General features: G+C 42.3%; 2 protein-coding genes across 4 annotated transcripts; both read right to left on the reverse strand.

The window, feature by feature from the left end:
- Positions 1-1,607: 1,607 nt before the first annotated feature.
- On the reverse strand, positions 1,608-31,645 carry LOC143835468 (calcium-activated chloride channel regulator 2-like). Of its 3 annotated transcripts, XM_077333110.1 has the most exons (15): positions 31,465-31,645; positions 31,226-31,260; positions 27,714-27,851; positions 23,183-23,333; positions 19,774-19,882; positions 19,429-19,597; positions 17,912-18,139; positions 16,764-16,991; positions 14,930-15,107; positions 10,876-10,982; positions 10,230-10,451; positions 9,849-10,119; positions 7,598-7,768; positions 5,610-5,846; positions 1,608-4,130 (listed from the first exon to the last, which is right to left on the reverse strand). In XM_077333110.1, exons 3-15 carry the CDS (start codon positions 27,846-27,848, stop codon positions 3,721-3,723), a joined length of 2,616 nt encoding a protein of 871 aa, XP_077189225.1. In that variant the 5' UTR covers positions 27,849-27,851; positions 31,226-31,260; positions 31,465-31,645; the 3' UTR covers positions 1,608-3,720. The 3 variants fall into 3 exon arrangements, with proteins under 3 accessions (XP_077189225.1, XP_077189226.1, XP_077189223.1); XM_077333111.1 differs by lacking the exon at positions 31,226-31,260; XM_077333108.1 differs by having other exon boundaries at positions 31,226-31,645.
- A 4,567-nt stretch (positions 31,646-36,212) lies between these two features.
- Positions 36,213-61,002, reverse strand: LOC143835469 (calcium-activated chloride channel regulator 1-like). Its single transcript, XM_077333112.1, has 14 exons — positions 60,337-61,002; positions 59,443-59,583; positions 57,008-57,158; positions 55,872-55,980; positions 55,055-55,223; positions 53,046-53,267; positions 52,592-52,816; positions 50,304-50,481; positions 47,731-47,837; positions 46,825-47,055; positions 44,092-44,362; positions 42,837-43,001; positions 41,445-41,687; positions 36,213-37,550 (listed from the first exon to the last, which is right to left on the reverse strand). The coding sequence occupies exons 1-14, from the start codon at positions 60,490-60,492 to the stop codon at positions 37,153-37,155; spliced, it is 2,766 nt and encodes a 921-aa protein (XP_077189227.1). The 5' UTR covers positions 60,493-61,002; the 3' UTR covers positions 36,213-37,152.
- Between the last annotated feature and the right edge of the window lie 6,275 nt (positions 61,003-67,277).

The raw sequence follows: 67,277 nt of genomic DNA on the forward strand, positions 1-67,277 counted from the left end.
TTTTTTTTTTAAAGAACCTTCCTTAAAGGGAAAGGGGCTGTTTGGGAGCATGATAATGGCCGCCCATTGGCTGCTTGATGGCCAGGGGCGGGACACAGCTTAGCAATAGCGCTTCCTGGCTAGCGATTTTTGCAGAGACCGGAACCCTGTGGGAAACGATAGAAACGCAACTGGATTCCACTACAAAGGCAGGTATGCGTTACGCCGAATTCCACTATTTAAAATGGCGATTTTTCATTCAGCAAACAATTTGCTACATGGATCCCGGTGCGGAATGGCTCACAGAATTCCTGTGGCCCACTAGTCTCCACCCCCTGCCTTAGGTGGATGCTGGATTCTACACCTTTCTACTGTGTAGCTTATCTCCACTGCATTGCACTAGCCAGCTGCCATGGTGCATAGGTTTGTTCTGCCCGTACACACTGAGCAAACAGGTTTTGTACCAAAGATATATATGAAAGATAATATACTATTTATAATTTATAATATACTGTTTTTATTTTTGATTGCAGAGAAAGGGTTCAACAATTTAACATGGCCTTTCTTATTGAATGTACCTCAGAATATGGGTTGTCAGCCAGTGAAGGAAAAGGAGCAGAGGTTGGGCCAAGGCTATCCATTTAAGTAAAACTTGCACAATCTATCTATTTGAAATCATTAGTATAATGGCTCTTTCCAAAGATGAATATATAAAGCTGGCCTGTTTTTCTCTCACTATGGATGCATTGCTGGGAAGTACAAGTTTAAAAAAAATGTTTTACTGTTGTGGAGTTTCCCCATAGCAATGCGGAACTGTATTTTTTTTTTATGAATTTCTGGATTCGGCGGCAGGGAGAAAATTTGAGTCCCCAGAACAACTGCTTTGAAGGGATTGGTAGCTTGTGTTGATTGACAACCCGAGGAGCGCGAGGGGGGGGGGGGGAGAAGTGCAGGTTGTCCATGTTTCCTGCTTCTTATGCTTCTGTGCAGAATCAGTCAGAGTGTAGGTTGTGAAGAAATCTACTTTTGGGTAAAGATCTGAACTGAGATCTGACCAGTCTCCCCCCCCCCTTCAAAAAGGGAACAAAGATTTGGAGGTATTAAAGACAAGACGGACTTCAAGAAGAAATTTCTGGAGACTTAGGAAAGGCATCTTTAATACAGCCTGACCTGGTCCATGGTTGGGGAAAAGAGAGAAGCTAAAACTCCTGGGAGTAAAGAGGGAGGCCTCTTTTAGTGCTAATTCCATCAAAGCAGGCTCCTTAGCTTAGAAAGTTACCAGATGTTTACAGGAGTTCCATTACTTTCAAGCCTCTTCCTCTTGACATAGTTCTTAACTGATATCCAGAGGCTTTAAGATAATGGACCTCCTATAAACATCTGGTAATTTTCTAAGTGAAGGAGCTTGCCTTATATTTAACAACAGTTCAGGCACGTATACTGGGAGGGGCAGAGGAATTGTTTTTTACCCTTTTCTTTGGAATCCCTTTTTCAATCTGGTGCTGTGTTAAAAGTATGCTTGCTAACATTTTCTTTTTAATAAGTACTTTGTTACTTTTCATCCTGGTAGTAGTTTTCTGTGCCACATAGATCCCCACCATCTTGGATGTGGTATTTTAAAGGAAGCACCAGGAGGAAAGTAAGGTAAGTCATTTTACAAGTGGCTACTTCCCTACTGATGCATAAGGTAGCAAGCTGTCCTGTAATAATCATACTCTGGGAAGTAGGAAATACAAAGGCAAGACCTCAGAACATGGAAGGGAAACTGGGAACCCTAGCCCTCCCAGTGGGCAATTCCTACAAATGTCAAGTGGTGACAGTGGTTGAATTGACTGAGAGAAAAGCCCTCCAGGTGTTGGACAAACCCAGTAGGGTGGGGTGGAACAAGGCCTGCAGGTCAAAGCAGGAATGTTCCACCACATAGGCAAACAAGTGTACTTAGCTGGAACCTCAGATGTCATATATAGAAGTTGAGAATAGAAACAATCTTAGTTAAAGCTCGCTTTAGGAAACCTTTACTGGACAGAGCTGTTCTAAATTATTATTCATAATATGGTTACTGTAAGGCAAAAATATTTAAACATTTCCCTCTAAAAATCTTAGTAGAGGCTCCCTCCAATTTTCTTCTTCTACACTTCTGGTGAAGAAACCAGTTTGTATAGGGTGGAGAAAGCACAGAGCAAGAGAGCTTTTTTTTAACTCTTCCATAATACTAAAATTTGGAGGCATCCAATGATGAGGGGCAATAGGTTCAGGACAGACAAAAGGAAGTAGTTCTTTATTCAACCAGTACATATATTGTCAAATTCATTGTCAGTGGACATAATTACAGCCACTAGCACAGATGGCTTAAAAAAAGGAGTTTCCTCCATTGTCTAGGGCTGGCACTGGCTTTTGTGCCACTGCAGCTCCTGTTGCTGAGCTTGGGAGCAACTGGACTAGCTGAGAGCAAAACAACCCTTCTCTGAGACCCCAGGTCCCACTGAGGGAGAAAAGAGAAGCAGGGACTTACTGGGGGAGAAATCCAGTGATGGACCAAGAAGCCATTGCAGGGAGAATGCTGAAGAGCCAGAGCCAGCACCAGGACTCCTTGAAAAGCTGTCTCAGCCAAACAAGGCCAGTGATATAGTCAGCAGCAGCACTTCAAGGGTGGTTCAGAATAAACCCATCTTTCCACCTTGGGTCCAAAAACATCCATCTGGAACACCTTGGGTCCCACACATCCATCTGACACAGGGAAAGGGTCAGGGGAGGACTAGGACAGCCAGAGAGAAGCAGAAGGACAAAGGACCAATCCAGCCCCCAGAAGGGGGAATGATTTAGGGAAGGGTGGAAGAAGATGGGAGGCTGGGGGGCCACTTTGCCAAGAAGTTTATACCTCACATAAGGAAGATGAGGGGTGGACTGGATGGATGCTCGGGATGGGGTGGGTCTGTTGATTTTAAAACGGAGGGATCACAGGCAGGCCAGGGAGAACATCATTGGCCAGCTCTCACAGGTAGCGATAAGTAGAGTGCACCAATGAGAAAGAACCAGATGACACAGCCCCCGCCCCCAATTCAGAGGTCTGCTGGAGCCTCCCAAGATCTGGGGCATGAGTGCAGAATCCCAGCAAATGGAGCTGAAAGGAGAGGAGCCTCTCATCTATCAGAAGCTAATAGTCATGGGAAGTAAAGGAAACATCCAAATACAGGTGCAGCAAACCTCTAACTAGAAGGCAGCATCTGGGAAGGACTCAGTCTCTATGCCCTCCCAGATGCATGTTTGTTGGCCCTCCAGGGCAACCGTTGGCTGCTCTTTCATAAATTACTAGTCTGATCCAGCAGTACTTGCCTTATGCTCTTAAACCATATGGATAAATGTTGAAATAAAATGCATTTTTTAAATTTCAAATATTTTTTTTCTTTTTACAAAAGCATTCAAAACCTTCCTTTCATATTCATTAAGTACTGCTACCCCTATGCACAGTGTACACTACACTGAAAATCCCCTGAATGACAAACATGTTGTGAACTTGTTGACCTTTGCCAGCCTCATCACGAGAACTTCTGAGCATTGTGAATCACTGAGAATCTCAAAAGTTGCCCTGTTTTATCGTCTGTCTTGTCTGGATGATGATAACAATTTACAGATATTCTCCATAAGTAAAAACTGACTTTTGAAACAAACAAAACAAGGAGAGGGGGAGGAGGACTAAAAATAGAGTAGCAGATCTGAGGGTCAGGGTTTTATTAAAATCTTTCATAGTATTGCCTCTCCGATGGCCATTTTCTTCTTTTTCTTTACCATCCATACAGCTGTGCTTATAACAAGACAAGAGACAGCCAACAACAGCAATCCACAGGCCAGGAGAACGATTGTCAAGATACTGTACTTGGCATGGGTGATAAGTGTATCCTTCCCACGATGAAACAAAACTACCTGTGCAATATTGGATACAGCCGAATGCAGGAAGACTTTATCTATTGCACGAACGGCCACATAAATTATTGTGGTGTTTGCTACTGTAGAAGTTTCTGGTTTAAACACAAATATTTCCTTGCAGCCAGCTTGCTGAGGCTTTAGACCAGAGGTGTTCATGGATGCAGAGTTTTCAAAATTGTCTCGCAGTTCCAGAAGACTGACACTTGTTCTTATTTCATAACTTGCAGCTAAAAGTATACATCACAGCAAATTATTTACCTACCTCAACATATGTTTAAGAATGAAACTACTAACCCACTACAACTGTAAAACCTCCAGACCTGAACCATTTTAGAAACCATGTCAGTTCTGTTGCCCAGAACTGACAACATGAAACAGCATTAATTTATGTCTGATTACTCAACATCAGGTACTGCCAGTTTCGAAGAGACTGCCTCACAGGGCTGCTACAACCAGGGTCCATTAACTTGAGAGTCAGACATAATGAACAATCAAGACTACCAAGCGAAGGTTTGGAGCTCAGATTCTGACATGTTTGTATCTTTCTATGCAGTCATCTACATATGTAGCAAAATTAGATAGTAGAATGAGCCGTACCACTTCAAGCTGTGGGGAGGAGCACCCCATGTTTAATGCTCCATCAATTAAAATTAACATATCTGGGATTGCAGATTCTATGTTTTGCTTTCTGTGCTAGTTTTCCACTTACAGGATAATTAATGTAAGTTACCCTTGAAAAAATATTATCCCTAATCTTCAATTTAAAATGGTATCTTGCATTCTAAAAAGTCAGCACTCCACCAACTCATTACCACCTCATTCTGAGTCTGGGGAGGAAACTGTAAACACTGCAAACATTTGCCCCATTTCTACATGCACAAGTCCTTGGACATGCCCCTTTTGCTCCATTTCTACATGCACAAGTCCTTAGACATACAGGGCAGGACCACAAAAATCCTGCCCATACAGGGCAGGACCACAATAAGAATAACAAGTTACAATACAACTGATCCACTAACAAGCTCAACTTGAAGTCAGAAATGGTACTGGTGGGGAACAAATATTTTAGAAGGGGCTCATTTGCCTGTCATAGACCGTTTATGCACAGGAGGTTTCATACTGGACTGCAGGCTGGAGTTTTAGTTGCGGCAGGTTGCCCCACCTCTTCCTGCACCCACACAGGGGAGCATTTGACCCGGTGTGTCTTATCTGCCCCCGATTTGTGCTCCTGCATGGGAGCTGGGGCAGTGAAGTTCCCAGTGTGTAAAGGGTCATAGGGTGGTTCTCTCTCTTAAATCAGGTGAGTAGTTTAGGGGCTCTCCTGGACACAGCCAGAGGGATATGTTGGTGCTATTGCCAGATGTCAGTTTTACCATCTGATCTTGCTTTGTATGTTGTCCTCCCTTCTAAACTCAATTGATCTGGTGTTGTTGATCCATGCTCTTTTCACCTCTCAGATGGAATACTGTGAAGCTCTCTACACGGAGCTACCCTTGAAGATGGTCCAGAAATGTCATTGACTGCAAAATGTGGTAGCCTACCTGTTGGGCAATACTAATCTGCATATGTAAAATAAGCTGTTACTGGAAGAGCTTCACTCACTGTCTATTTCCCTCTTTCTTTCAAAAGGAATTTACTGTGGCACCCCTGGGACACACATTTAGTAATATTCTCCAATAGGAAAAAAGAGCAACTATCAAACATACCTTGTCCCTGGTCAAAATCATCTCCAGGTGCTGTCCAGGTTACAAAAACTTCATTATCTTGTGCTCTGGCTTCAAGATCAGTAATTTTACATGGTGGGAACATGTCACTATAGGAGCCAGAGGGAACTGCTGATACTGTGAAAGAGCCCCCATAGGCTATTCTGCTGAAGCTTCCAGATCTGCTGTGCGTAACATCACTATTCATTGATACTCTTGGTGCATTCATCTGGATTGTACCTATTTACATTAACATATAGATACATTAAAGAAGGAGGAGTTAGGGAACGAGATCTTGGACATGTATGCAGAAAGCTAACAAAATCCATCATTAAGTCTGTTATTCAGTGGTGAAGCCCATGCTCTGCACAGAGAAGACCCGAAGTTCAGGCTCTGGTACCTTCAGGAAAGTAAAGAATAGAAACCAGTAGAATGACAAGGAAGCATTTCTCCTTCTGGTAGTAAACACGTATATTTAGTATATTGGACACTTGCAGCATATGGAGAAGCATATGTGCTATGATCTCATTTCTAAATTGACTGCCAAGATTTAATCAAATAAATGGAGTTAACTGCAGAGTCAGTGTAGTGTAGTGCCTGGATTTTTAACTAAGGTTGGGGAGAACCAGATTCAGATGCTCAATCAACCATGAAGCTCACTGGGTGATCTTAGACTAGTCACTCACTCTAGCTTGGTTAGCTTGACCAACTTGGGGTGGCTATGAGTTAAAAATGGAAGCACCCTTTTTGCCCTTTGGAAGGAGAGTGGTAATGTACTAATAAAAGAGAGATGAAACATTGATCTCATTCTTATACTCACAGTGTTACTTTGAAGGCAGGCCGGACTGAAGATGGCTTGGGTGGGTGGGGTTTTGTTTGGTAGTTTTTTTTTAATTTTAAGGATATTTTAAATTTGTCTATGAATGTTTTAATCTATTGATGTAAAGTATTCTGAGCCCACTTGTAGAGAGAGGCAGTCTATAAATCAAGTAACAAATTACTTAACATTACCTGTACATTTTTTAAAATCTTTTTTTATCCTGCCCTTCCAAAGAGCTCAGGATGGTATCTGTGGTTGTCTCCTCCAATGTCATTCTCACCACTTCCCCAAGCAGTTGGTAAGGCTGAGAGACAGTGACTGGCCAAAATGAACCTGATACTGAGTAGAGATTTAAAAACCGTGTCTTCTAGAACAAAGACTGGCATTATAACTACTGCACCATACTTCCAGTATAACATATGAGTTGTGTCCTCTTGTGTCTTTGTTGTACTGGAAGGAGACACTGCATATGAGTGATGACAAAATTCCCTTGAGGTATATTTGTAGGCATATTTATCATATAGGTATATTTACCATGTTTCTGATATCTAAAAGGGGAAGTTGTATTACATTTTTAATTGTATCATCTTTTGGCTTTGCCTTTGCCTTGTTCTCTAGTATTTGCAGAAGGCTTCTTTTCCTTGTTGTTCTCTACTTCTATGCCCTTTAAATGGTGCAAGAAAATACCAAGAACTACTTCTTCCGTAATTCATTGGCAGCTTTACTGCACAAGTGCATTAAAACAGCAGTCTCCCAAATTTTTTGAGCCAGGGAGCACCACTGGAAATCTCTTAGAGTGATGGGCACAACCACAAAATAGCTGTTGAAGGAGGCAGAACCAGTCACAAAATATTAGAGAATCTGGTTATGAATAACTTTGATTATAGCTCTTCAGCATTTCTGGCAGAAGATCTATTTTAATAGGAAGCTTTTTCAAGTGAACTTAGTGTTTTAAAATATTTTCTTGCATGCACACAAGTATATATATTGAGCTAGCTAAAAAATACCCATCTGGCAGTCAATCTCCAGTGACCATCAGAAGCTCTGTTGCCCCCACCCACTTCTAAAAATACTTGGCGGGCACCAGGAAAGATGTCAACCAGCAGCATGGTGCCCACAAACATTATGTTGGGGACCTGTGAAATAGAAGATGCATTTCTTTGTATACTACCATTTTTTATATAACCAGGAATATACATGGCATGACTCCATAGCTTTGCGTGATGTGGGCTAACAGTCTTGTTGTCTCTCCAAACACGCACTTTCAATCCATAGTGCCCGTTTTCCACAAAAGAAAACAGATATCTGGAATATACGCCATCATTTTTTAGAACATCTGCACCTGGACACAAGAACAACAGAGCATATCAGAAAAGTTATGTTCTATGTATAATTTTAAGAAGAAAACATTACAGAAGACAAACCAAAGGAAGAGCACAATCAAACTCTAGGATTTGTCTAATGAATAAGACAAATTCAAGCAGCTGGAAGAAACATTTGTGAAGGCTTCTTTTTTCTGCTCTGTCAGCACATGGGAATTATACATTTTAGAAATTAATAATAAATCAGTATAAATCTCCTTTGTTGAGATGGTTCATTCAGAGCTGGAACTCATTCTTTTTTAGAACACAGCTAAATCACCCTTTTATACTAATGCAAGATATTTTCAGCACATTCCCCAGATCAATTTAGGTGTTAAAATGCAGAACTACTATATATTTCTAAATTTAAAATGAAAATTTTGTCACATTTCCTCTTTTTCTAGTAATGGAGATCATCCAGAATCCCAAGTATTTTATGTGGAACATCTATTGGTGCAGTCTGTCCAGCGGAAGTCTATGAGCATGATGTCCGTAGTCCCACCCCCAGGGACTGCACCAATAGATGGACTGCGGCAGAAGCACCAGAGCACTGAGGCTCAGTGCTCTGGTATCGCCACCGCTGCCAGTCTTCCGAGGCTGCTCCTGCTCTCTGGAGAGCAGGAGCAGCCTCAGGAGACTGGCAGGGGCAGGACCAGCATAGCAACACACAGTGCTGTGTGTTGCTGGGCTGGGGCCACCTCCACTATGTCTCCAAGGCCACTCCCACCCCCCGGAGAGTGGGGGCAGCCTTGGGAGACTGGTGAGGGCATGGCCAGAACAGCGATGCACAGCGCTTTGTCATGCTGAGCTGGCGCTGCCCATGCCAGCAGACATGCTAGCAGATAAGGAGTAGGATGGGGGGGGGGGGAGGGAACAAGGATTCTAGCCCCTTATGTGTATGTTCCTTGTTGGTTGATTTTTCTATACGATACACAAGGGTGACCCTTATATTTAAATGTTTAACATCAAAACTCTGTAGAACAGTGGTCGGCAACCTTTTTAAGGCTGTGGACCAGTGGCGGTGGGGAGGGCGATCGTGCGTCCATGCATGCACGGCCACAAACGCGCATGCGCGGCAATTCCACGCATGCGTGGCAATTCCGCGCATGCGTGGCAATTCCATGCATGTGTGGCAATCCCGTTATGCTATCAGGATTCAGGTAAATGAGAGAGATAGAAGGGCTAGCTTTGTCCTAAAATATTATTAAATGTGAGTTCATCTTGAGATCCTCCATTTCTGTTTCTCCCTAATAAGGCAGAGCTGTTCTGAGGGCTAATTCAGCACTTATTGAGCATTAAAACATTACATTGTCCATCCAGATCCAGGTGAAAAAGAAAGTGGTAAAAAGCATTTGAACTAGGCAAGCCTTCCTTATTAGACTTCAGAACTGAACTAACAGTTCAGTTTCCCCCATTAAATCAAAAGACAAGTGTTGTTCTAAGAGCAAAGCATCACCATCCAGCCCTGAAGCTTTGTCCCGCTACGAAAAATGAGTTTATATCATATTATTCATGTTCAGCATTATAGCATTACTGAGCAACAGGCTGTATTTCATGGCCATTTTGTACCTTTTGGACCGTTTACGCACTGGAGGTTTCATGTGGGGCTGCAGGCTGGAGCTTTAGTCATGGCAGGTTGTCCCACCTCTTCTTGCACCCACACAGGGGAGCATTTGGCCTGGTGCGCCTCATCTCTCCCCGATTTGTGCTCTTGCAGTGGGGCAGTGAAGTTCCCAGTGCGTAAACGGTCTTGGAGAGGGAAACCAAAAGTTGCCACCAAGCCTCCCAGAACCAATTCTTTCAGCTCATCTCATTTCTCTTCTTCACCACTCTGGGCCTCATGATTCATCTGTGAGAGAACTATGACCCACTCTGTGGACCCAACCCACAGTATGAGAATCATAAGTGTATATTATATTTTATTAAAACAGCACTTGGCTCAGAAATCTGGTAGAGGGAAAATGCTAACATCATTCAAAATTGCCCATCTTGCTCAGTGTTAGTTTTCGGGTCTTTTTTTTTTTTAATCTGTGTTCACTGTTATTATAAAAGGTATATTACCTGCACCATTGTCAAAAAGATCCAAGATCATTTGGTCACCACTCTCTGGCTCAATAATAGCAGACACATTTGCATCAAGAATAGGGGAAAAACCTTGATTAACTTGTGCATAGACAGTAATTGAATCAGGATGTGCAACTGAATCTCTATTTGTGTGGACTTGCACTGTGATGGCCGATACATCAGGCTTTACTGCTCGGGAGGTCACAATCACTGAGAGGATATCTGGGGACATGTGTATGTTAGTGAGTGCAAACATCCAATCCCCAACCTGAAAGACAAATTTAAATATGTTCAAAAAAAACTTTTACCTCCTTATATCCATTAACCCCCAAAGATGGGCCATGACAGAAACAATTAAAGTGAATGATTCACTTTTACCTGAGCAATTCCTGGAATCCATAGACGAGCTGTATGCAAAAAGGGATCAATGTCAAAGTCCTCTATGGTATAGCTTCTTCCTTCAGGGTCACAAAGAGTGAGGTTGGGTTCATTGACAAGCCATGTTACTACAAAAAATGTGTCCTTGCCCACTGTGCTGTCCACTGTTACTGTCCTCTTGATTTGGGCATAGCCATTTACCCTTTCAGTAGCACTTTCAATCTGTTCAAAACCAAAATTAGGGTACTTTTTAAATTACTCATGTTTCTCATAAAGCAATTTAATACAATAATAATAAAATCTAATTACACTGTGTCATAGAGCATATCACTATTATCAGCCAGTAGGGAAGCAAAGTTCCTGTCACTATGCCTGGCTTTGTTGGGCTAGATAAGGATGGGGCAGGAGGGGAGGCAAGACTGGGAGGGAAGGACAGTTGGTGCAGCAGCTACTTCCTCAAAACATGGAGGGTGATGTGGGGAGACAGCAAGCATTGTGCTCACTGAGAAGGCAAAGAACCACTACAATTGCCTTGCTTGACTGCGTCCTCTTCTGGGGCATTTGTAGGATTGCTTTCTCAATGTCTTCTACAAAGTGCAACACTCTATTTTATTGGGTACAGAAATAATACCTATATGTAGCAAACCTGGACAGGCTGATGGTTGGCATCTCCATGACCTGCTACAATGGCAGCAAAAACGTCTGTTAGACTATTTGAGTCTGGTCTATCTGTGGCAAAAAAACTAAGCCCTCCTGAAAGAAAGCACAGATAGAGGCTTTTACCAAAGGTTAATTTCATTTGCTCCATAATTTTCACAGTACTTCACAAAGATATACATAGTTTTTGACTTAGTAATGGATTGTGCCTTTATGAAACCAGGGTGTAAACTGCACGGAGCTTTTATTCCAACCCCAGGTCGATTCAGTCCCTGCCTTCTACACAGAATGCGATTTCCGTTTTGATTTGGGGCGATTTAAATTTTCCTTCTGCAGCAAGAAGGACTGATCCAGAGTGACCCTACCTTTATTGTGCAATATCTTAGAGTGCTTTTAATGCTCAATATATTTAAAAATTGCATTGTTTTGAATATGGGCTCTCCTCCGTGGTAGAGAACCCGTGATTGGCTACCGGTGGTCATGTGACAAACTTGCCTTAAAGGAGAAGCCCCTAATTTCTCTCAACTTCTGTAGGTCTTGGATTTTTTTTTCTGCCTTCTTCGATCCTCCCTCCCCTCTTCAAGAAAAGAAAGGATTTTTTCCTCCCTCCTCTGACTTCTTTCACCCTCTCCCCCCTTCAAGAAAACAAAGAAAGAGTCTCCATTTGCCTCCCCCCCCCTCTTCTGAGCCTCCCTAACCACGTGCAGAACACTTTCCTGGAATGGAATAAACAAAGTAAGTGCAGACTCTGCCTTGGAGGCTAATTTTTGGAGTGGTGTGCATTTCAAATAATCTCCCCTCACCCTTTCATTTCAGCTCAATAGTACAGAAGGATAAACCTCCACGTTCCTGGTGGTTGGTGCAGGTGTCAATTGCACCCCATCCATGCATGAGAGGCACACTTCCTAGTCCTGGCCTCATCTCCCTAGCCACAGGACCTCTGTCATGGAGGGATTGAGTTTCAGGCAGCTCTGCCTGAGCCATCCAGCCACTGCTTCCAAACAACATGGAAATGTTTCCGGGAGGAGTCTGGCCGGCTGTCCATTAGGAGATAGAGCTGGGTGTCATCCGCATATTGGTGACAACCCAGCCCATAATTCTAGACCAGCTGGGCTAGAGGGCACATGTAGATGTTAAACAATGTAGGGGAGAACCGCCCCCTGTAGAATGCCACAAGGGAGCCCCACAGGGTCCGTTAACTCATCCCCCACAGCAACCCTCTGCGACCGGTTCCAGAGAAAGGAGACCAGCCATTGTAGCACAGTTCCCCTAATCCCAGCTCTGGGAGGCCTTTGTTAGGCCTTTGAATACAGAGGAGGAATACAGAGGAGAGTCCCCTTGAGAACCTATAGAATCATGGAGGGTAGACTCCACTCAGGTCATTATGTGGCAGAAAGCAAGGTGCAGTGGTTCAGTGAGGATGAAGATGAGAATTGTTTCATCTCAGAGGAACTTTTAAACATTTTTCAAGTGCCAGTGCCAACCCCAGAGTGGAGGCAATGCCTAAGAGGGAGCAAACCAGAGGAATCATTCCAGTGAGTTTGTGAAGATAATACAGCAAGGGAAAATGAGTCCCAGGAAAAGAATTGGAAGCTAATGCTTAAGAGCTGAGTGAATTGTCAAATGGAGGCCATGAGCTATTTAAGGTTACAGGCAGAGAAGCAGTCAGCTGACAGAAGGACCAGAAAGAAATTTCCCAGTTATCACCCTGGGGGAAGAGTGTTAATGTTTTTGATGATCTTTGTTTTGGTGTGTCAGAGAGCAGTTATTACCATAAACAGTGGGGTCATACTTTGGAAGAGCTTGTAGATTTGCTGAGTGAGTTGCCAGTATGCAACTCATAGAATTACTGAAAATTCAAAAATCTAGCTCTGCAGTGTTTTGCTGCTTTTCTGCCCAAGCTTATTAATCATATGATCATAAGATCCATGGCTCCAAGCTGCTAAAAGGGATACTCTGGAAGATTTACAAAAGCTGGTGATCAAAGAGCAACTTTGTCCAAATCATCTTGGAAGAATTAGCTGTGTTAATTCAAATCCAAGAACCTTGTTCTTCAATGGAAATGGCCACTTTCACTGATAATAGTTTAGCAAGAAGGTGTAAAGAATCCAGTAAAGCAGTGTTCCACAAGCCTGTGGGGAAAGAAGTTTGTTACTGACCAGGATCAGGAGAGAGATCCTGGGGCAGTGTGGAGAGAAAGTTGAAACTCAGAAGGAACTCATCCCAGCAGCCAGCCTAAAGACCCCTCCACACACACACACACACACACACACACACACACACGGTATTGTTTGTTGTCATTGTCATGAACCAGGGCAAGGGGAGAAGCAGTGTGAAAAATGGTTGCAGAAATGACACAGAGCAGCTAAAATCCAGCCCATTTCCAGGGACATCTCTGTGAGACTGCCTGCTAGTAACAGTCTTCCAGAAGGTGCTGAAACTTGGGAGTGTGGCAGTTCTGACTCAGATGCTCCATGAGGTGACCTGCAAATCAACCTTGACAGCCTTGGCCAGACCTAGCTATTCTAGTGGCAAGATCAGCATGCATAAAGGAGCCTGCGGCTGAGTCCTGCCCAGAAATTTCATCCAAAGGGACTGCAAAGAACAGCTCAGCAACCATTGAGAGTCAATGGAGGCGACTGATCTCAATCAGCGTATTTCACCCAAGCAATGTCAGTGGGTTGACAAACTGAGGATGGAGCCAGTTGTATTGAATCATCAGGTGACTGTGATGGGACAGGTGGATTTGGGTACAGACAGTAGCTTGATAAATACGAATGTGTTAGAAGATCAGAGATGGTGTGTGGAAGATTGGGATTAGAGCTGTACGAAAGTGAAAGCAGGAAAATCTCTCCTGTTAAAGTGCACATGAAGTTCAGAGGTTGTCAAGGACCGATTATGGTGTTGGCACATGAAAGTATGGTTATGATTTTGTAAATTGAGGCAGATTTACTTTATAAGGCAGCCCAAGTTCACACTGTTCAAATATAATCACCAAAATTTAGAGCCCAGCAGGAAGCTGGAGGGAGGGAACAATCTCAGGGACAAGATTTACAGCCAGAGGAATGGCTTGAAAGTAACCCTAAGAATGCCAGTCAGTCTGAAGCCAGAGTGCCAGGGATTAGCTCTCAAGAGTTTAGAGAAAATCACAGAAGCTGTAAAATGCTGGAGGAATATAGGAACAAGACAAGATAGAACATCCTCCAGATCATCTCTTGGTTACCCTGTGCCATTTATCTGGGGAAATGACTTGTAAGGTGAATCGATAACAAGGAGACACTCTCATGAATGGCAGCTCACCAGCCAAGCAACTGGTAGTTCCTCAGAAATACAGAGAAAATATTAAAAGACTGCCCATGATTGACCTTTATCAGGTCATCTAGGCATAAAGTACACTCTCGCAAAGATTCAGCATAATTTCTACTGGCCACATGTTATTAAAGCAACGAAGGACTATTTTAAAACCTGTGATGTGTGCCAAAGGGTGGGCTACTTGTTGTATCCTTTCCTAGTACTCACCCAACCACTTGATCAGATTAGAGTTGACATTCTTGGGCCTCTGACAACCATGAGAAGTACATTCATTTCATTTTATGGCTCAGAGTGTTCCAAAGGCCATTTGGGAGTTTGCTAACATTTTTGGTTGGCCAGGTGTTATAATTTCTGACCAAGCAAGTAATTTTACCTCCCAAGCTAATGGCTAAGGTATGTGAACTGGCTGAGATGATCTTAACTGGCATGTTTAACAATATAGGTATAGGAAATAGACATGGGTCTTAAAGCATGGGTCTTAAAGTACCACAAGAATTGTTGATCATTGTACGATATAAGTAAAACCAATGGTCCACCCACTCCTCTTCTGCCAGCATGGACAGGCAGTGGCTCTCCAAGGGACTCAGTCAGAAAGGTATTTCCAATCCCTGTTAGCTTAGATGTTGGGGGACTAAAATAAAACTATTCATTCAGCTGTACAGAGCTATGGCCCTGAGAACAGTGACCTAATCATCTCCTACATCATTTCAAGCACATCTACCACAAACTACCTGTAATACTCCCCAGTTGTTCCAGTTCTTTAGATGTAGATGGCCCCAGAGCAATGGTATGAACTATTAAGCCATTATTGACTACATCAGAAGAACACTTAGTTAAGTTTCCATCCTCTCCACTCGACAGTAATATGATTTCAGAACCAGGAGCATTTCCATCGTGGTTTTTAATTGCCTGTGATAAAAAAAAATATTAAGCATTATGGGAAGAAGTAAATACACATGCAGAATTCAGCCAATTGGTTTGCACAGAAAATAATGTCATGACTGAAGAGGACTTTTAAACATTTAACTGTAATGTATTGAAGAACCTAAATAAGAAGGACAAGTTTCTTTTTTGGGCTGTTTAAATTGTAATGTTTGAATTCAAATTGTTTGGGGAGTCAAGTTACATAGCAGGTTAAATACTATAAATAAATGTATCTGGCAGTCCACTAACGTATGAAGTTTGTGTGTTTTAGCACAATGGACAAATTTGGAGGTTCTCCTCAGAATGCTAGCAATGTTGCAAGGCAGCCAAGAATTAACATCTATCATGTGAAAAGTGCTGATGCAGAAAAAGTTTTGTGTGGTAAATCCTTAGGATAAACCATAGGATTCATTTATTATTCACTAGTATGCTAAGGCTACTGTTGTCACAACGTTCTGCATACTCCTCATGTCTCTGTGTTCTGCCACTTTAAAAGACCCACTTGTCCTTCACAAATACAGATAGTGTCACAATACACATAGTGTCTGCTTGAAAGATCAATAAAGATGGTACTATAAAGAAAAAAGTGAATGGATTATATCTGCATAATCTTTTGCTGTTGTTTGTGAGTGGCCATGGTAAAATACACATGGGTCATACAACATGGCATTGTTAATGTAATTCTACCAAAGGTCACATGGAATAAAATGTAAGCGTAGGCCCATGGACCACTCACTGCCTGTGGCATTCCTCACTGAAGTATGTTATACAAGCAAGATTATGTAATTTCTCTCACTTCTAGGATAAAGTATATCTCTGGAACTTCTGCAATGGATTAAAACATTGAAGACTTATGTTGAACCAGAATCTGGGATTCCACATCTATCAACCTACCATATTTATATCTCAAACTTTCCCCAATGTACTCAGGAAGATATAAAAGATTTTCCTTACCATATTTTTTTCATCTCATCTATCTTTGAAGTAGGTTAGAGTTAGAAAGAACAAAATTAGCTCAAGTGAGTTCTGTGACTGAGTGCATATTTGAACTTGAGTCTCCACAGTTTTAGTCCATTTGATCAGTATACTACAATGGATCTCTTCCCATATCTTCCCAGATCTCCAAGCATGGACCATCACTCAGGAATTTGTGCCCATTTTAAATATCATATTATAGTATACACAGTCATTCTGTTCCCAGTTACTAGAGCCTTGATCCAGCAAAGAATTAAAAGTGCCTAAGGCCACTGATTTCAAAAGATGTAAACATACTATATCTGTGCTGCATTGTGACTTACACGTTTTACGGAGAATTGTATATTCTACTTGGTCAAAAAAGCAATTTTTAGATGAAATCCCTCTGCATCTGAGTGCCTATGCTCATTTTTTTTATTCTTGTTTTCTTAGGACTTATTTTTTCTTCTCTTTAACCTTTACTGATTTTGTCATTCTGAATGTCTAGAACGAAAACCTTTGAATGTTGTTCTATGTATGCATCTACATTTGGTAGTTCTGTTGACAGATTTTAGATGGATGTTTTGTGAGAATAATTCCTGTCATCCAGTCGCAAACCCAACATGTTCTTATAATGAAAGAGTCAAAATGTAATAAACAAAGCAAGAATAAGTAGCTCAGGTTCACCTCCAATCCCATTTGTAATCCTGCACACACATTTGGCCATTCACCAAATGTCATCACAGGTAAGACTGAAACAAGTTGATTCCGTACATCATCACTAGTTATTTGGCGGATTGAAGATTTTACTTCCCCAACATGACTGAAAGTGATGATCCCAACATAAGAATTTTCTTCCACTATTTGCAATAGATATATTTCTGCTGCCAGATGCAACTGACGGAGCCGATTGTTCTGTGTAAGACAAAATGTCACTCAGTAGTCAGTGATCAACTCAGAGGGGACCATTACTCAATGGTAGAGCATCTGAATAAGGAAACATTTATCTTTTAACAGCCAGTTTAACAAAGAGCTCTGGAGAACCTGAGAACCTCCATAAAGCTTTGGGTCATAAATCTGACTTGCAAGCCCTTCACCTCACTTCAGGTACTCAGGAGCTGGATAACATGCAACAGGGATAGGAAGAGACAAGACGACATGATCAGTAGTACTTAGGTTTAAAAGGTTAAAGCTACATGTTTAATTCTTATATCTTTTTGCATTTGTGTTAGGTGGAGTCATGCATAAGGCTGTGTAGAAGCTACATGGCTCTTTGGATTGATGATAATTGCAAATGTGGCTCTCTGCAAGCCATGGAATGGCTACCACTTCTCTGAAGAACCACTGCCAGCTGAAGCAGACAACAATAGCATAGGCAGACTAACAGCCTGACTCAATATAAGGAGACTTCATGTGTTAAAAATTAAAATTACATCAAAAAAGATTGGAACATTTGAGTGGAGCAATATCAGGAAGACTACATACTATATAACATAAAAACCTGCACATGCCTCTTGAAACAGAATGCTGTCTATAAACCCAAAACATAACTTGTGGGTTGGATCCAGAGATGCTGTTCTGATCACTGAGTAGTCTTCCAATCATGAAAGGATTCCTTACATTAGTGGTAGAGTCATTTCATTTTCATGTGATCTTTTGGATCCAACTTACTTCATACTTTTATTGACTCAGAGACTTACATGGCAATAGTTCTCCATAATGAATAATATGGTGAAAGGTATATTTGAAAGCACAATTTAAGACAAAAGGAAATTGTGTTCACTTTTACAATGTACACTGTGCATCCATTGCCCCCCTGCAAAGTTGGACTTTACCTTGTTCATGTTGCTGGAAATATCCAGGACTAAACAAATCACTCTGTCTTTAGCTTGTAGCAGTGTGAAGGTAGGAGAAACAGGAAGGCCGTTACTGGTCAGTGGGGGGATCATTTTAAAATCCTCAGAGCTCATGATTACATCCCAGGTGCTTTTATAACTGCACATCTTGTTCTGGAAATTGGGAGCCTCAGTATTATGGTTGCTTGCATTGCAGAATTCAAATTCCTAAAAGGGGACGGGGATGAAGAGATGCAACAGCAGAATGTAATGGATGCTACAGGAATATCCCCCAGACAGAATCTCCACATCCCCCACCAATATTCCTCCAGAAGCCATTTCCTTAATCATAGGAGAATATAGATTCAGGCGGCTACTGAAACAGCAGAACAAAGTTTTGAGTCCAGCGGCATCATTAAGATAAACCGCAAAATAAGGACTGTTGTGCCTTTAGTTTTCACTTGATTCCCTATTTCTTTTGAGACCACTTTTACCCACAGTTTTTTTCTAGAAACTGAATTTGAGTTGACTTTTTCTTATGTCTGGCCAACTCTTTGGCACCTACAGCACCCTTTTTGATTATTGCTATTGGGAAACTGCTCAATTTCCAGTTTATATATATTTTTAAAAATGTCTCTAATCCCATCCCTTGCAGAAATATGCCTTTTCCTCATAGCATAAGGTGAGCAGATTTCAACATTGGTAAAGTGGGACACCATTGACTGGGGAGGTTCTTGATTAAAAATTTGGTCTATATGGAGCAACAAAAATTTTCAGAGAACGTATAGAACACAAAAATAGTATTGTAGTATATAAATTTTTAATTTTAACATAAGTACAATTTTCCAGGTGCCCCCAGATGACCCTCCAAAAGTGGGACAATCTGGTCACCTTATCATAACAAGGAAGATTACAATTGGGACACACCAATTAAAGCAGATTATCAGGATCCCCCCACAGTTCTCTCATTTCTGGGCTGGCAGGTGAAAGGGGATATTGAAGGAGATTTGTATTTAGCACAGTTAGAGGAATTTTCTGGAATTTTTAGAATAGTCTCCTCCTATGTCTTGATTGGCTCATTTGAACATACTTCTTCCCTGCTTGCCTCCAGAATACAATGAATGAACACAGAACAGGATAATTAGTCAGTTTGGGTTCTCTCTCGCTCTCTGCTTTCTATACAGTGTTTAGCTCAGGGATAGTCAAACTGCAGCCCTCCAGATGTCCATGGACTACAATTCCCATGAGACCCTGCCAGCGAACAAGGTACATGGACATCTGGAGGGCCGCAATTTGACTACCCCTGGTTTAGCTTCACAATAAAAATATTTTCTTCCTTTTAAGCAGCTTGATGTCTCACCCTCTTTGCATATTTAAACACATTTGGCCCAGACACCTTCAATTGCTGGCATCTTCTCCAATATATATTGAAACAAGATCTGTGTTACTCAATAATGCAAAAAGCAATAAAAGTAATAAGGAAGGTTGTTTAAAAAACCCTCTCTGATTATACTTACCGAAGATAAGCTTTGCATATACATTATGGAAGATGACGCATTTTGATCTTTGTCATGTATGAAAGCACACCCTTCCTTTAAAAGTCCTGTCACTTTGTCAATGACACAGCTGCCTTCAGTGCAGGACTGTTTCTCGCAGACATACATTCCAGTAAGGTCCGAAGAACATCTAAAAATGTACACCAGACAACTACTTGTCAAAGAGCCTTGATTTCTAAATACTATATCAGTTTAAAAGAAAAGAAAATGAATTTCTGACGCAGCTAGAGATAAAGCAGATGATTGTTTTGCTTAAGAAAGCAACTCTGTATTTTTACTTAGAAGAACAGAATCCATAAATGTTACCTTGTGGCTTTAACTTGATTTTGTTCTGATATGTAGAAAGGTTTTTCATTATCATACTCATCAAACACACCCCACTGAAGATGGGACCATTCATGGACGAAAAGTCTGCCTATGTAAAGTATGGAAAGTACAATATTGATGCCTTATTGTAGCGAAAGAACAGCAGTAGCAAAAATTTGATAATGGTGATTGCAGTAGGAAATTATACTGTAGATTTGTCATTTCATGCTACCTTTTCACACAGACCTCAGGATAGCATACACGGTTCTTCCATTTATTACAACGACACTGTGGAGTAGAACTTAAAATCAGAGTTGAAACCCAGCTCCCTGGATCCTAAACCAACGCTCTCCAACCACTATACAACACTGGCTCATTTAGAATTCAAATCCTTACACTGATACACACGCCCACAAGCACAGCAAACAGCAGATGCCAGCCTTAGTTTCTCATCCTCCCAATCCAAATCAGGCCTCTACAAAGCTGTTAAATGATACTCTTGATGGGAATTTGAACCTGTAGAGCAGTCTTTATCAACTTTTTTTTGCTGTTGAGAACCCCCTGAAACATTCTTCAGCCTTCAAGGAACTTCAGAAGTGGTATAATTATGCAGAATATGGTTGGGAAGCATAGCTGTGTTCATGCCCACCTGGGGCCCTTCCCCATCCCCTCCAAGCCCATCATTGCTCATTTTGGGGGGGAACGCAGGTTGCCATGACCATATATGGTTATTTCACCCAATAAGTTCTTAACAATCTTAAACAACATATTAAACATTAATTAACTGCCTCCCATTTGGGAAACCTTCCAGGGCCATCAAGAAACCCCAGGGTTTCATGAAACCCTGGTTGAGAAAGTCTGCTGTAGAGTAGTCTCAAGTCCCCAGGATGGACTTTTGTACTTTGTAGCATGTAGTTTAGCTTCAACTGAGATGCCGTAAATAGAATTTATAACCTTTCACACTGAAATAACTGCTAAATAACTATTGAAAAGGGCCTTTCCTAATACGCATTTAATTTTAATTAAAGAATTAAATGGAAGAGAGAATAATTGACACTGCTGTGACTCCTCACTGGAGAGAAAACTGGGTATAAATACAGTGAATTAGATGAATAGCTTGGAACATTAGACACCACAGAGAATTTAGAAGTGTCATGTTTATCTTCCTTAGGGGGGCCCATCTGATCTTCCCAGTGCACGGACCTCACCCAAAGACCTGGTGGAAGAGCTCCATCTTGCAGGCTCTGTGGAATGTCACAAGCTCCTGCAGGGCCCACAGCTCTTCCAGGAGCTCATTCCACCAGGTAGGGGCCAGGATTGAGAAGACTCTGGCCCTGGTCGAGGCCAAGTGAGCTTCTCTGGGGCCAGGAATGACCAACCATTTGGCACCCACAGAGTGCAAGGCCCTGCAGGGGGCATAAGCTGACAGGTGGTCCCTCAGATATGTGGGTCCTAGACCGCAAAGGTCAAAACCAGAATCTTGAACCTGATTCAGGCCACAACTGGCAACCAATGAAGCTGCCTCAGCACAGGGTGGATATGGGCCCTCCAAGGTGTTCCTGTGAGGACCATAGCAGCTGCATTTTGCAACAGCTGCAAATTCCAGGTCAGGGACAAGGGCAGGCCTGCATAGATAAAGTTACAGAAATCAATTCTGGAGGTGACCGTTTCATGGATCACCATGGCTAGGTGTTCAGAAGACAGATAGGGCCCTAGCAGCCTGGCCTGGCGAAGATGGAAAAATGCCTGGTGGGTTACTTTCTTGACCTGTGCCTGGGAAGCACGCTTCCTGATCTGCCCACTTCTTTCCCAACCATAGGACTTCCATCTTGGATGGGTTAAGTTTCAGGCAACTCTGCTCAAGCCAGCCAGGCACGGCTTCCAAACATCTGGCAAATGGTTCTGGGGGGGGAGTCAGTGTGGCCGTCCATGGGGAGATAGAGCTGGGTGTCATTGGCATATTGATGACAACCCAGCCCAAAGCTCTGGACCATAAATATGTTTAAAAAATGTGGGGGAGAGCACTGCCCACTGAAAAATTCCACAAGGAGGCTGACAGGAGCGCAAAAACTCATTCCCCACTGCCACCTTCTGGTTCCGGTTTAAGAGGATGGAGCATAGCCAGCAAAGAGCTGTACCCCGTATACCAGTTCCAGCAAGGCGGTGGGCCAAAAACTCATGGATGACCAAAGGCAGATGACACATCTAACATTACAAAAATGGCCAACCCGCCCCAATCCAGCTGGCGCCAGAGATCATCCATCAGGACTACCAACACCGACTCGACCCATTGGACAGATATACTGCAAATATCTTTCATATGCCCAGGAAGTCAGTCACAGGGACTCTACATTTTTCCAGCAAACAAACCTCAGTATTCAGTGATCTGAAAAATGTGACTGCCATTATCCCCATAGTTAGGAACCTTACTATAGTATGAGGGGTGGAACGCAATCTAGTTGTGCAAAGGGCATAAGTATTACAAATGTAATGATGAACAGCAGGACTCAAATGTGTGCATCGTTAGGAAGCCAGTTTGACGTAGTGGTTAGTATGTCAGACCAGGACTTAGGAGATCTCAGTTCAAGTTTAAACTCAGCCACGAATCTCACTGACATGGCAATAGTAAGATAATTTTTCTGTGCTTAAGCACCATTAAATAAAGTGAGAATTACTTCTGAGTAGACATGACTGGGGAAGGCACTGGCAAACCACCCCGTATTGAGTCTGCCATGAAAACGCTAGAGGGCGTCACCCCAAGGGTCAGACATGACTCGGTGCTTGCACAGGGGATACCTTTACCTTTACCTTTAGACATGTTTAGGACTTCTCCATGAGTGACCTTGAGCTAGTCTGTCACTCAGCTTAAACTACTATTTCAAAGGGTTGCTGGCAGGAAAAAATGGATGATGGTGACCCATGTACACTGTCCTGAGCTTTTTCAAGGCATGATGCGATAAAATATGGTAGACATATTTCTTGAAGATCTTTATAGCAATAAAGTTATATAGCTATATAATATAACAATAAAATGATCAGTGATAATAAAACAACACCAATTGAAGAACTTGTTTTTGAAAACTTTATTTCCTTTACTTCCTTCTTCACAGGCTAAGCACTTAGACTTTAGAGGGGACAATCCAGATCTGCTTCTTCTAAAAAAGAAATGCAGTTTGACAAACTCCAGCAATGATAGTTCCTCTCTTCACAGCTCTCCTGTGCCATGTTGTGGGAACCCTCCCATTCCCATCCTCTCCAAGTCTCGATCACATAACCACATAGATTTGGAACATAAAAAAACAAAAGCCAACTGAAAGCAGTCCTGAACACACAATTGAGTAGCTCTGAGTTAAAAAGGGAACCACTTATGCTGAAAGAATACAGGTAGAGGTGATTTGTTTAAATTTACCATATGAGCCATAAATGTCAACTAAGTCATCATTTATTAGAAATTCAGGGGTGAAATGTATATATTTTCCCTTTTCTCCACATCCTGCATATTGTAATGTATATGGGTCATTTCCATGTTTCCAATAAGGAGGAGCAACAATGACATCAGCCTAAAAATGTAAAAAGTCATACAAAATAATCAGAATCAGGCCTTTATTGGCATACAGAGGAATCTTATACAACAAATGAGTGGAATATACACTGGTAAAATACTGAGAAACAGCACATAGATCTATTATTCACGGGCCGAAATGCCCACATGGGCATGGCCTGGCCCAGGGCCACAGAAGGCCCGCATTATGCGAATGCGGGAACTTCCGTGGTCCCCAGAATACCGCGGGAGCTGGCGGGGGCTGGGGCTGGGGTGGGGCAGTGCCATGTATAATCCACAGCGCCAGGCCTTTCAGCCCACCCGGCCCCGACGTACGGTGTTCCCGCAGGGACACTGCACGACCCTGCGAGCTCCATGGACCCATGGACCCGGCAGGGATATCCACCAGCATCCACCGTGGTGGGAGGGTGGCATGCCACTCTCCACCAGCATGCAGTGGGGGCCCAGCTCCTACCCACTCCCCCCTGGCTGCTGCCACTGGCCAGCAGCATCCTGGGCTTCCTGGCCCCAGCACACAGCGTGGCATGAGCATATGCCGGGGAGCCCTGCCCCCGTGCATACGCGGGGAATGGCAGGTCATCCTGCCCTGCCGCAATGGCATGGCGGCCACCCGGAGGAGCAGCCACCATGCATAATGGATCTATGTCCCTCAATTAATATTATATCACATTCCCAGTTTCATAGCAATATTTATTATATTCCAGCACGCATGCTACAATACAATAAGCATGATTTTTTAAAGTACTCTTTATTTATGCATGACTACAGCTAAAATGAAAATAACCCTTAACATGTTTTCCTTTCTTGTCAACTTCAGTTAATAAAGCAACACAATTAATATCTGTAATATATGAAAGGGAACACATGTGGTTTTCCCCTAAGACTCATAAATGGTCATCCTCCCAAACTAGATAAACTGCCAATCCCACCTTCTATATGCTGATGATACAGTCATGCTTTCCTATTCCAGAATTGGTCTGAAAATATATTTGAACGCTTTCTATGAATATTGCCAACTTAATGACCTATCGATTAACTTCGAAAAAAACAAAGTGATGGTCTTTGCACAGAAGTGGTCTCCCTTAAACTGGCATATTGGTGGTCATCAAACTGAGCAGGTCAAATGGTTCAAATACTTAGGAATCACCTTCCAACATAATTTGCACTGGACCAAACATAGAAATAGGATTATTTTGCCAGCTAAATGTTCTACTACCCATCTAAACCATTTTTTCTTCCTCAAAGGTAATCAGTTTGTCCCAGCTGCCTGTCGTGTTTGACTCAAAAATTCTTTCCCAAATTTTATATGGCATCCCTCTGTGGACCTCAGCTTTTAACAAAAACTTGGAAAGGTTACAGTCTGTCTTTTTCCGGCAGATTTTGGGAACTCCAAATTGTGTCCCTTACTTATGTTTCGAAATCGGCCATAATCTTTTCGAAACTAAGGCCTGGATTTCTACCTTCAAATATTGGCTAAAACGGCATTTTAGGGTTCGATCAGATAGTCTATTGGCCTGTTTATTGAGAGACTCTTTTAAATGTAAATGGTTCTCTACCATCCTGACTATACTCCAACAAACTGGCATTGACTACAATTACATCTTATCTCTGAATGAATCTTCCATTATGCGCCAAATTAAACAGAGGCTCCTTGATCAGGAATTCCAAAAAGTCCATCCTACTGTCCCGGCAATTTGCTCTCCCCGTGCTCTTGGTCTCCAAGTGAAGCATGGGATAATGCCGGCTTATTTCTATAACTTGCCAAATCCCCTTTATCGCAGAGCGTTTTCGCTTGCGCGGCTCAACACCTTTCCATCCAAAGTATTACAAGGGAGATTTGCCAAGATTCCTTTCGAAAATCGACTATGTCCCTGTGAATGAAACACTTCTGACACCATGCAACATATCTTACTGGATTGTCCCTTGTTTATTGTCCAGCGAAGGCATGTTATACCTCCTATACCCAAATGGAGAAATCATTCAAAAGACCTGATCTGCCAATTTTTGTTGAGCGATAAGGATGCCAAAGTCACCTTTATTGCGGCTGAATTTTTGTTTTCAGTTTTTAAACTTAAACTGCTTGATGTATCCTGACTATCTCTGTTCATTTTGCTAATCTGCTTTATGCCAATAAAGGTATTTTCTTGAATACCCACAAGGTATACAAACTAAACGAAGACACCCTAATTGTCAGTCACCATGAGCTTCTAAAATGTAGAAAAACAACAAATACATATCTAAACACCGCCCGCGGCGCCCCGGGGGTGCCGCTGACTAAATAATTCGCTAAGGGGTTCTGGGGCGGGATCTGTCCGTGATGAGGAAGGGTCCGGATTGGACCCTTCCTCTGGACAGACAATCGGAGGGACCAATTGGCAGGCGCAAAGCGCCTGCCTATTGGTCCCTCTGATTCCCAGCCCCAGCAACTGCGAGCTGCGCGCAGCGCAGCTCACAGTTGCTCCCGGCCTGATGCGGCGAGAGGCGCGAAGCGCGGCTGCCAGGGGCTCCCTGCCCGGTGGCCTGATGCGGCGAGAGGCGCTTCGCACCTCTCACCGCGTCAGGCCGCCCCCTCAAACAGCCGCTGCCACTGAGAGCCCACCCAGAGGACCGCCGCCGGGGGACACAAAGGTTAGTTCCTAGCGCCCGCTGTATTCCTCATACAGCAGGCTATATTACTAGTTTTAAATAAATCAATAAATAATCTGGACATCCCTGTCTTCATTTTGCACACATCTAACACACACATGCAAATGGAAAAGGGGAAAAATGCTTTTTCTCCTGGCTATCTCTTTACATGAGCCTCCTTGTATCAGCCGAGCCAGGTTTTACTTTACTGTTACTTATAACAATGAAAGTTGCTGCCAAAGGACTGGTGATAGCCCCTTTTAAGTGTGTACAGTAAGAGAGGTATTCTGGCCAGATACTGATAGGACCTTAAATTAATTTTGAAAATTTAAGAAGCAATGATGTAGTGTACTATCAACTTCCACTTGACAAAAAGAAAACATTCAATTTGGGAAGATGGAACAAAAATTCCAGTTAGGTGTAGGGATGGGCACAAACTATGCAAATGGGGTTCAGTTTGTGGCATGCCCTGTTGGCAAACCACTGACTGTCACAATTGTTTAACTGGTTTGGTTTGTTAGGTTCATCAGACACTAGAACTGCCTCCAACATGCTATAGACACCAATTTTAGCACCCCAAAGAAGGTGCCCCTGGGGAAATGACTGCTGGTTCAAACTTGGAGGGCATGTAGAGGAGCATATGGGGGAAGTCCCCTGCAAGTTTGGCATCTCTAGCTTGCACATGGATCCATTTTATACACTCCTGAACCTTCTGAACCTGTGCCTTTCAAAAGCAGACCAATTAGTCAAAATCAAGTCTCAGTGTATTTTCTGGGTATCACTCCGCTATTTGCATAGGTAAAGCACTGCATTAAATGCCTCTGTCAGCACTGTACCATAAATATCAAAAACTCAAAAAGCCCCACCAGGCTCTGCCTACTTTCTTTAAAAACCTGCTAGGTACCTGGAAATATGCTGGCAAGCACCTTGGACACCATGTTAGGAACCCCAATATAAGCAGACCAATGTTTTGACTATAGGGCAACTTTACATGTTCATAGCTTGACTGTATTAAGCTGTTTTCTATGCTGGTGAATAAATGCAAAGGATTGTGTTTCCTGATGCATGTCACAAGCCAGGATGTGATAGTACCATTGTACAGATGTGGTTCCAGCATCCTTGTAGGATTACAGTATGCATTTTCCATTCTTGGCAACTTCAAGTTTTACAAAACAAATCTCACAGAGCGGCAAAATACATTAATTTTTGGTACCCCAGTCAGAAACCAATGTTATCAGAGGTCAGCTATAGCAGTGGTCCCCAACCTGCGGGCCGCGGCCCGGCGCTGGGCCGCAAAGGCCATGGCGCCGGGCCGCAGCTCCCTCTCCCCGCCCCTCCCCCCCGCAGTAAAAAACTTCCCAGGCCGCAAGCTTGCAGCCCGGGAAGCTACTTACTGCGGGAGGGCGGGGAGAGGGAATCAGGGCCGGGCCGCGCCCGCGCGGCCCGCGGGTGCGGCCCGATCCACGGGTGCGGCCCGCGGGCGCGGCCGGGTGCGGCTCGTGGGCACGGCCCAATGCCCTGCCGGTCCCCAGCCTAATAAAGGTTGGGGACCACTGAGCTATAGGATATAGACAGCAGGCAGCTAGAGTCCACCTTCTTACAAATAACCCACAAGTCCCATGGCCATTCCTGCCATTATTCCCCCGACACTTATTCCTATAGCTCTATCTGCCCTACCCCTTAACCCAATTCACTTTCATAACTTTCATACAGTTAGGAGGTGTAAGATTTCCTTGAGTAAACCAATTCTTACCTTTACGTATAGTTCTTGCTTTGCTTTCTCATACTCCTTTGCTTTCCATGCTTTAGGTATTAAGATTTTGATACTCCCCAAATAGACCCTTCTTTGTGTAGCATTGAATAAATAAAAAGAAGCCTCAGTAATCATTTCCTGATAAGAACACGTAATAACAAGAGAATGCATTAGCAGGAATGATTAGCTTATGTAAGTATGTTTCTATCTGAAGAGGAAAGTGAAGGGTTCATAAATATTTCCACTGTCAGCTAGTCAAATTGGGAGGATACTTCGAAGGAAAAAGAAACAGTGATATGAGAGTTATTTATTTATTTTAGATTTATATGCTGCCCTTCCCCAAGGGCTCAGCGTGGATAGTGTTAGCATAAGAATGAACAGGAACTCCCCAGACCACCAATTCATGCCACTTGTATGAACTCAGGGGACAGCATTACAGAAACAAATAATTTCTTTGTCAGCTCCCCATATTAACGCCTTACAACCAACCTATAAGGATTCCTGATGTAAACTACGTGGAAAAGGCAAGGTCAGGTAGGGTGGCCCTATCCTTTGCCACAGCAAGGTCCAGGATCAGCAGCAACATACTGCCTCTTGCATGGCCAGGTCAGGATGCCCAATCCTTTAGCACAGTGATGCTAGCCCTGTCCTATCCCATGCCACAGCAAAACTTGGTGGTTCCATCCTGTTCCTTACTGCAGAAAAGTGAGGCCAGGTGGGGCGGCCTTGTCACTTACCACAGCAAGGCCTGGGTTAGGGAGTCCCATCCTTTCCCTTGTCATAATGTGAGGTGAGGCAGCCCAGCCTAGCCCTTGCCAGCTCCGGGTTGGGAAATATCTGGAGACTTTGGGGTTAGAGCCTGGGATAGATGGGATTTGGGGCAGGGAGGGACCTCTATGGAATATAATGCTATGGAGTCTACCCTCCAAAGCAGACATTTTCTCCTGGGAACTGATCTCTGTCACCTGGAGATGAGATATAAAACTGGGATATAAAATCGAGTCCCCAATGGGGAGAAAAGGAGGGTATAAATGAAGTAAATATAGCACAGAGGCTTTAGAATGTTGCATGTCTTGCCAAAAGGCCTATGAACAATAAGAATTCGGAATTTTCACAAAGTAAATTTATGGCCCCAGAGATCTCTTCACTGAGAAGAACAAGCTTTAATTTTAATTTTAATTTTAATTTTAATTTTAATTTTAATTTTAATTTTAATTTTAATTTTAATTTTAATTTTAATTTTAATTTTAATTTTAATTTTAATTTTAATTTTAATTTTAATTTTAATTTTAATTTTAATTTTAATTTTAATTTTAATTTTAATTTTAATTTTAATTTTAATTTTAATTTTCACCAGCCCTTCCAGCTGGCTTGGGGCAGCTTACAACCTATCAATAAAACAACAATGAGTTCATAAAACAATAAAAACAAAACTCTATTATTAATATAACATTAAAATCTATTAAACCATAAAATCAACTGAGGTTATATATTGCTCTTGGTTGTTGTTGAGGTGGTTCTATTTAATTCTTGATCTAATTTCTGGATGTTGGTTTCCAGTGGAATGCAGGGTACCCTTGTGGAGGGAAGCCCAATGATGTTCTGGATCTTATTATTTCAGGAATTCATTGCCCCCCACCAAATGCCTGGTGGGAGAGCTCTGTTTTGCAGGCCCTCTGGACTCTTCTGTGAGTTCATTCTGGTTGAGGTCAGATGTACCTGTTTGGGGTCAGGGATCACCAGCCTGTTGGACTTGGCAAATGTCCTGTTCTTCGGGGTGATCTAGTCAGCCCAGACTGAGTATTGTCTTAAATGTTAATGCCATCATCTTAAACTGGATCTGGAATTCAACTGGAAGCTAGTACTGTTGCTGCGAGGCTGGCCCAATATGAGCCCTCCGTGGTGTTCTTGTGAGGACACTGGCCACTGCATTCTACACCAGTTGTGATTTCCGGATTAAAGTCAAGGGTAGGCTCACATAGGGTGAGTTACAGAAGTCTAAGTTGGAGGTGACTGTGACCAGGTATTCCAGACTCAGGTAGGGTGCCACTAGCTTCACCTGACAAAGATGGAGAAATGCCAGTTGAGCTGCCTTTGTAACCTGTGTCTCCATTGAAAGGGAGGCATCAAAGATTACATCCAAATTCCTAGTGGACTATGTAGTCAGCTGCATGCTGTCAAGGCAAGGCAATTGTGCTTCTTCACCGGCCCTTTCCTACCCAACCACAGGAGCTCTGTCTTGGAGATCAGGCAACTCTGCATAAGCCAAACCATCACTGCTTCCAAACAACTGGAGAATATTTCAGAGGGAAATATGGCTGACCATCCATTAGGAAAGTCAGCTGGGTATCATCCACATACTGATGACATGCAAGCCTGAACCCCCAAACCAGCAGGGCTACAGGATGCATTAAGATGTTAAAGTGGGAGAGAGGATCATGCCCTGTGGAGCTCTACAAGGGAGCTGGCAGTAGGTTATCTCCTACTGCAGCCCTCTGTCCTCAACCTGGAAAAGGAGATCAGCCCCTGAAGGGATGTCCCCCATATTCCAGTGTCAGCAGCTTGTGATTCCCAATCAGTTGTGAGACCAGCTGGCCTAGACGAGACACAATGTAGTGTAGAGAAAAATGAATCAGGAGATAAGGAGGAGATGTGACATGAGAACTTGTAGGAGGCGAGTGGGCCAGGAGTGGTTTCAGAATTTGCTGGGCCTGTAGCACCAGAGCAGGTTTAAGGATTCGTGGGGCCCCAGCAGAGTATAGTTGTGGCAGGAGCAGCCAGACTGAGGGCAGAGGGGTCACCCCCAGTGGAAAGGAGTGTCACTCTAAGGGTCCTGGACATCCTGAAGTTCTGGTACATTCTGAAAAGGCTGCCATTTCATCATAACATTTCTGAACCACTGTCATAAACGAGTGTGTGAGTGAGCCTGGCACCAGTCTCACTGGTTACAACACAAGGTTATGTAGATCACAGAATCTTTGCTGTTCTGTTCATGACCACCCAAAACATAGATCCACTCTAGGGCAATCTGCAGATGATGACAACATATTTTCTAACGTTAGTATACAGCAACAAGGACCAAAAACATTCTTTTAAAATTAAAAGAACATGACTACCCAAATTTAAAGATTCCATCCATGTGTGGGGGAATTACACCACCAGGAGAAATTCAGTAGGTACAGCTTTTCCAACAGGGAAAGGGAAGTACCAGCTGCTGAGTGTGTTGTGTCAAGCCATAAAGGTGCTGTCATTTATTGATTTGAACCCTTCCCATTAGAAAGGGTTACAAGTGCACCCAGCATGCAGCTATTAAAAACACACTTCTTTAAACCTGAACAACTCTATGCAGAATGTGGATTCATATCTGTTTCCTGGACAGAGTTGTCTGAGTTAGGAGGTATTTGCAAAAATAAATCTCCAGCAGCTTTCATGAAAATATACCAGAGAGTGAAGCTGTTGGCCAGTTCTCTGCAGATTGGGTGACCAGTCACACATTGCCAGAGGTCTCTTACCTTAAGATTGGTGATGATTTTCTGATCTTCAGGAACTAAGGGATTAATGGCAACAAGTAGACTATCATAAGCTCTGCCTTGCAGCAGCACAGCGGTTTCCCCCACGAAGACATGCAGGAGCATGAGCCCCAGGCCCAGTAGCCAACCAACAGGAGCTGCTGCTGCATTGCTGGGTCTTGTGTCCATTTTGCAAAGCACTTTGCCACTAGATTATAGAGCAGGCAGCAACCTGCACTTACCTGTACACAGTAGATAGGAGGAAGTGCAGTGAGTCCTTTTTTAAAAAAGCAAATAGGGTGGATTTAGATGTTTCTTAACTCCTGCTCTTTAGGCGGATCCCTACTTGATCATTATCTGCCTTTGTATTCATCAAGGAAGTTTCCCAAGGAGAGAAGTAGTTTCTTTTATGTGTGCATGAGTATGTACATGCCTTGAGGCCGCCCCCTAACTTGTCTGCACTCATCTTGGTAGGAGACACGTGGCTGAGTACCTTGCAGCTTCCAGCAACACTCACAGAAAGGCATGAACCCAAGACGGCTGAAATGTCCTGGCTTGTGAACTAACTGTTAAGTCAAAGCAGAAGCTCCTAGGGTGCATGAGGGAATCTGCTACTGTACTTTTAAGAACCTGGATTGGACTGGACACATTGATTTTGTGTTGACTGTTTCAATTTGGACAAAATTAACATTATTGGGAATAATAATATTTCAATTGGTCAAGATTAACATTATGGAGAATAAAACAAAGTTTTATTCAAGGTATAAGCTTTTGTGTGCATGCACACTTTGCCAGATATAGAAGTTTATACCTTGGATAAAACTCTTAAAGGTGCCACTGGACTCTAACTTTGTTCTGCTGCTTCAGACCAACACATCTGAATCTATCTTTATGGGAATAATTATAATAACAACAGTGAAGGTATATATTACAACCTTATCTATTATTCAATAATATTCAGGGGGTAGCATATTGGTCTGCAGTAGAACAGGTAGATTTTATTCCATGAGTGGATTAGATTTTGAGGGTTTGCATTTTTTTAGAACCAAAGCATTTGATAATGGGAGATTTGACTTTCAAATGCTCAAACCCTGAAAATGCTACTAGATTTGAATCTAGCTGTTCAATAATATTCAAAGTAGCATAATGTCTTCATTGTGCCTCTTTAAATAGAAAGAACTGAGAGCCATGCCACACCCGATTTAAAAAGTGAGAGCCTTACCCTGTTCTGCATGATGTTGTAAACATCCAGCATTACATCTGTAAACCGGCAGCTACATCCTCCATTTTAAAGTGCTTATAGGGGAATCGACAAAACTGGCTTACTTAAAATATCATGCTAGCAGGTTGAGAGCAGCATGGAAGGATTCTGAGGATAGAATGTCCTATTTGTCTTTAAGGTGGGTATCCGGTTGTTGAAGAAACAGAACAGAGTTTTAGTCCAGTGGCACCTTTATGACCAACAGAATTTTATTCTGAGTATAAGCTTTTATGTGCATGCAAAAAGCTTATACCCAGAATTTTAAAATGCTGGTTTAAAGGGGCCACAAGACTCAGACTGTCTATGTGTCACATTTTTCTTTATTCTTGTATTATTTTTTATTTGTATATTTTATTTGCTTAATAATTTGTTATAGAAGTTGTACTGGAATCTGTGCCAGTCACCAATCTGCTATGGAAACTTGCTGGGTGGCCTTGGGCCAAACATTCTCAGACTAACCTACCTCACAGGGTTGTGAGGACCAAAGTGCAGCCCACTTATGGTGATCCCTGAGGGTTTCCAAGGCATGAGACTTTCAGAAGTGGTTTGCCATTGCCTGCCGCTGCCTAGCAACCCTGGATCTCCTTGTTGTCTTCCATGGCAGTACTAATCAGAGCCGACCTTGTTTAGCTTCTGAGATCTGACAAGGTCAGGCTAAGCCTGGGGCATCCACTTTGCCACTATAGCAAGAAACAATGCAATTCACTAACTATATGCAAGGTTTACAGAGTGGTCAGTCTTGGTTGAAAGAGAAGTGGAGAGCTAGCTAATGTTTGCGGTTTAAATATCACCCAAATGAAGCTGTACAGCTGACAAAAGAAAAATAAATCTCAAGGAATTTAAAAAATTATATATAATAAGTTAGTTGATTACATTGTTATTTGCTATCTATCATCTTCTATCTAAATAAAGTATTATTCTCTCATGTTGTACATATGGGGAAGGGGGTAATGTGCTTTTTACTATTTCTACTATCAAGTACATGTTCCTGATACTTAAACCACCACATGCCACACAACAGTCATTTTGTGAGCCCGCTAGATGTCAATATAACAAAAGCCATAGATTCTCCGGAACTGTGTTACTTAGACAATAGCGGGACTACAAGCTGAGTCTAAAACACACAAATGATCTACAGGGCTTCAGGATTTCCTGAACTAACACGTACTGAAGAGAATACCAGATAGTTGGATCACCACTTTACCATTTTCTTCTCCACCTGGGACAGAAGCAGCAAGATGATTTTAGGAATTCCATTCTAGACAGAATACTCACGATAACTTTGGCTTCCTCTCAAATGTGTTGGTGACAAGCGCAACGTATTCTGTGAGTTTCTCCAGAATCTGTGATTTTTCACTAAGCAGAAAGACAACTGAATATCTGGTATAATCATCAATGAAAGTTAGAAAGTATTAATAATTACCAATGGTTGGGGTAGGTAATGGTTCACAAATATAACTATTAATTCCAGTGGCTTCTTTGCTCTCTTCTCACTCAGCTTTGGAAAGGGTTTGTTAACCACTTTGGATAAAATGTAACATATACATTTAGCATTTTTGTATCCAGAAAAGTCCATGCTGTTGGTCAGACTTTTTTGTTCCATATCTTGAATGGCTGGATTCCTATGGCCCAGTCTCCTTTGCCAAATTGCATGCAGCTTTCATGAGCACATGACTTTGCAATGTTAACCTCTTCTGGTAATTCATCACAAGATTCATTCAAGTCCATTTGGTCTGGCATAATTTCAAAATCATCTTCCTAACAGTAAAGACTTTTGCATCTTATCCCCATCATACAGATTTTTCCATTTTTCCCAGAATGCATTGCCATTTTTAAGATGTAGTTCAAATCCCAAGACATCTAATTTCAATAATAAAAATGGGCAACTTTTAAAGTCAAGGATATATATAAAAAATTCATGAATGCTGCCTTATGGCAGTCTGAAGAAGTAGTGTTGGTTCTTATATGCCACTTTTCTCTACCAGAAGGAGTATCAAAGTGGCTTACAATCACCTTCCCTTTCCTCTTCCCACAACAGACACCCTGTGAGGTGGGTTAGGCTGAGAGAGCCCTGATATTACTGCTCAGTCAGAACAGCTTTATCAGGGCTGTGGTGAGCCCAAGGTCACTCAGCTGGCTGCATGTGGAGGAGTGGGGAATCAAACCCAGTTTGACAGATTAGAAGTCTGAACTCCTAACCGCTATACAAAGCTGCCTCTCTGGTTTACAGTGAAGCACGCAACTTCTATGATAGAACACCAAAGTTATGGCCATTTTCCCCAAAAAAGATTTTCTTCATGACTTGCCAGGGAGTCCCCCATGAGGTGGGCTTTATTGTTCAAGTGCCATGTCTCTTTGTGCCATCCTCTGACCGCTGCCTGTTGGCCCTCAGCACTCAGTATGGGTGCACCAGGCAGCCCTACCCACCTCCAAAGCACCTGCTACAGCCCCTCACCTGGCTTCAGGTTGCTGCTGCCCAGTTAGCTGTGCATGTGGGCAGACATCACCTGCTCTTGCCCTCCCTGTGCATATGGGCCTGCATCCAAGGACTAACTAGGGCTGATCTTGCTTAGCTTCCAAGATATGCCAAGATCAGGCTAGCCTGGGCCATCCAGTTCAGGGCCTCCTTTGCACAAAGTAATAAAAGGTAATCAAGAAAGCAAAAATTCATATGATTTCTCTTTAGCAAATTGTAAGCAAACTGAAATGGAAAAAGAAATAGTTAAGGAGGAAAAAACTAATGGAAAGGATTAGAGAAAAAGGTTGGGCCCAAGGCCCAGGAAAACCTGAAACATGCCCTGAAAAGTTTGTTCACATGCTGGCTGTCCTATCCTTAAATACAACTTTTCAACTTTCCTTTTTTTGACATAGGGCCTCTTTTATAGATGGAAATCTTCCTTTTATTTGCTGAAACCTTTAATTCCTTAGCCAAGTTCTGATGAGTGTTAAATCCTAAAACTTCAGTTCTCCCTCTAATTACCTAATTGCCTAATTACACTTTTTCTGTCTCAGGTCACTGATCAGAGAGTCTCCCTTGACTGGAACTGCATTTAACTACCCAGATATATCTCTTAAAGATCTCACCTTCTCTTTCTGGTTTTAAAGGGGCAAGAGTCCCTGACAGAACAGAACACTTGTTGGACTATGGGGCTGGTGTCTGTTGCATCCTTAATGCTAGGCATGGAAATAAGGAGGCAGCATAGTTTCAGACAGGAGCATCATTTAATTTGTCCACTTCTTTCTCTGTCTGGAGCTCTGCAGGCACACAAAAATATATATTCGGAATAAAACTATGTTGGTCATAAAGTTGCCACAGACTTTTCTTCTGTTCCTTCCTCCCTGATCCTGCCCAAACTAAGTCCTGGATTTGACCAGGGCAGCCTAAAATGCTGGCCTGGACTAAAAGAATAGAGTTGTCCAAACACCAGTGTATCCTTGCTTGACTTGTTGCCCCTCTGTCTGCTGCCTTTCAACTCCCCCAGAGTGAGAATGGCACCACCCAGCAGCTAGGCAGTGGGGGCATCAAGGCAGGAGCTGCTCAGCAAGGGAATAATTTTTGCAAGCAGTCATAGCTACAGTTAGTCACCTTGCCTAGGATCTCTGGAACACAAGCTAGTTTTACCCTGAAATTGTCCAGTTTCACCCTAGTATGCTAGAAGACAATAAAGTTATAGGTGGAAAGGTGCTTCCTCTTAAGCTAGAACAAATATCAAACAGATACAATGCCACTGAACACAAAAACAATGTTTAATAACCCGAAAAACAGTTTAAGTGGACAAAATGAGCTGAACCAATGTGAAATTTCTGTATACATCCATAACAGTAATGTCAGAGCTCACATTAAGTTCTCCCTTACAGATCTTGTCATTGCATGGGTGGTGTGTTTTCAGAAAAAATAGTTTGGCAGTTTTCAGAAAAAATGATTTGGATGTAAGACACCATTTCTGAACATGCAGTGCACATATTGATTCTTTATTTACAAGTGTGTAAGAAGAAAATACATATATGATCAAGTACTTGCAGGATTGGAACCAGTCCTGTTGGGGGGAGCGGAGAGGCTCTCAGGAACAGCATGGGGGAATCAGGAAGGAAGAAATAAAAGTCAGGTGCCCCTTCTGCTAGTGAGAATATTGTGTGTTTTACTATGTAGAATCTTTTATCATGACATGACACAGGCTAAGATAGGATTAACATATAGGCACTAAAACAACAGAGTGTAAATCTCTCTTTGCACCTTTAGTTAGAACTTCACTGCATGATTTAGGTGTAGTTCTGCATCCCTGTCTGCTGGTGCAGCTCTTCCTAGCCCCTGCAGCAATCAGTCACAGGGCTCACAGGTCTGCACAGCCATGTGGCTTGGCAAGGGTGGAGTCAGTGACTCAAGGAGTTGAGGAAATTGCTTCTCCTGCCTCTTCCTCATGCAGAGCTCTGCAAAGGGGAGGAGGCAGATTCATCATCTTGTTCCTCCTCACTGCAGCCTGCCAACCAACACAGTTGTTTCTTTGTGTGGATCCTGCAGCCCTGGGAGTGAACCCCAGGAGTGATCATTCCAGGGATCCAAGAGAGCTGCAGCAGGGGAGGGGACCATGAGCAAATATAACAGGCTTTCTACGCAGGGGTGGCAGGATCCTGCACAGAATTTCTATTTCTAAATTAGAAATTACAGTTATTACACTGGCCCAGAATTTTTGTATTTTTGTTTTTTTAAAACAAAAATTATTATACTTGTAATAGCACAAATAACAACTACAGATCCACATACTATGATCACTCTTATGGTGGCTGTGATATCATTACTAGGGGGGGTGGTAGGAAAAGTGGAAACAATTATAACTGCCCTTGCTATGTTGGATACTTCTCCAACATTGTTGCTGCCATCAATGCCACAGATTGCAAAGTAGATGGTGGTGCTATTTTCTTTTGTGAAGTTTTCTGGCTTAAATTGAAAGGATTGCTTGACTCCTGCAAAATCAGTTGTCAGACCAGTTGTGTTCACAGAAGTGGCTGTATGAAAGGTATCTCTTAATTCCAAAGGATTTTCACTCATTTTTATTTCATATCTTTCTGCTGCAAAAGAAAACATAAATGACACATAAGCATTAGAAAGTTATATTTTATGTCAAGGACTAAATTATAAGAATAAAATAATACTCTTTATCAGTGGGTTTCAAATTTACTGCATGTTTCCCAGGAAAACAATCCAGAGCTTTCTAGGAGTAGCCTCTTCCCCCTGAGAATGTTCTAATGAAACCATGACAAGTGGGAGGAGGCTGCTACTCCCTCAGTTCTCTCTGTACCACCATTGACTAACTCAAGAGGTGAAGGTTCCAGAGAGTTCAAAGTGAAGAAGGGAGGAGGAGTATGTACTTACACAGAAGACCATTTAATGAACAACAGTTAGTTAGTGCAACTCTGTTTTCATTGTTGGCTTCTGAACAGTCCCACGTTGGGAAACTTACTGAAGGAGGAGTTTGTGAAACTAGAGACCAAGAAGGACTGCGTTTTCAACATTCACTTAGCTTGCTATACTATTCATCATATGGTGTTTATACAGGAGCAAGGGCTGCTCTATAGATGTTTCAGTCAAAATCCCATGCAGGAATGTGGTGGGGAAAACAAACAGGGCCTTGAAAAAGAGGATCAAGATCGGTAAAGGATGCTAAACATTCATGTACCCAGGACAGAGTTTGATATCATATGCCAACTCACAAGGATGGGTTCTGTGAGATAGTATACAAGTTCTTCTCAGGGACTGAATGACCTAAACAAAGTAAGTCCTTAGTAGACAGAACAGTCAAGAAAATTCACATCTGTTGTTAGGAGTCAGAAATAATGTCATTAGGCTAGTGTTGTAAGATATAAGAAGCTGAGAGAGAATCCCAGGCTTGAGATTCTGGGAAGGGTGCTAGACACCATAACACTGTGAATTTTCAAAAATGAGTAGACTTAAGGTTAGAATCCATAGTAACAACCCTGCTTGAAATGTTGCAAGGAAAGGCTTCAGTTTTGGCAGAAGGAAGAAAAAGAAAACAGCAGAAAGAAGATTGAGAAAGATATTTTGTGCAACCCTTATGAGTCATATTGGAGGAAAGACTTTCTCCCAATAAATATCCCTGATAGAGATAGTAGAGAAGAACAAACTTTAATGTCTGAGTCTTAACCAATGGCCCAAATATAACCAAAGCAGAAGACACAAGGTATAAACCCTACTGCAGCCTCAGTACACACTTTTTCCCACCTAGAGGTACAAAATTTGGGAGTTAAGGAGCGGTGGTCGCTAACCCAAAAAAACTGACACTACTGATACAGTGGGGCTTTTCGCACGCCTTCAAAATCGCACAATGGTTGCCAATTGAAAACGCTACTGATTTGCCATTATGCACAACGTCGTTGACAATCTGCCACACACCTGAAACCGATCCGCAAAAAGCGCTTCCTTGTAGCGCTTTCAGGGAAATCCCCAAAAGTGGATTCACCCTCCGGAAAGCGCTACACTCCTGCAACCAATCTGCAACACTAGCGGGAAAGTTCTGTGTGTTACCATTGTTGTGGTTTCTACAAAGTCCCTCCCCCTGGCTCTCTCCTCTGATCTTCCGGCGAAGCGATCGCCATTTTTTTTTCTCCGAGCGAGCGAAGTTCAACCCACCAGCAAGCCTGTTTAGAGGCTTCCCCGGCTTCAGTCCCTCCCCAGAGCTGTTTAGTCACTAAGCACAAACAACAGAGAAGCCCGTTTGCTGATGTATTTTCCCTTCATTTTTTACACTGTTTTCGGCCGAAAATTGGGCCCGTGAGGGGGGGGGGATTTTTTTTTTCACTTGGGGGGAGCGTGGCAACGATGAAACGACAGCTCAAACACACCTGCCAGCTGATGGGTCTCTCCGTTGCAACGAATCAACACATATTCGTTGCAATGGGTGTGTTTAAAAAAAAAAAACCTTTCTTAAAGGGAAAGGGGCTGTTTGGGAGCATGCTAACGGCTGCCCATTGGCTGCTTGACGGCCAGGGGCGGGACGAGCTCGGCAATAGCGCTTCTTTCTAGCGATTTTTGCTGAGACCGGAAGCTTGTGGGAAACGATGGAAACGCAACTGGATTCCACTACAAAGTCAGGTATGCATAATGACGAATTCCACTATTTTAAATGGCGATTTTTCGTTCAGCAAACAATTTGCTACAAGGATCCCGGTGCGGAAAGCCCCAGTGAGTAGAAAGAGATGACCAAAACAACCAAAGTTATCAGCAGGAGTGAAAACACTGCAGGTTTATGCCCAGCAATAGCCCAGAGGGAAAAATGGATTTTTCTTGTCAATACATTAGATGGTAATTCCCAAATAACAGGGAGTCCCTGGCAGCAAAGGAACAAAACAGGACAGGGCCCTGAACAGGGCTGGGCAATATCAAATAACCCAGGCCTCTATGACAGGATGCCTCCCTTCCTCATATCGAGGTTAATTTCCCCTCCAAAACCCTGTCCCATCCAGTCACTATCTGATCTCTGTGAGTTTGTTCAGTGCTGGAAACACTAAAACCAAAATAAAAGAAAACTAGGGTACACCTGAACTGAATCTCCTCGGAGCTTTTTTTCTGCTTTCTCTCATGCTGAATTCAGATCAATTTGAACCCAAGTCTTTGTGCTTCCTCCCCCCCCCAACTTGAAACAGAAATCCATCTGCACGAGGCTGTGAGCAGGCGAGCAGGGGGAGGGGTAGCCGAGACAAGCAGAGACAAGACGAAAGCAGCCTCTCACAGAATGAGGCAAATCTCTGCTGTGAGAAGTGTGGATTCTGGAGCACAGTCACCTTAAACCTTTTAAAAAAATCAACCTTGCAACCAGGAACTAGGAATTCTTTGAACTGGCCCCCAGCAAATCAGGAACAGACTGCCTTGTTACAACTTGGAGCCACGAGGCAGCAACAAGTTATTTTGGGAGAAGCAGACAGCTGCACGCTTATGCCATTTTTTCAAATATCAAGGGTTATATCCACTCCAGGATATCGCAGGGGAAAGGTAGGGTGACTCCAGATCAAAGAGAATGGGCACTGAAGTCAGGGACATGGAAGGGTGGATGAAGCTTTGCTGTAGGTTTTTCTCTAGGAGATCCTGCAATGCTTCTCACTCTGGTTTGGACAAAGGAATACAATCGTCTTAATAGTAGCAGTGCCTCAGGCTTTAGATCAATGCTGCTGTCATCGGGCCAATGAGGGGGAAGTTAGTCCACACCCTTTTCCTTGAATACAACCTGGTACTGACTGATCCATGGACCGGTACCAGTCTCCCGACCGGGGGTTAGGGACAGCTGCTAAAGAGGACCCTTTTTAGCCATAACAACAAAGTTGAAAAATAGAAGTGTTTCTTCTTTAGACATAGTTTTATTCCTCATGACAGTGATTATTAGATTATTATTCTAAGGGAAAAAAAGTCTCCTCAGCCTCATGAACAAGGAAAACAGAACAGTGATAGAGATCTTCTCTCTGTGGTAACAAAAAAGGGAACTGAGAGAGTAGCTTTCTTTCTCCCATGTGTCATGATTTTGGTGGGAAAGCCAAAATCCTAGCCCTCTAGAAAGCCCTTGAAATGTTTTCCATGACAAGCCTACATAAAGCCCTTGAAATGTTTTGACAAGCCTACATAAAGCCCTTGAAATGTTTTGACAAGCCTACATAAAGCCCTTGAAATGTTTTCCATGACAAGCCTACCCCAGGGTGTGCCTACACAAAAGCCACATTGTGTCAGATGCAATACTTACCTGCTAACCCTGCCTTTATCAGAGTACAACAGTGGCTTGGCTGACTGAGAGACTGCGGGGTGGGTGGAGGTGGTGAGGCTGGATTCATTCAGGGGATGGACAAATAGAAATGGGGAAGGGGGGATCCAAATAGTTTAATTTGCACCAGGCCCTCCAGATCTCTAGGCATGATTTTGGCAACTTATCAAAGCCCTCTGCTTAAAGTAAAATTTCATACCTTTTCCATTATCATAGTCATTCCCAGGAGCTGTCCAGGACAAAAGGAATTCATCATCTTCTAAGTGTGCTTCAAGATCAGTGATTTTGCAGGGTGGAAAGACGTCTGAAAGACTTGAACTGCTTGGAGGTGCTCCTGCCAGTATAAAGGAACCACCTGATGCAATCCTGCTGAAATTTCCAAGATCTGGCTGGATTTCATCCTCACTGACTTCAGGTCTTGGTGTATTCATTTTTACTACACCTATCAAAAACAGGCCAAAAGATATGTGTTTTATCTCCTTAATCTGATCACCTTTATTTGCTTTTGCACACAAGGTCTCTGAATGTAATAGGACACAAAAATTCTAATTGTTTCCCTTTTTAATCTTTAACTCTCTCACCTGTTATATATATTATCTCTCGACTCTCTTATCTCCTTTAATTTTTGTTTATTTAGTTATATTTTTCAACATCTTAGTATTTTTCCAAGGAGCTCAGGAGAGTAAGCACTGTTCCCCTCCCATCCTGCATTGTATTCTTATAACAACAAAGTGAGGTAGGTTAGGTTGATTGAGTGTGAATGGCCTAAACTCGTGGCAGACTAAGAATGTGGTACATTGACCTCTTACATTCCAGTCCTGCACCCTAATCCCTACAATTAATATTTGACTTTTGACCACCTTTTACTCCAAACTGTGCTTTCTTGTGTGCTTGTTTTAGTATAATATAATCCTATAGGCAAAGCCATGCATTTTTAATTTGTGAGTTTAGTATTACCTCTTGGTTGCCTTCTCATGATTCATCTTTGTTTTCTTTTCATTATTACTAAAATGCACTAAAATCACTACTCCACATTGTAGTCTAGACCCCACAGAGAAGCTTTGAGGGCAAAGGGAGGGCAACTTCAGCCATTTTCTCCCTCCTGCTACTGAGCTCTGATCCCCCACCACTTATGCCTGCAGGTCACTTGTCCACCAGGAGCAGCATTTCAGGAAGTGATATAGGGCCATAGTGAGATCTGGAAGGGAGAAATTCATGTTCCATGGATGAGAACACCTTCTGCCTGTGGAAATTTCTGGTAGATCCAAGCATATAACAAGTTCTCAGTAAAGACAAATGGAGGTAATCAAACCATATGGCAACCTCTTCCCTGTGGTGTTCTAACGGGCAGCTCTGATGTGTGCACATGAAAAGCATTCTTTGCAAGCAAGTCTAATCACATGTATTCTTCTTAGCAGATTGGCACTCCACACTATTCCATACTTTGTAATAGCCATGGTTTCAGAATTTGGCAAAGCATAGACAGAGAGAAGTTTATGTTTTCATAGAGACATGTGTTTCACATTTCTAGAAAATACACCCATTCATATACATTTTGCATAAACAATGTTATTTCATAATTAATTATTACCATTTTCTACATATCCTGGAACATACAAAGCTTGACTATATCTCCGGACACGTCTGACAGTCTTGTCTTTCCCTTGGACACGTATTTTAATGTTGTATCTTCCATCTCCATTGAAAGATGCGAAATATCTTGAATAGATTCCGTCATGCTTGAGAATATCAGCACCTTAATACAGTAAATCTTAATAATTATTATTCAAATCAAAAATCTTATTGTTTATTATATAAAAAAACAATAATAACGATAAATCACAGGGTGGGCAGAGAACCCTATGCCACTGTGGCAATGCCAGCTCGACAGCAGAGAGTCATTGTCTAAGCAAGAGGCAGTTGGAATCCCAGCAGAACCAGTGCAATGCACAGAGCCCAGCAATCACAGTGCCTTTTGTTCATAATATTAACAAAAATTTGTGACTATACTACTCTTAAATATGTTCTGTCACCAAGCAGGATAGGAATGAGAAGGTCTTGAGGCAAAGAAGTGAAAATAAGGGGGGGCATGGAAAAATTACATGAAGGAAGGCAAAAATGGATGAAAAAGTATGGAAAAGAAGGAGAGTAATTAAGAAAGGGAAAATTGTTTTATCTTCCTGCATCACCCTAACTACTGCTTTGCAAGAATTCAGCAGCAGGTTAGCTCGAACATAGGAATTTGGCCAGGGTTTTCAGTACAAGAGCTAAGCTCATGTAATTTTCCACCTCAAAATATCCACTCCTGGTTTCCTTTCCCACCACCATCTTCCTTTCTTTGAGGAGGTCTGTTCACAAAATGGAGGTGTCTTTTTTTACACTCATCTTTGTCTGAAGTAGCTTATCAATAAATTGAAGGAATGAAATGAAGTACTAAATGAAGTACTTCCCTTGAAATAAAGGTTTGGAAATCATAATTTGTAGTAAGAAGGAAAGCCAGGTTTAATTTTCAGTTTCCATGCTCTGTGATACTAGAAGGGACACTGTGAATAGCATGAACTTAATGTTTCTCGTTACATAGAATGCCATTAGGTATACTCAATATAAAACAGCTTCATATTCATTTACTTACTCCATTCATAGCCCACTTTTCTCAATGGAAAATGGAAAATGTGAAAACAATCCAATCAGACAGCGTAAGACATTCCAAAAGCAATGTAACAGGGTTAGCATTACAAAATCAGAGGACAATGAAAAAGTCTTAAAGATTACACATAAACAGCGCAAAATGCATAAAGCAACATTCTAAAGTGTATGATATAACAAATATTTCAAAGTGTACTCACCTGTACCAGTGTCATAAAGTTCTAGCTTTCTGGCAGTTCCAGATGCTGGTTCAACAATGGCTGTGACATTTGCACCAATAACAGGCAAAAAACCCTGACTCACTTCAGCATAAATGATCATTGGATTAGGGTAGTTATTGGTATCTTTGTTCAAATAGGACTTCACAGTCACTGGAGGCACAGTCAGAGATGCAGCTCGAGTGGTAACTGTCATTGACAGGACTTGAGCTCCTGAATGTGTATTGTGAATTGTATAAATCCAGTCTCCTGCCTGCAAATCAAAGGTTTGCAATCACATAGTTAATTTCTAAGGCATTACTTTTATAAATTCAGCTTCTGGCATACTATGTTTGACAAGAATGTGGTGATGTTTTTTAAAAGGCACTAAGAGGACGAACTAGAGGATAAAAACTTGTTTCCACTAGGTAAAGGTAAAGGTATCCCCTGTGCAAGCACCGAGTCATGTCTGACCCTTGGGGTGATGCCCTCTAGCGTTTTCATGGCAGACTCAATACGGGGTGGTTTGCCAGTGCCTTCCCCAGTCATTACCGTTTACCCCCCAGCAAGCTGGGTACTCATTTTACCGACCTCGGAAGGATGGAAGGCTGAGTCAACCTTGAGCCGGCTGCTGGGATTGAACTCCCAGCCTCATGGGCAAAGCTTTCAGACGGCTGCCTTACCACTCTGCGCCACAAGAGGCTCTTAAGACTGCTGCAAGTTCATCCACATCTTGTAAGTGTTGCAAGGGACTGGTCCACATTAACCTATTTTGAAAATGGTTTCTTGACCATTTAATACTGTAACATGATAGCTGATTTACAAACAGGACCTCATCTTGGTTAATGTAATGAAAAGCACTATTATCCTGAGTTCAAATCCTGTCAACAGATGGATTCCATGAAAATGGATGTCACTGTCTCTCAATCTCAAATCCTCACTCACACTGGGCTCTGTTTATGGCAGACGACAGTCAGGCAAAATTTTAGCAAGTGAAATTTTTTCATCACGGAGAGACTAACATAGGAAAAGTTGTACCTGCTATATTTATGAATTTCAGGTGGCTGCTGAGAACACAAAATATCTCTCAGAAGAAAAAATGGCAAATTTCAAGCCACAATTAAGTTCTCTCTCTCAGTCTACTTCACAAAACAATAGCAGAACAACCCCTGAATTTTTACAGCTGTGACAGATAAAACAAGGTGGTAGGCCACTCATCTGTCTTTCCTCACTGTGTGGTATGCCAGTGACCCAGGAGAGAAGTATTCATGTGCCATGATAAAGAAATACAATAATTAAAGTTCACAACAAGCTCCAAGACTTACAAAGTTTCTTCCTGCGTCTCTGTATGATATACCACACTAGGAACTCAGTTCTCAGTAGAAAACTCCAGGCATACATCTGATAAAATGACCTCATGACAACCATGAGAATTTTACAATGTGCAAATTAAACCTTTAGCTAGGTGAAGTTGGAGGAAAACAACTATCAGCATTTCATGAATGTTGCTAGCAACCTTAAGCAAGTGGTCCCAAGTGGTCACTATGTCCCAAGTGGTCACTAGCATTAAAGGAGTTTATGTACAATCTGGGTGGGGATAAACTTCAAGTGAGCTGGCAGGGACTCAGGCCCATTCTGCACATGCTAGATAATGCACTTTCAATGCACAGGAAAATGCAAAGGCACACTGAAAGTGCATCATCCAATGTGTGGGATGGGCCCCTGTTAGGTGCTTGGATAGCAATCCAGTATACTTCTGAAACTTGTAATGTTGGACAGCACTCCAGCACACTTCTGAATGGATTTAGTGCATAGCCCCAGTTTAGGGGGAAGAGGAATTAGAACTATTACAGACTGCTTCAGCCAGGGCTCTGGTTGCTACTAATGCCACCCTAAGTAGAGTTATGGCTTTCTAAGTCAATTGAACTCAATGGAGGCAGAAGGCTGCAATTTAGGATTGCACTGCAAATTACTTCAATGAAATCTCAGAGGCACACTTGGTGGAGCTGCCACTCCCTACATGCATAAAATAGAACAGCTTTTATCAACTTTTTTTACTGTTGAGAAACCCCTGAAACATTATTCAGGCTTCAAGAAACCCCAGAAGTGGCAGTATATGGTTGGGAAGCATAGCTGTGTACATGGCCACCCGGGGCCCCTCCCCTTCTCACCCCCTCCAGGTCCATCATTGGTCATTTGGGGGGGGGCATTCAACATGTCCATATATGGTCATATCATGCAATAAATATTATAATTTTAATTATATATACATAATTAACTCCCACCCATTTAGGAAATCCTTCCAGGGCCTTCATAAAACCCTGGTTGTGATCACTTTAGCTGCAGAAAACTTTGTTAGGAAATCTGTTATCCCATTTGCTCCACAAGGTAGGTCTGCCTATTTTCTGCACATTGGTTCCTTACTATGTCTGTAGGTCTTGCAGAGAGAAAGCAAGCAATACCAACAGGAGCTGGTTTCCCGCCCGACTTGCCCTTTGGCAGCACACAAGCGCTCTTTGAGTTGCCCAGAGAGAGATGGAGTTCCCGTTCTGTCCTTGATCTGTCTGATGTTTTGGTTTTCCTTCCTAGATTCTGTTGCTATTTGCACTTCTGTAGTTTTAATCGGTATGGCTTGATTTTATTTGTGTTGTTGAGAGATATCTTGTTGATTTGATAAACTGAAATATGAGACTGAAATATTTAAAACATGACATTTCAAAAAAGCCCTGGCTTTACCATTGCAGTTCCATTGATCTTGAATCGAGCCATATGGCGATTGGTATCATCAATTACAAAGTCTGTTTGACTGTACTTTTTCCCTGTTGGATCAATCAGGAATATTTCAGGAGGATATATGCTGTCACTCCAAGTAACTATGAAGTAAGTGTCATTTCCCACAGTTTTATCAATGGATACAATGCCATCCATCCACTGTGAGGGTTCAATGTTCTGACCTTTGCTTTCAAGCTGTTGAGAAATGAGTAAATATTATTATTAGTATTATGAAATGTTCTACAAACCTGAGGATGCCAGCCTCCAGGTGGGACCTGAGGACTCCATGGAATTACAGCTCATCTCCAGACTACAGAGATCAGTTCCCTAGTGGAAAATGGTCCCTGTCCTGGCCAGGCTCGGTCCCCAGGTTTCATCCGCAAATCTAGAGAAAATTCATGTCTCACTTGTCCACTAGCAGCAACATGTGAATTGTTCAACAGATTACCTTTTGTGAAGTATAACTGAAACAGTGCAGAGAAAATATGGCAGTAGCATTTTACTGATTGGTGAAATCTCTGCCAAGCATTGAAGAAAATTACAGTGAAGAATCATCAGTATTATGGGACAATAGAAAACTTTTATCAATACAAAAATAATAATGTTGATTTCATATAAATATAATCACCCATCAACATTTTTACAAGCAGAGGACTGCTTTCTATGTTATTTTTACTGTGCTATTTTCTGCTGGTTGTTTTGGTTTCTTTCACTGCATTATTAATACTCCAGGATCCTAAATATTTTAAAACATTTTGGAGCGAAGAATGTTAACTGGAGATGCCCCAGTTGAGAATAATTTGCTCTTAAAATGGTACTTCACTTCATGTTGCGGGCCCCTGCTTGCTCCTGAATTCTTGCCATCCAGACCTGAATAGCTTGCTGTGAAATATTTCCATCCCTTGAAGAAATCCCAGTGAAAGCTTCTATAAGACTGTTGGAATCCACGCTATCAGTAGCAGAAAATCTCAAACCTCCTGAAACAGAATTGGAAGAAAAAGAATAATTTTTCAAGAAAAGCTGGTATTATTTTTGAATTACTGGAATGGTAATTGTATAATAAATATACAGATATGTTACTTTACCTGAAACAAATGGTTTACTATACAAATACTATTGTTTACATCAAATTTTGTTTTTTATGTTCTATATAGAAGAAAGATATAGAATACTTTAGGCCTTTAGGGTATGTTCTACTTTAGGGTATGTTCTACCAGCCATTGATTGTTTTGTTAGTCTAGCTAAAGGATACAACAGAAATTAAAGAGAGCTAGCTTGGACCATTTCTGCACCAAGGCAGACAACGCTTGTAAAAGTGTGACTATAAACTGTGTGTTTGGGAACTTCCTGACAGGAGACTCCTCCCACATTATCCCAGTATATTTTTACTTCCTGATGAGGTGGCAGAGAAGCTAGAAGCACAGAAAACCTGCTGGTTTCCCCCCACTTCTCAGGTTGACAATTAACATAAGCGACCAATCCCCTCACAGTGGTGGTTTTGGGGACTCAAATGTTGTCCCCAAATATCCCAAAATCAATTTTTAAAAAAATTAAACTTCTGCATTGCTATGAGGAGAAAAAAAAACATTTTTCTTGATTTCTTTTCGGGATTCTTCTTATGATGGTTTTAATTCATGTTTAGGTAGATTTCTGATAGGCTTGGGACTTATGCTGGCCATAGTAATTGTACCCCGAGGATTGTGTGTTCACAATACAGAAAAATACAGAACACAGATGCCATGCTAATAGGGAGAGGTCTGCTTCATAACATGCCCCTCCTTCCCTGTTCATGCCCTCCCACCAGAAAACCAAAACAGGAATGTGTTTTAGATAAGATTGCTGGCCACTCCCAATATTACTGAGCACATTGAAGAAAACATGATGGTACATTTTATTTTTTGCTGATACATGGGCATGTTGGTTTGCATTCCTGTAGCAACGTAGACTGTGCCATTTTTAAGGCATTTTGGAAATTGAGAGGGAAGGGCAGGGAAACCACTAGCAAGATTGCCATGTGTTTCTTCATCCATCAGGCTTGTCCCAGTTTTTGCCTCATTGTGTGCCACGACAAGAAAGGAAAAGCGAATTATCCTGCTTTCCCTTATCGCAGGAAAACAGGGATGAAAACTTGTGCCAATCCCTGGTTGCTGCTGACATTATCAGGAAGCAGTATTAAAGCCCGCTAACAATGAGAGGCTGGGCAGGGGCAAATGCCTCGTGCAGAAATGGTCTTAGTGTACTGGTTAACCTCAAATCTGAAGAATTCAGTTTTATTCCCCACTCCTCCTCATGCAGCAATCTAGGTGACCTTGGGCCAGTCATAGTTCACTCAGAGCTCTCTCAACCTCACCTACTTACAGGTTTTCTGTTGTTGGGATAGGAAAGGTAGGTGATTGTAAGTCTCTTTGAGAGTCCTTCACGTATGAGAAAAGCAGGATACAAAAAATAGCTCTTCTTCAAAATATCTTTAGCTACTCTGATTATAACTATATTATCCATTACTTAAATAGAAATCACATTGAGATGGAGGAAACAAGAGTGAGGCTGAGTTTGTAAGAACTGAAACTATCTCCACTGGTTTTATCTAGGCCAACATTCTTTCCCCAACAACAGCTAGTTAGATGCTTCCAGAAGCATACAGGAGAATTTTGGTGATAGCCTCCTTCTGTTGGCTGTCACTTTCATCTGGTATATATTGCCTCTGAGGACAGAGGTTGCACTGGGCCATCATTACTGAAAGGAGGGAAATGGACTAGATAGGAGAAGCATTGGGTGAAGAGGCAGAGGAATTTGTCAAGGGCACATATTGACAGACTGGATGGGACTAGTGTCACTCTCTTAGACCCATTATGCACGGGGGGAATAACGCACATTCGGGGTAGAATGGCGGAGACTAAAATCACAGATAACGCACGGAGCCGGCTGCAACCGGCCGCAGCCTCGGTGCATGCTGCCGAAAAACCGCGTCAGCGAAACGCGGAAGAAAGCACAGCTTCCGGGTGATGGGGGTGCAAACAGAAGTGGCGCCGGGATCGCCGCATGCATAATCGGTTACTCTGGGTTTTGCCGCCATCGCGCCCCCTCCCGTGCATAACCGGTGTGCTTCGCGTCTTCACCCTCCGCATTTTCCATGTGACCCGAAATCACCGTTTCGGCGGCCGTGCATAATGGGCCTTATGGAGGCACCAACCACCACTGTGTAGCAAAGAAATAATAAACCTTGTAATATTTTTATGTCCTGATTACTTACTTATTGTACCACCATCTTGTTTTATTGTGTCCTATTGTATTCTATTGTTATGTTTATTTTATTGGGGCAAAATTTGGGGATTTTATTTTAAGATTTTATGTATGATGCTTTATATATATGCTGTAAACTGCTATGAGCCAGTTCACTGGGAGCAAGGGTCTAGAAATCAAATTATATATATTTTTTAATGTACCTGTCATAGTTGCCAACATTTCCAGTTCCTTTGCAGCACTTGGTCCCAAGGCAATGGTATGAATTACTGACCCACTTTTTTCAACTGCGCTAAAGCAAGAACTTACAGCTGAATCTTCCCCATCTGTTAACAGTACAATTTCACAGCCATCAGTACTTGAGTACTTCTGTAAAAACACCTGAATTGAAAAGAGTATTTTAAATTTAACAGCAACAGAACAAGTATCACAGAAGCCATTATACGTGTTAAGGTGAACCTAAGTAACTTCCGCATAGTGTGGAAAGACCTGAAAAGACTGATTTGGATCTGGCTAGATTGGGCTTGACCTTAACCACGTCTTTGAAGGGCCTGCCTAGGATCTGGGTTTATCATATAGGCTTTAAACCACCTGTGTTTCTTTTTATTGTGCATAGATAATACTAAAATAATGCTTCTGATTCAATTTTTATTATATATTAAAGTTTTTAATTGTGTTCTCTGGTTTGAGAATTCATAAACTGAGAAATAGGTTTATTAATCTTCATGTAAATAAATGAGAATTACTGTGAAATCCTGAGATGAGCAAGGCCCCTGGCAGCAAGGCATCTGTGGGAAAATGGTATCCCTAGTTGTTATCCTAGAGGCTTATCATGTTTACTACTGAAAGCGTGAAATGGTACTGCTGTACCTTTATGATGTGCAAGTGACACTCTGAGATAAACCAGTGGAAAGCTTATGGTGTATCTCAGGGCCAGAAACTGAATTATAAAGATCTACAACACTTACTCCATAGAACTAAATAAAACCAGTGTATGGGGAAGCTGCTTTCCAATCCCCACACTAAAACTAAGTCTAAATTACATGAGGTCTTTTTTAATTGTGATTCTGCTAAAAAGGATGTAAAAATGTTTATATCTAATTCATTTCATTCTCTGTAAAGTCAATCCAGTTGTTCTGATGTTCCCTTGGGCCTGTCCAAGAGTCCCAGTAATGATTCAGTAGTTCAATCCTGTCTCATTCACAGATGAAGAGATAGCACTGTTATAACAGTACAGCATGTTTACTTCCATCATTAGATAAGGGAATTAAAAGGAGAAAACATGCATAAACACTCCTGTAACTCTTATGGGAGAATGCTTGGCTAAATAATTTATCTTATGTAAAGTAGCCTGAAGAAGGAAGATACTTCATATGAGGTATAGATTGCTTAACTCCTCCCAATGAGACTGGGACCATCATTCCAGATCACTGTTGTAAACACTTTAAAGGGCTTATCATTATCACTGATAAGCCCTTTACTGCCTGAGGGTAGGCTGGGGACTGCAGGCTACTGAATACTCTTTAAGAGTTTATGATACTAGGTCCTGACTCAAAACTCCCAGTGTCTGCTAGTCCACATACAGAACAATTATGTTTTAATATCATGGTAGAAATTATGCTGCCATCAATATGCAGAATGTATTTAAAAACTAGATTAGATTTACATGAAGCTAGGGTAAAAACTGGCAGAAGGAACATTAGCAATTTGAGATATGCAAATGACACCACAATCACTGGCAGAAAACAGTGAAGACTTGAAATGACTACTGGTGATGGTTAACACAGAAAATGCCATTACAGCTGGGCATCAAGAAAACAAAAATATTTGTCTTCTGAGGAATTATACAACTTTAAGGTTGACAATGAGGAAACTGATATTTTCTATTCCATGGCATACTTCTCGACCAAAAGGAAGACTGCAACCAAGAAACAAGGTGATCTGGTTTCCTAATACCTGAACATAGAAGTATTATTATTTATAATAATCTTTAAACAGCCCGTGGCGCCACGGGCGCCACGGACTAAATAATTCGTTAAGCCCCCTAGAGGTGGGCTTTGTCCGTGATGAGGAAGGGTCCGGGTTGGACCCTTCCTCACGACAGACAATCGGAGGGACCAATCGGCAGGCGCGAAGCGCCTGCCGATTGGTCCCTCCGATTCCCAGGCTGAGCAACTGCGAGCTGCGCGCAGCGCGGCTCACAGTTGCTCCCGGACTGACGCGGCGAGAGACCGCCGCCCGAGGGAACCCCCAGCAGTCGCGCGAAGCGCAGTTGCTGGGGGTTCCCTCCCTGCCGGTCTGACGCGGCGAGAGGCGCAAAGCGCCTCTCGCAGCGTCAGACCGCCGCCCGAGGGAACCCCCAGCAGTCGCGCGAAGCGCGGCTGCTGGGGGTTCCCTCCCTGCCGGACTCATGCGCCTTTCAAAACCCCTTTTTATAAAGGGGCTTTGAAACTAGTTTATAATAATATCATAGAGAAATGTTCTTTCTTACACTAAATCCTGTTTGCACTCCTGTACAGATGCTAGTTCCTCCACCAGCTGATGTAGGCAGAAGGTGTATAAGAGAATCCCGGACATTGTCACTGATTATCTGTTGAAGACTAGTCTCAATTTTTGCAACATTATTGAATGTGACAATTCCAACCCAAGAAGGCATTTCAATAATCTGACGAACAAATATTTCTGCAGCTTGCCTCAGTCGATTAATTCGATTATTCTGTAAAGGAAAGGGGGGAAATATCCATCTTAAATTAATCCATTCATGTGATTGGATGAAATATGTATTAAATTATCTTACCAAAGAGTGCAAAAATAGCTGCAACATTTCTAACATTTTGCAAATTAAAACTGATATAAAGAGACAAAACTGTAGATGCTAGAGCTATCATCTTAAAATTAACTAATTCTCTATAAACTTTTAATTTTAGAAATTGAAAATAACTTACTGCATCCATACTTCCAGAAACATCAAGTACTAAACATACAACTCTATCTTGAGTTTGTAGCACAGACAAAATTGGGGCAGGTGGAGGACCACTTAATGGAGATGAAATAACAAAGTCTTCAGATGCTGTGATTACTTCCCACGTGCTTCTGTACTTGCACAGCTTGTTATGCATATTTGTTGCATTAACATTATGGCTACTGTTGTTGCAGAACTCAGTAACCTTAAAAAAGGTAAAAAGAATTGGTTAGAATGATCAGTTATTACTCACTGTTGTTTTTGACAACAGTTCCTACTGTTGAGGCAAATAAGGACATTCTTTGCCACACAGAGATACTATGCAGATTTTAAATTCTGCTCATGCGGTTTCCATGACTTTGTATGAACAGACTCTAAACAGCCTGTCCCAGTTTACCCACTGATCCCTGGGCCTACTTCCCATGTTATAATATATCTCTCTTTATAAAAGTCATAATTCCATTCTTTCTCAATATTATGTCACATGCTTGGTGTAGTGGTTAGGAGTGCAGATTTCTAATCTGGCAAGCTGTATTTGATTCCCCACTCCCCCACATGCAGCCAGCTGGGTGACCTTGGGCTTGCCACAGCACTGAGAAAGCTGTTCTTGATTGAGCAGTAATATCAGGGCTCTCTCAGCCTCACCTACCTCACAGGGTGTCTGTTGTGGGGAGAGGGAAGGAAAGGTGAATGTAAGCCACTTTGAGTCTCCTTCGGGTAGAGAAAAGCAGCATATAAGAACAAACTCTTCTTCGTATACAGTGGTCTTGCTCATGGATAGGGGACCACAGATAGATTGTACAGCCTCATATATTGAGTCATGAACTCAATTGCGCATGTGAGGAATAATCCATATCGGCGCTCGCATGGCAGCAAGGCAGATTCCTGTTGATGTATGACTAAGCCCAGCCACACTCTAGGGCCTCCAATGACCTATGTTAAACAAACAATAATTTTTCAGCATTCCTTTTGTAACATGAGTGCCATTGGCGGCCATGTTGAGCCGGGCTTGGGCATACAGGCAAGAGCCAGGCCTTCCAGGCCCAGCTCCTCCCCTACCTACAGTATCCCAATAGGGACACAAAATGCCCTGTTTGGATCCACGGTACTTTGCAGAACTGCAGAGCTGAATGGGCCTTTTTTTTCACTCTCACTCTCACCTTTGTGTAGTAAAAGCCATCCACCCTCCACCTCCATAATGAGGTGCAGCAGAATCTTTCTGCTCTGGCTTCATGTGCGCACACAATAAGCTTGTGAGGACTATGTCTGGTGGGGAAAATCTTCCCCCGTTGGTACACAGGAAGCAGTGGGGCTTGCTGCCTCGCCATTAGAAACCTCCGGCAGCCTAGTACAGCCACCGCCATGCATGATCAGTCACAGCGCACCAATTTTTGCTGCTGTTTGGAAGAACCTGCTGTTATTGCATATTAGTGACCAAGGACATTATCCTCTTCCCTCCAGGTTTCTTCAGTTTTTCCCTTCATTTTGGAGCCTTCACTGATACAGAATATGCTGATATTAGAAGAAAAGACTGTCATCCAGAATAGGCCATCAAACTCCAGATGTTTCAGTGCAAAGGACCCTGAATCTTGAAAAGAATGCTTAAATCTAAAGACATCTAAAGACATGATAAAACTGAAGAAAGCAATAGTGGAAAAGAAGAGAAAAATTAAAATGTCAAAGAATGGAACTATCAAGAAAAGCAGGAATAAATATAGGGAATGAAACAAAAGAGCAAAAACTAGAAGGAACCTTTGCATAAAGGAATAAGAGAGGCAGAGATACACTGTAAGTTAATATTTTGGTATTATTGTCAGTAAAATTTGATTAAATGTGGTAAATTGGTTTTTAAAAGTTGATTGGCTACAGGAATACAAACTTCTGAACTAATCTTCATCAAAACTGGACATAGACAGTATCTTGAATTCTTGGGTGCAAATTTTAGATCAGAGTAAATCCCACAGCTTCCCAGCTGACATTAGTCATACTTACTGAAGAGAGGCTTTGCATGTACATTATAGATGCTGGAGTACTTTGCTTTCTATCTGGTACAAACTGGCATCCAGCTTCATACACCTGAGTACGGTGATCATATTTGCAAGTTCTGGTTTTGCCATCTTTAGTCGGGAATACATATTGACCAGTGACATCAACTGAGCATCTAATCAGTATAACAGAAAATATCAGAAAATATCATTATTTGATGTATATTGAGGTAAATGAAATATTAATGTAAGGTGAAAAAATATTACAGAGATATGGTGGCTCCATTAATACACTGTCTTGGATCCGTGGGTCAAGGACACACAGATACTGGAATTGTTGCAGCTCTTTCAGACTTCACTGAAACACACATACACACACACACAACAAACCCCACAATACATACAGTCAGTAAACAATAGATCAACCCGTGGCTGTGGGAGATTGGAAATGCAACTGTTTAAACTGAGTGGATCTACAGAAGATCCTGCTGTGAGCCAACCATTTAATGATATTTATCATTTGTTATATATCTGGGCTTATTTTGCCATACTTTCTAATTTCTTTGGTTTTCAAAAGCCTCTGTTCAGCAAATGAGAATTTTAATAACATATAATAGGGATGCTTTCTCTCAGTTGTCTGAAAGTTTATTTCATAGGTGGCATCCAGCCATTGCGGAATTTCTTGGAGCAGAGTCTAAAACAGTTGTTCAAATTCAGACCTGTGTGGCTAGTGAACAGTATTTTTTTAAAAAAGCAAGCTACTGCCTAATTTTTAGATCAGCAACAAATATTATTCACATCAACCCAAACATCTGGGTTGGTACCTTGTTGCTTCAACCTCATTTTGTCCAGCAGTATAGAAAGGAGCATCATTGTTGTATTCATCAAATACGCCCCATCTGAGATGAGCCCACTCATGGACCAAGACTCTACCTGTACAAAATCAGTAAAAACAAAGTATTACACAATGATTTACATTTACAATATACAGTTGATTGTCTCTTCCTTGCAAATCTCCCAAATGGAAAATACTGTATCGTCAAAACAGCAACTGGGTAGCTAGAACTGTGATAGCCAGGTTTTCAGTATTAGGGCTCCTGTAGCTTTCAAACATATACAGTTGAAGAAATGTTGCAAGATACAGCTATAAGAGGGTGATATTTTTAACTAAAATTGCCTTGGCTGTGCACATCTTAAGTCAACCGGTAATGACTTTGACTAAGGCATGAGTGTGGAAAAGAGCAGTTCACTGAAGCATGCCTTACTTAAACTGACATAGAAATTACACAGTGTAAGTTCATCAATAGAATGAGACATTCAATAAACAATATAATAGAAATTGGATTGACAAAATATGAAACAAAGTATATCGTTCTGAATCATTTCATTAAAGTACAGTCCTGTTATCTGTGTAAAAAAGGCCCTCCTGAACAATGTTATCGGCTAGATATCAGGAAAAAAAATTTCACAGAGTAGTTCAGCAGTGGAATAGGCTGCCTAAGGAGGTGGTGAGCTCCCCCTCACTGGCAGTCTTCAAGCAAAAGTTGGATACACACTTTTCTTGGATGCTTTAGGATGCTTTGGGCTGATCCTGCGTTGAGCAGGGGGTTGGATTAGATGGCCTATATGGACCCTTCCAACTCTATGATTCTATGAATAATTCAGTTTTGCATAGATGGTGGAATTTCAAGAGACTGGCAGTCTTCCTGACCTCATCAAACATGGCATTCCCTAATGGGGAATGCACAGATATGGACAGTCTTGATTTTGTCTGTTTGCACAATGGCACCTCCAGAAGCCCCTGCTAAGCTAAGCAAACCTGTCATGGCAGAGCATGTTACTAAATTAAATAAGACCATTAATAGTTTTTTCAAGATAATTCTTATCCTGTTACTTATCTTTCTTAATCTTGATTACTTAGTATTTTAATAGAAGGTAACAAGCTGAATTAACATCATACCTCGTGGTCCATAGATATTATGTAAACTGTCATCTGTCAGAAAGTTTGATGTGAAATGGATATATCGTCCCTGTTCTCCACATCCACCATATTGCAAGGTATATGGATCATCTCCATGTTTCAGGTAAGGCTCGGCCACTATGACATCTGCCTGAGTAAATTATGGACAGGTTGAAAAATTACCAAGAAAGGGAATGGTAGTATATTATTTAATATGAATATTCTTTGATAATGTTGCTGAAGAAAAAGGCCCATAGATTTTAACTGTATTCTCCATAATAATAGCCACACAGTTTGGGAAGCTACAGTGATTAGGGGCAAAATTACTCATCTCACTTCTTAGGCTACTGGAGATGAATTCATCACCCCCCCCCATCATTCTTTCCTATCAATCATTAATTTATGATGTCTAGCAAGCTTGTTTCTATGATATGGCTTGAACACATATTTGGCCAATCAAGTCCCCCAAAGTAGTTCAAACACCTGGCCATTTTTCTTATTTCCATCTTCATCTTGAGATCTACTTCTTGATTTGGATTGGGAGAGGGTGGTAATATACTGCAACCTTTTAGAAACACTTAGGGCCCAGTACTTCCACCCACAGTGATTCCAGGGGGCAGGCTTTCCCCCCTATTTTTTTCTAGCCTCTTTGACTCTATGATCACTTTGATATACAGAGCAATGCAGCCACCAACATGGTCCCTACCCATTCCATCTACAGAGCTTATATTCAGGGATAACTGTGCTCCATTGTTTTTCTCCATGTTGCCAGGTTTCCAAAATGCGCTTGATATATCATTTGTCACTAAGCATTCCACGGGTACTCCCTATCCTGCACAGAGGCAGAGAGGCTGGCAAGAAAGATGGGCCCCTGCAGCAGATGCCACCAGTGTTCCCAGAGTGCCATAGAGGCCGGGCAGAAACATGGATGGTTGTGTTGGAGGCCACTGGCATTCCCACCCCCCGCAGAGGCGGGGAGCCCACTGCGAATAGCAGGCCCTCGTGGCTGAGGGTGCCACCACTCACTGCCTGTGGCAGCAGTGAGGTGATGCATGGGCTGCAGCAGAGGTAAGCCAGGAAGAGCCTCTTCTTGGCCCTCAGTGGGGAATGGCTCTCCTAGTGAGGGTCAAACAGAGGCCCTCGTATACTTCCCAATGGTGCACCAGCTCTTCTGTGTGGCCCTTGTGGAGGAGGGCCCTCCCCTTAAGGACCAATCAGACGGTCTACACGTCATCAGAAGCACCCATAACATTTTGTTAGAGATTAGATGAGATTTTATACCATTTAATATGTCTTATTCAGTACGATGATGTCAGACTCTGTAAATTTTATCTATGATTGGCCTATGACCATAATATAATAATAATAAATCGGAATCTGAAAGCCAAGAGTTGCATGCATCACATGTACCCACAATTTCTGTGCCATGAGAAAATATGTGAAAGTTATCAGGCTGAGGAAGGAAATCATTCCTTAGAAATAATTCCTTGAAGAATGAATTAATATTTTCTTGTACCAAGGATACCCTCTTGGTAGTGGGAGATCTAATTGTTAGGAAAATAGATAATGAGATCTGTGGGCATTTTGATTGCATGGGCTCCCCTGCCCAGTGTGAAGATTGCAGACATCATGCACTAGATATGTTGGTAGCTATTGTAGGGGAAGTGCACATTTGTACCAATAACACTGGGAAATGTAGCTGTGTCATTGGGAAATATACTTGTGTGGTCCTATGGTTCTCAACCTTCGTAATGCCACAACCCTTTAATATGGTTCCTCATGCTGTGGTGACCCCCAACCATAAAATTATGCAAGTGTTTTTTCACAGAAATTAAACTGAGACTGACCAATGGTGTAAAGATTCATTGTTCATGATTGTATATAAATTGTTTTTTTCAGGGTTTCTCAGTTCAGCTCTGCCTCTTGTCCCACCATGCTGATCTCGCTCTTTTTCACTGCTCCAGACAGATGAACACTCTATCTCAATCTACCCCGCAAGGCTGTTGTGTGGGTGGCACCCCCGCCCGCCAAGCTGCTTGCCCTGCCATGTCCCCTATGAAAGGGTCATTCGACCCCCAAAGGTGTCCCGACCCCTAGGTTGAGAACCACTGTCCTAGAGGGGGAAAATAGGTTTCCTTCCCTGAAACTGCAGAATCCTGTACCAAGAAGGTTAATGTGCTGTACTTCCTCACCTCAAATAATGAATGTACACAGCAGCTTTAAATAAGTTTTATTTCTGTGATTGTCTCATGCTCTTCCTCACACTCCTCAGCCTCTGTTTAGCTGTTGTGTTCATGTGCTCCACAAGCTGCTCTCTCATTTATTAGAGACTTACCTAAGATTAACTCTGCTTAGAGTTGGGACCTGTGGTTTATTTCCTTTCTTTCACTATCCAAATGGGGGCCAGGATTTAGTAACTAATATTCCATGCTTACCTTTTCATAGGACTCTATGGTTACTCTTTGGTATTCACTTTTGCTTGTCCATGTCAAAGGAAGTACAATTTTTACAGTCTTGAAATAAAATCTTTGTTTGGTAGCATTGAACAGATAAGTAGATGCTTCTTTTACCATTTCCTAGTGGCAAAGGAAAGCAATGTTGTGTAAGGGCTATGTTTGAAGTATAAAAATGATGTGAAATGCTATTTTCTCTGTCAAACTTCCCACAAAAGCACAGGGCTAGAAAAGAAATGGGGGATCTAGTCTCCTCTATGCAGCTCTGTACGTTTTGATCTTACTAGCCTAAAATTTAATATATAAGTCTCAGTCAGTGGAAATATCTGAAAAAGGTACATGTCTTCCTCCAATAGAACAAGAAGTACACACTCAACCATTTGTGAACTAGATAGGAAGGAAATTTGTTATCTATCTTGACTAAGACACCCTGTTTACTGAGGGCATTTGAGAAAGGACTATTAATACATTTTAAAAGGGATGCTAGTACATTGCCTCGCAAAAGGCTAGGGACATGTATACTTCAGAATAGTTATACTTCTTTTGTATTATTCATGATCCTCACATTGATACAATTATTAGAAAAATAAATAAATAAGGACATTTGCACATTCAGTATTGAAAACCAAGATACAAAGTTTCTGTCACCATAAAGGCCTGTACTCCAATAGAGAGCAGACAAACCCATGCAGAGAATGGGATACATAGATCTGCTGTACTATACATGTAATTAATCTTGGTAAAATTTCCAAGAGAATGCCTGGAATGTGCATATCCCTGCTTATAGAATGCAAGCTGAATTTATACTAATATATAAGAATGTATTGGAGTCACTAATATAAAAGTTACAGAATGAAAAAATGTCCAGAGTCTTACCTTTAAATTGCTGATAATTTTCTCATCTTCTGGTAACTGAGGATTAATTGCAATAACAATGTCTTCAAATCCACCATTGTTGAGCTTTACCAAGGAACCTGGCACTCCATGTAGTAATTGTAACACCAAGGCAAGAAGCCATATATTAACTAACATCTTTGATTCTATCAGTTATACTAAACAACAACCAAACCACTCAATAACAGGAGCTCCAACATAGATCCAGGACAGAAAAAGACAACCCAAAATGGTTTACAAAATAATAATATAATAATAATCAGATGAACAGAATTCAAGCACAGAGCACACAAAGCACACTCCTCAAATGTCTCCCTCCAGATAGGAATAAAAAATCATCAAAATCACACAATCAAAATAAATTAAAACAAAACATAATCTCAACCGTTTTGAATCAAAAACAAAACCAACCCCTGCATTTACAAGACAGACAGCAACAGACTAATAATCAAAACTTGCCTCCAAGCCTTTTTATCTACCTAACTTTCACACTGCTCCAAACCCGCAGAAAAAGGGAGGGAGTGAAGATTTTGGCACCAAGGCTACAAAACAGAAGAGGAAGGAAAGAGGCAAAGTCCAAAAACCAAGCAAGTTTGAGGCTAAATCAAACAGAGAACAAAACACAAAGGATGAAAAACTAAGATAAAATAGAGTAAAAGAAAAACAAAATACCCCAAGGGTGGAGCACAACCCTGCAGCATCATATCACATCAGAACCAGAAACTGCTACCAGTTATACCAGTCTCATTGAGAAAAACAATAGCAAAGAAGAGTTATATATGCAAATACTAATATATTTACATGCAGAAAACCCATGTGTTTTGTGACAAAAATTTGAAGGAAATTCTTCAGTTTGTCAGTTTAATCGATACTGTATTTGGTTACAAGTTGGATTCCTAGAGGCACTACTAATTTCCTTCCCTTTGTACCTGCTAAAGTGGCAGATGGGAGCTGATCAACTGAAGTGCTGTGATTAAACTGGAGAATCTAGTGGAATTTTGGGTTGTATAGTACCAAGAAAATAGGGCAGATGAAGGTGGCAATAAGACAGCTCATGTATTCTGACAGTTCTGGGATAAAAGGTAAAATGGAAATGAGTGAAAAATGAGGAGCATGTGTCCTACTGGTTGGGCAGTGGGAGTATCTTTTTGCCCGCCCAAGGAGACTTATGGATCCAATTGGTTTCCAGAATGCTCTGCAGGCCCCGAAACCTCCCGGCATCTTGCTGGCGGACATGGTGGAGGACTGGCAGTCCCGCCTGTTGGCCGCCATAGACAAAATTGCTCCTAGACGTCCTCTCTGCCCTCGACTCAAATGGGCACCCTGGTATATCGGGGAGCTCCGGGAGAAGGAATTGAGATGACTAGAGCGAGAGTGGCAGAAGGCTTGTGACGAGGCTACAAGAACATCTCATCGCACGCTTATGAGGGCGTATGAGATGGCAGTGAAAGCGGCTAAACATGACTTCTTTGCCGCAGAAATTGCATCCGCTAGCTCTCACCCAGCTCAACTATTTAGGGTTGTTAGATCTCTTACCGCCCTGGAAAAAGGGTGCACACTCTAGGGCCAAAATAGTAGGAAATTGACCATCAGCTGTGAGGCATTTGCGAGCCATTTTGCGGATAAAGTCTTGTCACTCCGCCACTCCCTTCCCGCCATGGTTAATACAGTTAATGAACTGGAGGCCCGTTGGCCGCCTTTGGAGAAAACCTTTGATGGCTTCAGGCGGATCTCTCTATCCAAAGTGGACAGGTTGCTAGGGAGGATGAGGGCAACCACTTGCCCTCTCAATCCCTGTCTGTCTTGGCTGCTTAAGGGGAGTGATGGACGGATAGGTGATCAGCTCAGGTCAACTGCTCTCTCCAGTCGGGGGAGTTCCCTGAGGCGTTGAGGGAGGCGGTGGTGTGCCCTCTCCTCAAGAAACCATCTCTAGACCCGCATGATCCTGCAAGCTACCTGTCATGGCCCCGTCTCCAGATGGTGCCTCTGCACCACTGCCTGAGCTCATTCTGCCAGCTCCCTTGGAGGAAGAAGTGGAGGAGCTGGAGCAAAGCAGCAGGGTGCTGCTTAGAGAGGCAAGTCCCGATAGGGAGCCACAACCAGGTCCCAGCCAGACAAGCACCATGCCCTCTACACCAGCATTACCTCCGCCTGCAGCAACACCCCTGAACAGCCCAGACTCATCTCCAGAGCACAGGAGGGAATGCAGGAGGACAACGTTGGCAACACGCAGGCAAAGTGCTCGGCTTAGACTACAGCAACAGGCTAGGTGGGGCTCAGGTGGGGCTCATTCATCGGAGGAAGGCTGAGTGCCAGGTGCAGCCACTTGGTGTGACAGCTCAGCTTGTTCTTAGGCACAGCAGAAGTGCTTCCCAGTGTGGCTGCAATCTTGTGCACATGTCTACCTGTTGCCTTGACTGGTTTCCTGCTCCCCGATGCTTCGGCGAAGCTCTGTTTGACTGATTCCCAGCTTGACATTGGTAAAGATAAACAACAACTCTTTCGGTTTTCCTTTGGACTTTGTCAGCTAACAATTCCTGATAAGACCCGGACTGGACTTTTGACTACTCTCTGGTACGCGCTTTGAACTTCCTTGACTCGGTAACCATGCTTGCCCTTGCACTAACCCTGCGTGTGCCTGGCTAGGGCAGCACACTCCCGCCCGGTAGCGCACTTAGCGTTCCTGGGTAAGTTGGTGGAAAGGGCTGTGGCAGACCAGCTCCTAGCGTTCCTGGAAGATACTTCGGTGCTCAATCATACCAGTTTGGCTTCCGTCCTGGTCACGGGGTTAAGACGGTGTTGGTCTCCTTGTTGGATGACCTCCGTCGCCAGCTTGACCGAGGCGGCTCTCCTGTGCTAGTTCTTTTAGATATCTTGGCTGCATTTGATGTGGTCAGTCACGAGCTGCTAGCAAGCCATCTCACCGGTATGGGGATAAGGGGTACAGCCTTGCGCTGGATACGCTCCTTCCTCCCAAACCGGACACAGAGGATAGCTGTGGGAGAGGAATTATCGGGCCTTACCGGCTCCCTTGTGGGGTCCCACAGAGCTCGGTTCTCTCTCCCACATTATTCAACATCTTTATGCGCCCTCTGGCTCAACTGGTGCGGAGTTATGGGCTGGGTTGCCATCAGTATGCTGATGACACTCAGCTCTTCTCAAGGATGGCCGCCCGGACTCTCCCCTGGAACCATTCACCACATGTCTGGAAGCAGTGGCTGGATGGCTCGAGCAGAGTCAGCTGAAACGCAACCCCCCCAAGACAGAGGTCCTGTGGTTGGGCCGTAGGGGAGCAGACCAGGAAGCGCGCTTGTCCTCTCTGGCCGGGACGCAACTTAAGATCACGTCTCAGGCCAGAAACCTGGGGGTGACCATGGATGCCTCACTAACACTCGAGGCACAGGTCAAACAGGTAGCTGGCCAGGCATTTTCCCATCTCTGACAGGCTTGGCTACTAGCGCCCTATCTGTCCTCTGAAGACTTAGCCACAGTGATCCATGTGACGGTCACCTCCAGATTAGATTTCTGTAACTCGCTCTACACTGGCCTAACTTTGGGCTTGATCCGGAAACTGCAACTGGTCCAAAATGCTGCTGCTAGGGTCCTCACGGCTACACCTTGGAGGGCACATATCCAGCCAGTGCTGAGGCAGCTGCATTGGCTACCGGTTATCTTCCGAATCAGGTTCAAGGTTTTGGTTTTGACCTTCAAGGCCATCCGTGGTCTGGGCCCAGTGTATATGAGGGACTGCCTATCACCCTATGCCCCCCCGCAGGGCCTTACGCTCTGCGGGGGCTAACCTATTGGTCATTCCCGGTCCCAAGGAAGCTCACCTGGCGTCGACCAGGGCCAGGGCCTTTTCGGTCCTGGCCCCAACCTGGTGGAATCAGCTCCCGGAAGAGCTGAGGGCCCTGCAGGAATTGTCATCATTCTGCAGGGCCTGCAAGACGAAGCTCTTCCGCCAGGTTTTTGGTTGAGGCCGGGCAGCAAGAAGATCTAGCCCCCCTCACAAATGTGACGGTTGCCTCTGTCATCGGCTCCCTCCCTTTCCCTTCTTAGTGGATGTGGAATTGGGTTAGTTATATTGAATTTTGACCCCATTCTTGTCTTAACTTTTGTATTAATTGTATTATGTTTTATTGTGCTTTTATTGTTTTAGGGGATTGGTTTTTATGTGACTCGCCTCGAGCCTCTGGGGGGAGGCAGGATATAAATTTAATAATAATAATAATAATAATAATAATAATAATAATAATAATAATAATAATAGAAACACTTTCATTGCTACAACTATGCACAATCTGAAAATTATGCTGACTCTTGGCTAAAATGTGCTTTTTGCCTAGATGACCTGACAAAGGTAAATCATGGGTAGTCTTTAAAATTTGCTCTCCGCACTTCTGAGGAACTATTAGTAATATGGCCAGTTATCAATCATGTGAGTGTTCCTTTTTATGGAGTAAGACTAGGAGTAATTTTTCCAGATAAATCAGACATGATAACTGTCTAGGAGCGCTTCTGGGGAATATTCTGACTTTTATCTCCATTCCTCCACATTTCACAACTTGTTTGACATTCTCTGAATTCTTGAGAGCTAGGCATTGGCACAATGCTTTTGGGAGAGGCTAGCATTCTCAGAGTTGCTTTCTAGCTTTTCCACTGGCTGTAAATCTTGACTCTGAGATTGCTTATTCCCTTCAGCTTCCTGCTGGGCTCTAAGTTTTTGTGACGTGTTTGAACAGTTTTAATTTGGGCTGCCTTATAAAGTAAACCTGTCCCAATTACAAAATTATAACCTTTCATGCAACAACACCATAATCTGCCCTTGACAATCTCTGAACTTCTTATGCACTTTAACAATAGGACATTATTATTCTGCAGGGGGTTTGACTAGATGACCCTGGAGGTACTTTCCAACTCTATGATTCCAAGTGCTTTGGACCCCTAGAGCTTTAGACAAGAAAGCTTTTGTGAATTCCTTGGGACATTATCAGTTTGTCACTATTCCATTTGGGCTGAATGGCCAGTAAAACATTTCAGAGGCTTTTGGACAGAGTTTTAAATAGACTTCCATTTGCTTGTGCCTACCAAGATGATATTTAAATCATGTCAAATACATGGTAAGAGCATTTATATCATCTCTGTATAGTTCTGCAGAGATTGCATGATGCAGATCTTACCATCAAAGCTTGAAACTGTCAGATTGATTGCAACAAAGTGATCTACTTAGGCCAAAGAGTTGGCAATGGAAAAATCAAGGCTCTAGAAGCCAAAGCAAGCATTCAAAAACAGTCTGTTCTTACTAATAAGAAGAGAGCGGAGAGTTTTCTAGGTCTCATGAATGTCTATTGCAAATTTTTTCAACATTTCACTACTAGTTCCTTTCACAGATCTGGCAAAAAGAAATCATCTACTAAAGTAGAATGGATGCTTGAATGTTAAGCAGCTTTTGACTTGAATGTTAAGCAGCTTTTGACTTATGCAAGCACCCTTCATCTTACAAACCAGCAACTATGGCTTGGGTACAATTCTGATGCAGAGAGCAAATAATCAAGAATTACATCATGTTACTTTCCTTAGCAGAAAACTGCTACCAAGAGAAACGGGCTTTGAAGCTAGTTCTATATAAAGCATCAGCCACAAGGTTTTCTTTCCCCTTAATGTGAGATATCTCAAACTGGAAATCTCGCAAACTTATAGCATTCTAGTGTTGTTACACTTCGTTATCACCTGTAAAAACTATAAGATTGTGATCGGTCTGTAAGTAAAGTATAGTTATACTCAGATATGGACCTAATTTGTTTCTCTTGGTAGCAGTTTTCTGCTAAGGAAAGTAACATGACATCAGCCACGGGGAGAGGGGAGAGCATATCATGGCATAGACTATCTTAAGAGAATTTTCAGTCTTAAAAAATAAAGCATTGTAGCTAAGAAAACTAGATTACAAACAATGTAATCAGAGGGAGGCAATGGATTCCGACCTGGATAAAGCTCCATCTTTGAGGTGGGCTCTTATCTTTTCTGCTTTAAGGTCATATTTTGTTACATAAACATGTTAATAAATTTGTGCTAAAAGCAGGATTTAAATATCAGAAATAAATAAGTCAACATTTCGACCATAACCCCACAGACTAGTCTGATCAGGATTGCCCCATAATGTGATTAATGGATGTATCTGTTTGGGAGTGGGTTCTGGGGATCCATTAGATGTCACTGACCTCAACCAAGTGCTTGGCGGAAGAGCTCTATTTTGCAGGTCTTGCAGAACTGTGCTCTTTTATTTACAGCATGGTGTCACCACGAAGGTGTGGATCTATGATATTTGTGATGCAGGCTGTGGCCCTGGGCATGATATGTGATTTGATGATTTTGGGGTGACCCAGTGCAAAAACCCTGATGATCCATGAGGATCTGTGCTTTTGATCCATGATGTTGCCACAAAAGTGAAGATCCATTATTTTTGTGGTGCAAATATGTGATTTGATGGTGAATTTGGGATGATTCAGTGTAAAAACCCTGAAGATCCATTAGGATTTCTGCATTGGAACTAAGTTTTTGTTCTACGGTGTTGCTATGAAGGCGTGGATCCATTATTTTTTTTTGGTGCACACTGTGTCTATTGACATTATAGGTGATCTGATGGTCAGTTTGGGATGATCTAGTGCAAAAATTGAGGATCTGTGTATTTCAACTTCATTTTTGTGCCATTGTATCCCCAGAACGCAATTTGATGTTGTCTATAGACTAAGACATGATCTACAGATCTAAGACATGATGATCTACCCTCAGTGGCCACTCCCAAATTCTGTTATGCTCTGATCTATATCAGTGGTCCCCAACCTTTTTATCACCGGGGACCGGTCAATGCTTGACAATTTTACTGAGGCCCGGGGGTGGGGGTAGTGTTTTGCTGAGGGACGCCA

The sequence above is a fragment of the Paroedura picta genome, chromosome 4 (assembly GCF_049243985.1).
Source record: "Paroedura picta isolate Pp20150507F chromosome 4, Ppicta_v3.0, whole genome shotgun sequence".
Lineage (NCBI taxonomy): Eukaryota > Metazoa > Chordata > Lepidosauria > Squamata > Gekkonidae > Paroedura > Paroedura picta.

Excerpts from the sequence above, each read along its gene's own strand:
- LOC143835468 (XM_077333108.1), bottom strand. The coding sequence starts at position 31,411 with ATGGACACAAGACCCAGCAATGCAGCAGCAGCTCCTGTTGGTTGGCTA. Across the intron at positions 15,108-16,763 it reads GATTACAAATGGGATTGGAG|GCAATTAAAAACCACGATGG; the intron begins GTGAACCTGAGC and ends TTTTTATCACAG. Across the intron at positions 7,769-9,848 it reads TCTTTTTGACAATGGTGCAG|GTGCAGATGTTCTAAAAAAT; the intron begins GTAATATACCTT and ends TCTTGTGTCCAG.
- LOC143835469 (XM_077333112.1), bottom strand. The coding sequence starts at position 60,492 with ATGTTAGTTAATATATGGCTTCTTGCCTTGGTGTTACAATTACTACAT. Across the intron at positions 55,224-55,871 it reads AATGAGGTTGAAGCAACAAG|ATGCTCAGTTGATGTCACTG; the intron begins GTACCAACCCAG and ends TATACTGATTAG. Across the intron at positions 52,817-53,045 it reads TTTCTGGAAGTATGGATGCA|AATAATCGAATTAATCGACT; the intron begins GTAAGTTATTTT and ends TTTCCTTTACAG.